The sequence below is a fragment of the Chenopodium album genome, chromosome 17 (assembly GCF_948465745.1).
Source record: "Chenopodium album chromosome 17, dcCheAlbu1.1, whole genome shotgun sequence".
Classification (NCBI taxonomy): domain Eukaryota; kingdom Viridiplantae; phylum Streptophyta; class Magnoliopsida; order Caryophyllales; family Amaranthaceae; genus Chenopodium; species Chenopodium album.
In genome coordinates, this window is record NC_137850.1 from 3,899,888 (window position 1) to 3,970,408 (window position 70,521).

General features: G+C 34.2%; 5 protein-coding genes and 2 pseudogenes across 8 annotated transcripts; 3 read left to right on the top strand and 4 right to left on the bottom strand.

The window, feature by feature from the left end:
- The first annotated feature begins 7,615 nt into the window (after positions 1-7,615).
- Positions 7,616-11,388, top strand: LOC145587427 (uncharacterized). Of its 2 annotated transcripts, none has more exons than XM_081644165.1 (4): positions 7,616-7,790; positions 7,927-8,027; positions 10,021-10,213; positions 10,922-11,059. In XM_081644165.1, the coding sequence occupies exons 2-4, from the start codon at positions 7,974-7,976 to the stop codon at positions 11,044-11,046; spliced, it is 372 nt and encodes a 123-aa protein (XP_081500291.1). In that variant the 5' UTR covers positions 7,616-7,790; positions 7,927-7,973; the 3' UTR covers positions 11,047-11,059. The 2 variants fall into 2 exon arrangements, with proteins under 2 accessions (XP_081500291.1, XP_081500290.1); XM_081644164.1 differs by having other exon boundaries at positions 7,626-7,790; positions 10,962-11,388.
- Positions 11,389-12,690: 1,302 nt separating this feature from the next.
- Positions 12,691-15,687, bottom strand: LOC145589397 (ubiquitin-conjugating enzyme E2 variant 1D-like). The gene is made up of 4 exons (XM_081645941.1): positions 15,528-15,687; positions 14,412-14,551; positions 13,616-13,741; positions 12,691-13,079 (listed from the first exon to the last, which is right to left on the bottom strand). Exons 1-4 carry the CDS (start codon positions 15,559-15,561, stop codon positions 12,939-12,941), a joined length of 441 nt encoding a protein of 146 aa, XP_081502067.1. The 5' UTR covers positions 15,562-15,687; the 3' UTR covers positions 12,691-12,938.
- A 7,104-nt stretch (positions 15,688-22,791) lies between these two features.
- LOC145587428 (nuclear pore complex protein NUP133-like) lies at positions 22,792-39,512 on the top strand. Its single transcript, XM_081644166.1, has 8 exons — positions 22,792-23,147; positions 24,960-25,078; positions 25,218-27,047; positions 28,770-29,491; positions 32,005-32,154; positions 34,937-35,273; positions 37,394-37,461; positions 38,420-39,512. Exons 1-8 carry the CDS (start codon positions 22,945-22,947, stop codon positions 38,966-38,968), a joined length of 3,978 nt encoding a protein of 1,325 aa, XP_081500292.1. The 5' UTR covers positions 22,792-22,944; the 3' UTR covers positions 38,969-39,512.
- A 4,818-nt stretch (positions 39,513-44,330) lies between these two features.
- LOC145587429 (putative F-box/kelch-repeat protein At3g17570) lies at positions 44,331-46,570 on the top strand. The gene is made up of 3 exons (XM_081644167.1): positions 44,331-44,480; positions 44,591-44,666; positions 45,155-46,570. The coding sequence occupies exons 2-3, from the start codon at positions 44,593-44,595 to the stop codon at positions 46,350-46,352; spliced, it is 1,272 nt and encodes a 423-aa protein (XP_081500293.1). The 5' UTR covers positions 44,331-44,480; positions 44,591-44,592; the 3' UTR covers positions 46,353-46,570.
- A 757-nt stretch (positions 46,571-47,327) lies between these two features.
- On the bottom strand, positions 47,328-49,046 carry LOC145588524 (ribosome-inactivating protein PD-L3/PD-L4 pseudogene; annotated as a pseudogene).
- Positions 49,047-51,254: 2,208 nt separating this feature from the next.
- On the bottom strand, positions 51,255-53,483 carry LOC145587430 (putative plastid-lipid-associated protein 4, chloroplastic; annotated as a pseudogene). Its single transcript, XR_014101262.1, has 6 exons — positions 53,159-53,483; positions 52,598-52,716; positions 52,390-52,483; positions 52,092-52,153; positions 51,779-51,868; positions 51,255-51,409 (listed from the first exon to the last, which is right to left on the bottom strand). The product of XR_014101262.1 is annotated as a putative plastid-lipid-associated protein 4, chloroplastic (transcript).
- A 2,530-nt stretch (positions 53,484-56,013) lies between these two features.
- On the bottom strand, positions 56,014-58,849 carry LOC145587432 (putative plastid-lipid-associated protein 4, chloroplastic). Of its 2 annotated transcripts, XM_081644168.1 has the most exons (6): positions 58,464-58,849; positions 58,043-58,156; positions 57,717-57,812; positions 57,311-57,385; positions 57,014-57,084; positions 56,014-56,310 (listed from the first exon to the last, which is right to left on the bottom strand). In XM_081644168.1, exons 1-6 carry the CDS (start codon positions 58,773-58,775, stop codon positions 56,238-56,240), a joined length of 741 nt encoding a protein of 246 aa, XP_081500294.1. In that variant the 5' UTR covers positions 58,776-58,849; the 3' UTR covers positions 56,014-56,237. The 2 variants fall into 2 exon arrangements, with proteins under 2 accessions (XP_081500294.1, XP_081500295.1); XM_081644169.1 differs by lacking the exon at positions 57,717-57,812.
- Between the last annotated feature and the right edge of the window lie 11,672 nt (positions 58,850-70,521).

Sequence of the window (70,521 nt, forward strand, 5' to 3'; positions counted from 1 at the left end):
TCCTTGCACATAAACAATAAAATACATTGATGGTCAGCTTGATACATACATTTGCTTAAATATTAACATTTATTCGATAGAGATGGCCACACGATAATTAAATCTTTAGTATGATACCATCCTGGAGATGGATATGAATAATTGTACTGTCATTGACTATATACTAGTTGTAAATGCTCCCATTAAAATTTATGTCCCAAAAGGACAATATCAATTGTTAATCAACCAAGGAGACGCCTGAAGCGTGGTAGATTAATAGATACCTATAGATAATATGAATTTTCGAAAAATAAAGGAGCAACTGTTGACAATGACAGATTTGATGAAGTGATAAACTTCATTAGATCACTAGAAGCATCATGTTTAGTAAAATTGAAATTTACCATATTTATACAAAAGACGCTAGAAGAGTATAAAATGTCCAACAAGATTAGCATGTATCAAGATTATACATAATACTCTAGCGGAGCATAATTAAGTAATTGTTATTGATCAAGTATTAGTTGATTGTCTTTCCAAGTGAAGAAAGATATGCATATTAGTGCTCTTATATCACATTATACTCATGGCCATGCATAAAATACATTTAATAAGGTGATCACAGAATTGGAAAGCTGACCATATATAGTTTAAATAGGCCATCCGGGTTTAACAAATACCCGTTATGAGAACCTAAAGTTTCATTTGATATGAAAAAAATAATGTGCTGACACTCTCTCAATGTTAGATATATGAAATGAATTGAATGACAAGACATAACATTGAGATTGAGATACATTTGAATTGTGATTTTAATAGTTTGTTTTGACGAAAATTTTCAAGAGATTGTACATATATATTAGTTTCGAACATTTGTATGGGCATACGTAATGGGTGGCCAGAATTTCACCAGGATAGTTTATAATTTGATTAGTTTTAGGTGAGTAGAAGCTCACCGTATTAGGTGACTGAAAGCTCACTAAGGCTACTTGTATGTTAAATTTTTGAGTAACTAATATGTCATTATTAAAATCTTTTGATGGTCTAAAAGATCACTGTCTAGTGAATTACATACGAGTGACTTATATTTATATAACAACTCTTGATTATTGGGGCTATTATCGGTCAGCACAAGAATAAAGATAAGAAATGATGAACAATTGCACAATATACTCTCCCCCATGGATTATATTCTCCAGAAGAGATAAATTTTATTGAATATGATCTTCCCAATGAAATGAATTATTTTGCAAATTTATATTCTAAGTTGGTCAAGAATTATAATTTTATGCCCCTATATATGAGTTATTTTACCAACTTAGGGGGAGAAGAGTTAGCATAAGTTGGCAAAATTAAAAAACTTGATGATCCCTGTAATGTAAGTTTGAAAAGTTATATGCCAACTATTGTCTACATATTATCAAGATATGTTGCACATAAATGATTTGATTTATATTTAGTTATGACTCATGTTGCATAGCGTTGAAGATACATTTTGGTCATATTAATCATGTGTATACATTGAGATAAAGCTTGCCAATTATATATACTTGAATCACTACACCTGAAGTGTAGATTGTATAATCGGTTCCAAAATAAAGATGTGATATATGGCAAGATGGTGCAGTTGACACTTTTAATAGTGTAATAGTATATTAATACCAGGTGTATGAAATACCTTTGAAGTTGTGTAGATATCTGAATTATTACAATAGATGGCCTATGATGTAAGAAAAATTATGATGGTACCAATGAAAATGTATTCAGATATCACTGTAAAAATACCATGTAAATTAAAATTTTACCTTGAGGAATAATATGATGATACCGGTATATGATAAATGATGCATATGCATGATATAATGGACTAGCAAATAAGAGATCTAGAATATATGTTCATTTTGATGTCGACATAATGATGATCATCATAAGTTTATGAAAGACCGAAGTCCAATGATATATGGATTTTTAAAATCCACACTATACAGTGTCTTGCATTAGTTCGAGTCCTATGTATGTTCATATGCATGTGTGAGTCATAGGTTACTAGATCATTCATTGCATATGTTCGAAGTTGTTAGATTCATTATTCATTGTATATTTTGTTTAATATGTTATCATGATTTCTATATATCATATTGCATGCACTAATTTCTATATAATTATTATGGTATGTGTGTATGTTCGTCAAAAATATAGTATGTCGTATTTACAACATTGATGTGAACTTTCAAAGAGATATTTATATTTCAATGGGCTTACAGTTGTGATGAAATTGTTGATGACATTGATTTAATATCATGTAAGAAAAATTCCCGAAGAACTTATATGCAACGTATTTATAGCCCTACAAATTTTATATTCTGAATATTGTAATTATTATCAAACTTTTAGTCTATGTGACTACATCATTGACATCTCAACTTGAAGATTGAGCATATAAAAGTTAGTGAGAATTACTATTTGTATTGGCAAGAGAACTATCATGTCAATTATGAAATGTCTAAGGAATATTAATGGAATACTTATGCTAGAGGATGTTTTCTTATGGTCCAGAAGAACCATGATCAATGAATATAATTACATGTGTTATATTATTCATATGAGATTGAAGAACGACATTAGTAATATCAAGTTTTGTCATCAAAATATTAATAATCATCAATTTCTATTATTATTCACGACTTCCAGAAGAAGTTGTAACCGCATAAGTTTAACTTTTAAATCAACTATTAAACAATGATTTGAAATAATGATATTTAGATAAAAACGCATGTATGGTGAAATGAAGACACTTCACATGTTCACATGAAGACTTGAAGATGCAATTTCAGTTTGGGAGGATCGAAGATCAACGAATATTATTTTACTACACATGAGAAGATATTCGACTATATTGGATTCATTGAGGCGGGACTAGAAGATCTCAAGTTATGTTACTTATGTATTCATCAGGGAGAGAAACGCGCTGCACTCTTTTTCCCTTGACCAAGGTTTTGTCCCATATTGGGTTTTCCTGGTAAGGTTTTTAATGAGGCAGCATCTTGAGCGTATTATGAAGAATGTTGTACTCTTTTTCCTTAATTATATTAGGTTTTTATCCCATAGGGTTTTTCCTATTAAGGTTTTAACGAGGCACAATCTTCGATAATGGACATCCAAGGGGGAGTGTTATGAAAATATTGTGTGGATATCCATTATCCTTATATCATTCCGCAACATTCTAGATCTAGGGTTTATTGTTATCTAAACAAACCCTAGTTATTGTATTTTATGTATATATACCCCTAATATATGAAATAATATATACAGATTAATTTTCTCTCAATCTTCTCTCCTATTCCCTTTATTTTATAACAGTATTTTCTTATATATCCGCTAAAATTTAAAATAATACTAATAAAAAGGTGAAAATTTATCAAATGGTATGAAGGGAAAAAAAATCAAATAAAAGCAAAAAAACTTATTAAAGGGTATGGAAGAACTTGTCAAAGGGTATAAAAGAAAACAAATTAAAAGTTAGACTTGGCAAACAGGTCATTCGGGTCGGGTTCGGGTCGGGTCAATTCAGGTCGGGTCAGCAAATGTTCGGGTCGAGTCGGGTCGATTCAAGTTTCGGGTCAAATTCAGGTCAGCACTTCGGGTTAAGTTTGGGTCGGGTCAAGTTCGGGTCGAGTCTGTTCGGGTCGGGTCAATTTTTAGGATCAATTTTCGGGTCAATTTCGGGTCGAGTCAATTCGGGTCGGGTCTATTCGGGTCAAGTTTGTGTCGAGTCACCAAAATAAATTCACTTAAAAAAATAGTTGGAAAAATAAAGTAAAATCGTTAAAAAAAAATCGTGGGTACATATTACTTAGGAAAGAAAGAAGCCCTAAACTAAGTAATTCACCATTTCACCCTATTCACTTTAGGATTCGGGTCATTATGGGTCAGGTCGATTCGGGTCAATCAATTCGGGTTAAAATCGGGTCAGGTTACTTTGGGTTTCGAGTCATTCGGGTCGGGTCATGTTCGAGTTTTAGGTCAATTTCGGGTCAGGTCATTCGGGTCGGGTCACTTCGGGTCATCGGGTTATGTTCGGGTCAACTCCATTTCGGGTCGGGTTTGGGTCGGGTCGAGTTAGTTCGGGTTCGGGTCATTTTCGGGTCAATGATTTCGGGTCAACTTTCGGGTTACAGGTCGGGTCAATCGGGTCGGGTCAGAATTGCCAGATCTAATAAAAGTGAAAGTAACTATGAGTGTTAAAACATGGGGGAAGGCATTCAAATACTCAACTTAAACAACCAAAGATATTCAATAAAACATGAGAATTCTGTGCTCTGTAGTCTCGATCTGCAAGTGCCATAGCTTTAATCTTCTGGCTTCTTGTAGTCCTTTGAGCACCGTGTTCAGAAAGTCAGCTTCTGTGTTCTGTTGTTGCAGCTGGTCCTTCCCTTGCTGTTAGCTATAAAAAGTTTAGGGAGTAGCTTCCCTTTTCCTCTGCTGTCAAAAAAAAAACATGGGCATTAATTACCATCCCAGCCAAGTTGTTATTTAGTAATGTTAGCTTATTAAATAATATTTGTACTTTGTTTACCATTTCAGATTCTGAGACTCAATTAATGTGAGGTTGTAGACGTCGTTTGAAGTACGCCTACGTTACGTGGAGCATACATGAATATGTTTGGCAATTATAGGAACAAAGTTAGATTTGACATGAAAAAAAAGTAGAGAGCCGCAAACAAGTTTTTAAGGAACTTGTAAACCGTTCATGGATTATTAAAAGCAACCACGAAAAGTCTAAAGGCAACAAACGATTTGATCCATGAAGGTTACACCCTATTCATAATCCATGAGAATACTAGCTAACTGCATAGTGGTCCTAATAAACCATAATTGAATATTCAGGGATGATAGTACGGATTGAGCCATGAACCCAATGCCACTCGTATTGGCCTCTACTCGATTCTTATAACAACATATATTAATTCATTAATTGCAACCCAAAAGACATACAAACAATATTCAATTCGCTCCAAACTAATTAATCTAAGTCGGTTGAATGTTTAATGCACACATCAATCTAATTATTGTGATCACTGAGTTAAGCAACAAAATTAATGGGAATCTAAACCAGTTGTCCAAATCATCTTATTAATTAGGCATGATTTTCAATTACATATTCCCAATTAATCATGCAATATGGATGATCAAAATACATTAAATAAACCAAATACATTAAATAATCATGCATGCATAAAAATATTGAAAGCAACTTGATAATATAATCAAAGGAACGAATTAAAGCATCCTAAACATGATACTAAATAATTATTAATAGAATCCTATACTAACGAGATTAATATAACGCCTAAACATGATACTAATAATTAGAAAATAACCCTATACATGATGGTAGCAAGAATAAATATTGTAGAATTAATTAAATAAAAGAATAATTAAATTTCGATTGCGAAACTTTGCAACTACATCATGAATAAACCGTTAGTAAATTTCAATAAAAATATAAAAATCAAATAAACTACGTTAAATTAAATAAAAAAAACAATTAAATTGAGTTTAGATTAAAACCCTCAGGGTTTACGATCAACCTTTTACGTTGTGGACCGCCAATAGAGCTTTGAGTAAAGTATTAATGTCTTGGAACACTTGAAGGGGAAATTTTTAAAGGTTTAGAAAGATGGAAGATAAAGAGAATAAGAGTATTAGGGAGAAAGAGCAGAAAACGGTGCCCGCAACCCACGAAATCACCGCGCCGCAACCACTGCCGCGTAATGTTGCGCCGCGGGGGAATTCTAGTTTTTGTGGTTTTGTTTTTATCATAACTTTTGATCTCGAATTCAAATTAAGATAAATAATATATCGTTGGAAAACTCAAGAAGTCTACTTTCCGACTCAATTGGAATCAGGTCAATATCTTATCTTGATTAAATATATGGTCAAAATGGTGCAAGGGTGTCGGACTGTCGATTTTGGAAAGAGTTAAGTATTTTGTTCATATCTTTTTTTTTGTTTTAGCTCGTAATTGGGCTTATGATATATCATTGGAAATATTTCAGGGGCTATCCAACCATGTTAGATTTGTTCATAATATGTATTTTTTCATAATAATTACATAGCACAAAAAATCAGATTTGCTCGATTTTAGGACTGCAGTTACAAAAAGAGGAAATTGGACTAAGATAGGTAGATTTTAGGCTAAGAAAAGCGTTAGGGCTTTTGAAATGGCTAGAATGACTTATGAAATGATAGAAAATGATGATGGCATGAATTTCAAAGAAAAAATCGGGTGTTACTTTCTTTCTATACTCTACTCGAATCAAATGGCGATGAAATTTTTTACTCATCATCGTATTTCGGTCGGGGAAACATTTATAGGTGTCTATAGATCAAGTATTAGTTATAAAGGAAGTATATATGTTTTGTTCGTGGTAGCCCTACAAATCGAGTTTGCTCTACGAGATAAGGCGAATAAGGGAAGCTTCATAATATGGTCATATCAGATTTGCTAGTTGGCATGCTCGGTCGGGCTAAGTCGCTTAGTCAGACCGGAGGGACAAAGTTATTCAATTCTCTGGATTTTTTTATTTTTATTCTCATTCTTCATATGACGACTCTTTGAGATATGACTGGGGACTACTCTATGTCTCTATGGTTTTATTTGAGTTCCCTTGTGTTATTTAAGGACCATTTAGGTGATCAATTAGATATTTAGAGATCACAACTTTTGACACCTTTTTAAGCCAATATTAATATTTAAGACTACTTGTATATCTTGTTCTTTCTCCATTATAGTGAATTTTGAATCCTCCACCAGTGGATGAAGGTCTAATTTTATCGAACCACGTGAATTCACAAGTGCATCTTAATTGTTGAATTGTTGATCATTATAATTTGTGTCAAATCATTACACTGCCATGTCATCAGCTATTATATAGGCGAGGAGTCTTGCAAAAGGGGGCATAATATTTTATTCAATAACCATGTTACGATAGCCGGTTAAAACTTTAACCAGGTTATTGTGTTTCTCACTCCTTATTTTTCTCTCTCTACAGTTGTTTATAATATTTTTACACTCTCTTTCCTAACAACCACCCTAAATGGTTAATGATAAGTATGCTCTAAATGTACGACTAATTTAACTTAACCACGTAAATTTTTGTATTCTTTGTTTATCTTCTCATTATTTTTCTCATTGACGCAAACTAGATATAGCCTTAAAACTTCAATGGCTAGTAAACTTAATGAGGCGACCTAAACATAACTTTAATCTTGGATGATGGAACAGCATACTAACTACATAAGTCTATACTCTTTAGTCCTTATAACCTTTTAAGTAAGCAATTAGTATATGGATCATATTCACAGCATCTTTCCATAACAATGATTGAAAATCAAATCAACTCAACAAATTACAAACTGAAATGCGCGTGTAATAAAAAGGGGCGTGATATTAGGATTATGCTTAGACCAACACGTGGTAGGACCTAAAGAGTACCTTTTTATTTATTTTTGTATTAACTTAAAATCCTAAATTCATCAGATACTATATAAATCAGTTTTTTTTTTTTTTTTTTTTTTTTAAAGTGGGGTCCACTTTTTCTTTTTTTTTTAGAAGTTTGCAAATTAACCCACTCGCGCCTAACTTCCTCACTCTCTATCTTTCTCTCTCCTCCTCATCAAACAAACTGCAACTCCCCTTTAACTTTCTCTCTCCTCTTTTTTTCTCTCTCCTCTTTCGTGCTCAACTGAAGTTCATCGTCAAATGTTGAGTGGAGGATAATCATCTTTTTTTGCCCTAACTTTAACTGGTAATTTTGGTACTAATTTTGTGTGTTTTTGTTTGATTTTGATTTTGTCGATGACTTTTAGGTTTTTTTTTTTTTTTTTTTTTTTCAAATTTTTTATCCGATGTTGATTTTTGATTTTTTGTGATTGTGAAATTAGGGTTTTGCTGGTTTGTTTGTGGTTTTTGTTTTGTGTTTTTTTGGGAGATGAACAACGAACGGCCGCCTGAGCCTTTGGATTTCTTCATTTGGACTGTTGAGGTATTGATTTCTGTGTTCAATTTCGCCAAATTTGGAGTTGGATCTTGAATTATTTTTTGTGTAATTTTTACTGTTCATAAAGTTTCTCATGTTAATTCTTTATTTTAATGTGTACTTTGTTGTTAATTTCATTGCTTCATGAATCATGAGTACTACTTTGGACTCTTGGCAAAATGTGACATGAAGTATTAATTATGTTATATTTGATCATTTGACTGATTTGCCTTTCTAAAGTAAGGATAATTCGATGTTTTGCTTAGGGAAAAGATGAAGAGTGCCATGAATTGTTTAATTTTTGTTAGAATTTAGATTATAGAACCTCTGGATTGAGAATTGTATTATTGGTTAAGGGAGGCAATTGATAAGCTTCAGTAAGATTCAAGACGGGAAATGAGGAATGTTAGTTGGCGCGTCGATGATAATGGCTCCATTAGGTGTAATGGAAGACTTGTTAAAAAAATTTGAAGGGTTTTAGCTTATGCTTTCTTTATCCATTTTCAATTTAAGGTACAATGGAAGAGGGTTTGACTCTAAAGCGACTTTATGATTTTCTGTTTTCCTTATGCATATGGTCTATTCAGCTCAGACTTTTGGAATAAAGGACATTACATTTGGAACTTGGAAGTCTCTTTCTGATTGGAGATGATCATTTGTTCGATAATGTCTATGTGCTGTCAATATTGCTGCTTTAATTCTTTGAACATTATTAGAGGTTTTTTGGCTCTTCAAACTGGTGGTGTACTAGGGATATGTTGAATTGACTTTCCCGAGTTCAAATTCTGTTAAATTCTAGATCTTTCACCTCCCAATATCATTTGGTAGACCTCCACTTGCTCGAATTTCTGCCAAGAGCATCGATGACTGACTAACTTCAGAGCATGGAGCCATAGACACCCATTAACTATCTACCAACCGTCTTGCCTCTCCTTCCTACGCTCAATTTGCCTTAGACTTTTAGGTCAATCTCATCCTTTTCCCCATTTTTTAGCAACATACTTCTGATTTCTTAGTTCTGTAAAGAGATTATAGACTTGGAAACACAATAACTGAATATGACTCATTACACACTTGTCCCACTTTTTATATAAAAGAAAATCATTTATTAACTTTTGGTGATTGTTGAGGATTTTGAGTGTCTGGTAAATCTACTGCATGAATACAAAAGTGATCATCATTTATTCTACTATAAATTGAGCTATCGGTTTTTTCTCCTTCCAGTATGGCTTTTGTTGTCATGAGTTTTTCTGGATGGGTTCACCCAGGGGACCTTCTGGTAATATTTACTATTTTTTGTATGGGATTTCACTCCGTGTTTGATTTCAGCTTTGCTAGGCTTTGGTCTCATTTTATGTAATGTTATCACTTTTTGGGGAAAAAGGCTTATGTTTCTTTGACTAAATCACTGCACCATTTTTTACAAAAGCAGTATTATTTGTGTATTCGATAACATTTATGATTCTCATCATTGAACCAAAATTCTATAATATTCATTACATTCATAAAACCTGTAAAAATGACATGTCCTGGTAACACCTGGTCAAAGTTTTGATTTTGGTTTGGCTTGATTTCCATTATCATTTGTTAAGCTGATTTGTCTTTGTTCTTCATTGGAGTGTCATTGGTTTGATCAAGGATTTTTTTGGGCATGGTTTCTTGTTCTTCATTGGAGTGTCATTATCGTTTTTAATGCTTGATTTCCTCTACTTTGTTTGATTTTCTTGGAGTGTTCTTTTTTATTACGCACTGCTCTTTCACAGAGCTTCAATTGATGAGCTTTAGGAAATGCAAGGAATAAAGATAATTTGAAATATTTTGTTATTTGACTGTTTGCTTGATGTTTTACTGCTTTTGTTTCTATTGCTTACTCTCATCGATGTGCTGAATTTTGATGATGATTTTAATTGTGCACACCAAGTTGCTCTCAATATGTTTCTTTCTTTTTACCAGAGAGAGTCTCAGTACTTCTTATACAGCTTTTTTTTTTTCTTTGCAGGATGTTGGTATGTGGTTAGAAGAAATAAATCTTGGTAGCTACCGCCAAATTTTCAAGGAAAATGGTGTTAATGGCGAGTACTTGGAGGGAATGTCCATGTTCACAACAGAGCAGATACTTAGGTTTATTAGGCGCTGCCATATGAAATGGGGGGACTTCATCACACTTTGCAAGGAATTGAGGCGAATAAAAGGTTCCAACATCTTTTATCTTCCATTTTCATAAAGCACCCAATTTATTTCGCGGGGGAGAGGGGGGGTAGGAGGGGGTGGGGTGTGGGGGGGGGGGGGGGGGGGGTAAGAGAAGCAACACAAAATGGTAACAACATCTTGCTTTTATGCATCAGAAGTCTGAAAACCAATCATGTGTTGGCTTCATGGTTTGAGGCAAAGAAGGCAAAAGAAAAGCATTTGCTAGTTGCTTGAGTAATTGAGGACAACTCATCATAATCATAAAGTGGATATCTTTTAACTCTAGTTAAGCAAAAAATGCCTTCTCAGATCTTCATAGTTTTCGTCAAAAAAAGGTTTCACCTTTTTAGAACTTTCTTTAACTTTTGACTAGCAGAAAACTGTAATGACGGTTTTCGCCATACTTGTCATCCAGTATAAATTATGATTATTTTTACTTTACTCGATTTTCATCAGGTGCATGTTTTTCAAACCACATCATTAGATTTCTGTCGATCCATATGTGTGGAACAACATTAGTTGCTTTCTTCAGTTTGAATTAAAAGCATGTGAATCTAGCTTATCATGTATGCTGTGAATTAGAGCGTGTTTTTGGAACAATTCATGATTGAAATGCTGAAGCTCTATAATTATTGCAAGAATACAAAGTTCTTCTCAACATTAACTTAATTATAGGCGAACTAATTCATTATTAATGCTTTTAAGTACAGGTTTATGTGCTGACTGCATGACGTTTTATATATTGTTCAGTGGCTTGCTTGAAAGGGGAGCAAAAGGTTCGTCGGCCATGGTGGGCCCCTTCCTGCTTGTCTGTAGTCTTTGTCAAGGCGGCTAAACGCAACAGACAGTCGCGTGTTGTATCACTAAAGCTCGAACCATGATAGTAGATGGTACATCTTGTACGTATATTTTACACATTTTGCTTAGTGAAAAGGATGAAGAACAAGGAAAATATCACCTTGATGTCTTCAAGTTGAGCGTAGTGTTGCATCAGTTCTTCTTTGGGAATCACTTTCAAGGAAGTTCTCTATAATGTTGGTGATTTGTAGATGTATCATTTGTATGTAACTGAAGAAGAATGATAATGGTTGCGAGGCTTCTCGATAAATCAATGTAAACTCTCTGACAGAAGAAACCCATACTAGTTGGCCTTACTATGGTGATTGTATTCCTTGTACTTGTGCCTTGGTCTATTGTTTTTCTTTTGGTTCTATTTTTTGGATAAGATTGCTTCTAGTTTCGCTGTCCCATACCTCGGTGTATACTGCATAGCTTGAACCATGAGTCCATTATGCACCAAAGAATAAATTTAAGTACAAACTTAATGACTGATTATAGGTGTTGAAGTAGCAATAAGTAGGCCAAGTGTTGTCCATTTGTACCTAATATATGTATCAGCAGCTTTCTTTTGAATTAGAAAAGCGAAGTTGTGAATGTGCTTTTGAAGCTTGCTGATATTCATGGTACTTCTGATTTGGTGTGTTACTATAGAGGACTGATTATAGACTAATGTTCCCTTGAGTTTTATATGCACGGTGCAGTGTTTAACGTCTGTTGTACAACACTAACTGTGAACTCCGACAAAACAAATATTTGAAAAGTCGATGTATTCACATGTCTTAACTGCATGAGCAAGTGACCATAATCGAAGATGCTCCAGTGCTTGATCGGGTGGTTGAGGTCTCTTTGTCCAAGTTTTTGGAAAGTCGATGTATTCACTTGGAAAGTCGATGTATTCACATGTCTAACTGGGATGCATCAGCTTGATGATGACATAGTTATAAATTAATTACTCGGTAACGCAATTGATGCGCTCATTTTTCCGACTCTTTTAACACACTGAAGTGCTATTCCTATCATAGTTTGCTACTGTGTATAATCTGTAGATGAATGCAGATTAACTTATAGCCTGTTCATCTACCTCACTCGCATTCTATGCCCTAAAAACACCGCAAATTTTCTTCATTCTTCAGGATTTTAAGCTTCAACCATCTCTAAACACTAAGGCACATGAACCAGATTCTCCTTTTATATACTTCTTATATCATACACTCCTACACATTTTTCAACTTCTTCCAAGTTTTGGTGATTTTTGACACAATAACACAACTTAGCCTTATGTTCAACTAGTGAATCTTTCAAGTTCTCAGAGAACCATCACACGGGCTACTAAAAAATTACAAGTTGAAACTCTTATTCAAACTCGCTTGTCAACTGGTAGATAATTCTGCTCAAATTTCACAATATTTGAATAAAAATCAAATGTTCAACAACCAAGCAAGCAGGTTCAGATTCCTCACAAACTTTTCAAACACTTCATAGTATCATACAGACAGACATGGTAAACAGTATTTAAGAGTCAAAAGAGCTAGAATCACATAAGCATACTATGGCATCAAAAACAGTAAATCAATGATTTCAGCAAGCCGGCAATTAACCACTTCGCTCAGCAGCTAACCATACTGATTACAGACACTAGTGGCTCAATTGACTAGAATTTTCATTTTCAAGTCTCAAAAGTTAAAAAGATGTTTTACAAGAACACACACTAAGGAATCCGATTGAAGACATCAATCAGCATGCAATATTGGGACTTTTTTCCTTCAATATTTCCATATCAAGAGCAGACATAATTAAACTATGTACTGAATTATAAGGCCATTCAGGTTCTTTTGTTTCAGGACGCCCAACTTGTTAAGAAGGGGTGTCCTAAACAAGTAGGTTCAACTAGAAATAGGTCCCTTCTGGAGGTTGAACAAGTTTCCGGTTGTGGGGTGCAGCCATTTCTTTCCTCAGCTGAGTCAGAATGTCCTCCATAGTGTACTCTCTCTGCCAATTAACCAGCATTCCAAACTTCTTTGGTTCAACCTGCCACCCACAACATTACACATAAATGACTTCCCACAGACTACAGGGCACAGGATAAAAAATGTAGAAATTAATGAAATGTTATGGATTAACAGAAATGGTTCCATCTCATATTAACAGAAAATCAGCCATCTACATGACAGATCATATGCAATACATACTTCTGATTTTCAAAAGGAGAAGAACAACAAAAAATTCATATTGTTATGCTTATGCTTCAATTATTACAGAGATGGTATTCAGTGGTAATTAAAATTGATAGAGGGGGGGGGGGGGGGGGGGGTGGGGGGCGGAGGTGAACCCATGGAGATAGAGTCACATTATCATATAATTCCCAAGGTACAGACAATCAAACCAAAATTACAAGAGACCAGCTTCACTTTCCACAGCTGCAAAGGACCTCATGATGTAGAAATATTATTTATCATAGAGAATACATAATCTTCAAAGGGACATCCTTGAAAGGCCATAAAAAGGAAAAAAGATATACATATTTCACATCATCAGGTAGAAAACTATAGACAATTAAACATTACCATTCCACTCTCAGGATTCACACAAGTCATGTTGACCCTTGTGTGGAAGCGAACAGTTGGAGGTTTCTCTGGATAATCTTTGTCACAAAAAAGCTTCAACTGATAAATGCGGCCTTCATGTACACTCTGATACAAAAACCAACACAAATCTTCAAATAAACTACAACCACAAAAAATAAAAAAGAAAACACAAATGAACCATGAAGCACAAGCAATGCACATCCAAAGGTTCACCAGAAACTGAAACCCCTTTGGTCAAATGATCAACAATACAATCCAAAAATCCAAGGCCAAATGAACCCAAGAAAAGGGAAATAAATAAAGTTCGAAAAGTAAATAGCTTGAAACTAAACTGATCGCAGAACAAAACTGGTGTGTAATAGCTGATTCTCACACCTGGTGGGAATGGGGTTTAGGACTAGTAGAACTAGAAAGAGAGAAAATTGAAGATCACGGACAAGAAACTAAGTTTCTTCCACAAGCGCACATGAAACAATATGGATTTCTCAATTAAATTAGACTTTAGAGAAATTATGAACACAATATTCGATCTTGACAGCTTAATTACCCCAGCACTATAACAAAAGGAAATATGATCTAAGTTCTACAAAGCCAATCAGAAAAATTCTGATCAACTATACTAAAGAAGAATAAATCCAGCTGTATTATTAATCAATTATCCTAAAACAAAGTATCACCAACAATAATGAGGGGCTGCATCATCTAAAACAATGATGTAAAAAAGATGTACTCTTATCCAAAAGCAGCAAAATAAAACAAGGAAAACACAACTCACGTTGTGAGGGCCAATGATAGTTCCCGTCCAAGAGCGCATGTAAATATCATCACTGTCATCCATCCCATAGCTGACACTCCCATCTCCAATCCCTTTCTCACCACGTTCAAGTTCTTCCAGCAACCTGAAGTTTCTGGGAACTGCATAGCCAAATCAACAGAGTATAATTAGACATAAAAGCTTTTGCAGCTTTAAATGAAACATCAATTGATGTCTAAAAGCAACTTGAATCAGCCAATAAGGGCAATAGCAACGGTATGCCATCTTACATTCTCAAAGTCAAAACATGTAACATGGCTTATAACCCAAGCAATTAAAAAAAGGACCAGAATACTTGAAGACGAATCAATTGGAAAATGCAGGCTAACAAAAGATTAATATACGAAGTACTAAAATTCTAAAAAAGGACACATGCTGCCATTAAGATTCACTATCAGACTTGCCGGTAAAATTCACTATCGCCGCTTTAGGCCTTCATAGAGAAATGCAGAGTACCTCTTGCTCCTCAACACCTAGTAGCCTGGTCTAATTAATAGGAAAATTCGTCTCCTGTTAAAGGATAGATAAACTCCCCTAAACACTAACATTTCAAAGATATTGACAAAGTCCAAAACATTGCGTTCAAATTAAGCTTCTGTTATTCTATGCTACAGAAAGCAGGTTTCATATTAACATGGCTTCTCAAAGAAACAACAACAATCTACATAGTAAAGTCAACAAATATTACAAAACTTTAAAATCAATCTCCAATTCCATAAAGTCATCTCTTATCCAAAACAAAAGAACTCTACAAAATTTCAATACCCAAACATGAAAAAAAAAAATGGCAATGATAAAATCATTCAAAATTGAAGCAGCCAATAATCAACAAACCCTAAATTGGATCCAAGAAAGCAAAACCAATGATATTGATTAGATCCTTTTATAATTGAATCAATCAGAATAACAAAAAACCCACATGACAAATCAATCGATCAAGCATAAAAATAACATTCACATACAAGAAAATCTCAAAGAACAAACAATAACCCTAAATGAAACAAGAAATACCCAATACAAAACCAAAAAAAAATAATTGAAATTTCAATATGAAAAAAGAAGGGAAGTAGAATCTACCGACGACGCTAGATCCTGCAGAACCAATCGTCATAATTGGAGAATAAAATCGAAAGAGAAAAAGGGGTACTGAGAATTGACGCAAAGTGTGTGAGAAAGAGAGAGAAAATGGTGAAGACTGAAGAGGTGTTTTGTTTGGGGACAAAGGAGAGAGAAAGAGATGAAATGGGGTGTTAATAAGGAAAGGCCACAGCCCACGGTCACGACTCACGAGATACGAGTAAAGAATCCCAGTTTGTCACCGACCCGTTTTTTGGTTAAAAAAAAAAGCCGAGGACTCGACCATTTTCAATGACAAGCTAATTGTCTCGTAAAAAAAAAAAAGACAAGCTAATTGTAACTTTTATGAGCATCTTCGATTGCAAATTTGCAAGCACTTAATTAACCAAGGATCAAGAAGGAGTTTATGCTATTACATAAAACATGTAGTGAGTGATCTCTCAAAAGGATGGCAAACGAAACTAGTGTTGCTAACAAAAAAATGATACCAAGGCAGATTCACAAACATAGCTAATAGGGGACCTATTGCTCAACAATTAGAAAACTCCTCAACATGTTTTTGAAAGCAGTTAACACTCTTGTTCATAATCTTTAGAATCGTTTCACTCTAACTACAGCCCGATTATCAATTTGAATATGCAAATTTTCAAGCACCTGATTAATTAAGGATTGCGATAGAGTTTATGCTATTACATAAAACATATAGTGAGTGATCTCTTGTAAGGATCACAAACGAAGCTAGTGTTGCTAAGAAATGAATGAGACCGAGGCTGATTCACAAACATAGCTACTAGGGGATCTATTGCTCCACAATTAGAAAACTCCTCAACATATTTTTGAAAGCAACTGTGTAGCTAACAATTTTTAGTGAATAATCCCTTGAAAGGATCACGAATGTTTAAAAAGAAGCTAGTAAGAAATGAGGATTAATTATTGCTATTGTTGTAACTGGACTAAGCAGAGGAGCAACGTTTAGGGCTTTATTCTCTCCCTAATTGTCAATCAACTTGTTACATGGAATTCACGCTTCAAAGGTATAATTATGTGATTCTTGTGTGTAATGCATGCGATCTTGTTTTAGGTGCGTATGAATATGATTCATGAAATTCCGATTAGAGTACCTAAATCCCTATAGCTATGTGATGTATGCACTCTCGTTCACAAGCTTCAAAATCATTTAACACTCTAACTACAGCCTGATTATCAATTTGAATCTGTAACATATTAATACCAAGCCTTCTCGCCATTTCCAACCCATATTTAAAACCAAGAATCTCTGCTTTAAATGAGGAATAACAAACACCATGTTGAGGGAATAAGCATAGTTGAGCTTACCAATGCACTCCCGTATGAGACCTCCATTCACTGCAGTCCCTCGAGGCATGCACCTTTTTGCGACACCATCTAAATTAAGCGCAAAGCGCCTATGGGGGGGGCAACCATTTTATAAAAGCTTCTCTTCTTGCTCTTGAAAGTTGGGCGTGTTTGCAGTATCATCACTAATAACCCTCAAGACTTCCTTAAAGCGATCCAAAAGATATTGGTTAACATCCTTGAGTATCTCTCTCCTTTTATCAAAAGCAACTGCATTTCTCCATTGCCATAACACCATATTTCAATTGCAAATTAAGTAGGCCAGAATTCAGGGGACGTGTCATTGTGTGATTGAACTTCGATATTCCTAATAATCCATTGTTACAAGGTACATGTGCGAAAATCTCTTGCGTTAGTTGGCCCACCAACTTGCCTCCATACTTCGTCACAAATTTCATATTGATGAATAATAACCTTTTTCCAAAACTTCAAGAATTCAGAAGAACATCGAGAAGAATCCAGCAAGAACATATGTGATTATATTATTTTAAATTGTTTAATGAGAATAATTCATGGCCAAAGTTTTAAATGTTTAACCCAAAAAAAAAAATGCAATTAGGCAATATTAAGGGACTAAAAGATTATTCATTAATATTCCGTAAGAGAGTGGATGTGATAGGAGATAGTCCATGGGATTACTACTTATTATGGAATGGATAAAATGGGAAAAAATTCGAATTATGTTGGAATGATGGAGGGAATAAATAAATAAGTTAAAAAAAACTTAATGCAACGAACTTATTAACCATCTAGAAATTCAGCTTAAAAATTCATCTACCTGATCAAATAAATAAACTCATGTTAGTATATGTGATGAAATGGAAGGCAATGGATGAAATTCCTTTGTTGTTTTGAAATAATATATATAACTTAATTAATAAATATTTTATTGATGCAAACTCTTGAAATGACTCCTACAATCATACTTTAATTCAAGATTTAGGGGTTAGTGCGTAGTTCAATATAACCGATAAAAATACTAGTGAAACCCTTTACAAAAATATACACAATTGAGACCGAGAAGAAAAGAGATGAAAGAAATGAGATGAAAGGGAGAAGAGTGAAGGAAAACCTCAAAGAAAAAAAAAAACCCTAGCAATGGAGGCTAGAATAATCTTTGTAGGGAACCTGAAAAACCCTCCCAACACAGAAATCCTAGAGATAACCGAGTTATTTAAAAAGTTGCATTAACTGCCAATATGTTTTACAATAAAAATATTAATGACAAAATATATCCATATTATACCTTTTTTATTTAATGTATGCAACATAAACCATCCTACAACGTTTTCTCTTGTATCGTTCACCATTGGATGTTTAATTTGCTCCCATTTGAGTGCATCTAAGCGCATAGGCGGTTTTACATGGGTTATAAATACTAAACTAGTTAGTGACCCGGGCAATGCCCCGGGCTTGTTTCTCTTCTTCATATTCAATTACATGACAAATAATTACATGCATTATATGATTATATCGTTTTTTTTTTTTAAAAAAAGATGTAATATCATTTTCAAATTGGATGCACAAATGAATTATCAAATCAATATTCAACCCCTATTCAACCCCTGAGAATAAATAGTGAATAATAAAAAAAATTACACGCACTAACTTTTGAGTGAATTATATATAAAGAAAATCAACCAATGGAATCTCGTATTAATATATAGCAAATCCTACATATTACACAATCATCAAACCAAAATGCTACTTATAGCAAATCCTACATATTGCACCATCATCAGGCCATAATTAATTTAGGGTGATTTATTAAATGTGTAAAAAATATGAGTTAAGTATGCAAAATATATCCATTGCATGCCATGTAAGGTAGAGTAAATAAATACTCACCTAACACAATACTGACCCAGTAATAAAATGTTTCTCCAAGAGGTTTAGAATGTTTAGTGTATCATTTCCTTGGATAGTTAATTTATAGGGATAAATATATTGAATACATATTGGTTACATATTTTACAAATTAAATGGGTCAAAGCAATTTAAAAACATTTTAATTATTCAATTATGACAAAACTAATTACTAATAATGGCTAGTCTATTGGTTTGCAAGTAACATTTTCTCTTTCTTTAAAGTTGAAATCAATATTTCAATTGATCATTATTCTAAGGTGTAAATTAAATCAAGCTTATTTAACTACAATAGCAAAAGTGACGTGGCAAAAATTTAAAGTGATGTGGCGAAATAACAAAAAAGAAAGAACAAATGACAAAATGACACTCCTTGTCTTGGAGTTTTAATAATAATATAGATATAGATTTTACACGTACTAACTTTTGAGTGAATTATATATAAAGAAAATCATATATAGGCCAGTAATAAAATGTTTCTCCAATAGGTTTAGAATGTTTAGTGTATCATTTCCTTGGATAAGTTAATATATAGGGATAAATATATTGAATACATATTTTACAAATTAAATGGGTCAAAGCAATTTAAAAACATTTTAATTATTCAACTTTTCAATTATGACAAAACTAATTACTAATAATGGCTAGTTTATTGGTTTGCAAGTAACATCTTCTCTTTCTTTAAAGTTGTAATCAATAATTCAATTGATCATTATTTTAAGGTGTATATTAAATCAAGCACATTTAACTACAATAGCAAAAGTGACGTGGCAAAAATTTAAAGTGATGTGGCAAAATGACAAAAAAGAAAGAACAAATGGCAAAATGACACTCCTTGTCTTGGAGTTTTAATAATAATATAGATAGGAGGGTAGAGATGTAAATTCGCATGGGTTGGGCTCAATAAAGGTGAGCTGACTTTTGTTTAACCTTGTTTCCTTTTTGAATTATATGTACCATCAAATAGGTATATAGTACCATTAAATGTTGTAGTGGTATAAATATTTGTCAAATGGTACAAATAAGTATGTAAATTGTACATCAAATACTGTACCATTGTGCGTGAGTTATAATAGTATTACTAAGACAACATATAACCTAATGGTATAATTAGGGATGACAATGGATCCGTACCCGATTCGTATCCACGGATCCATATCCGTTTTCACGGATGGATCTTAAAATTTTGGACCCGACAGATCTGGGTCGGATCTAGGTCCTGAGCTATAAAACGGATCTGGAAACGGGTCTAATTAAAATACTTGTATCCAGATCCGTTTACCCTTTTATTTAATTTTTTTTTTAAAATTTAGGCTTTTTCCACAATATGTCCATCAATGTTCATACTATTTCCCTTAATGCTCTCTTATCTTACTAACTCACATGCAGTTTACATTTTCATTTTTTTTTTTTTTTTTGTTTTTTTAGCTTGTCATTTAATTATGTAACTTAATGACTTAATCTTAGTATAATTGTTTACAATAATTTGCGATTTGTTGCTACTTTAACTTAGTTTGTTATATTTTTTTAAAAACACTTAGGCCCTGTTCACTTCACCTTAAAAAAATAATATTCAGTAAAAATAATTTTAGTTCAGTAAAATTAATTTCAGTTCAGTTAAAATAATTTCATTTCAGCAAAAATAATTTCAGTTCATTAAAAATAATTTCAGTTCAGTAAAAATCAAAAAACTAAAAAAGAAATATAATAGAAAATCAGTAAAAAATAATTTAAGTTCAGCAAAAATAATTTCAGTTCAGTAAAAATAATTTCAGTTCAACAAAAATAAGGTGAAGAGAACGAGACCTAAATTTGTTATTTAAAATAGATGAAAGGGCAAGATCCGTTTAGGATCCGTTTTGGACTTGGATCTGTAGGATCCAACGGATATGGATCTCCCATTTTCATACCCGACGGATTGGGATCGGATTTGGATCCTAGGTATAAAAACGGATCCGGTCCAAATCCAACCCGTTGCCATCCCTGGGTATAATATACATACATAATAATATACATACATAATAATATACAAAAAGTACTACTATAACCATAAAAAAATACCATTTTGGATATCAAATGTACCATTTCATTTTCCCGCTTTCTCTAAACTAGCCCCGTTACTTTTTTGCCTCCACTATAGTACTTTTTACCCAACTACAGTGCTAGTTATACATGGTCTTAGCAAATACTTCAACTTATTTACAAACATTGTCATCCTATTTACAAACTCTGTAAATACTCCCTCCGTTTCTATATGATAGTCCCATATGAAATCAGTCACATAAAATAAGAAAAAAAGAATATTTGGAATCTAACATTAAAATATAAAAACGATTCATAATTAGTTTGCCATATTTAAATTTTTTGAATTTTTTTCGGAAAGCATCAACCATGATTGCATAATTCAATGGAGGAATTTCCTTACTTAGAGCTATGTCATCAATCAACAATTAATTAATTTAACCAATTAGAATTTAATATGTATAAAATAGGAAATAAAACTAAATTAAAAATGGAATATATTCAATATGGGTAGATCTTTTTGAAACATCTAAAATAGTATATGGGACTAACATTATGAAACGGAGGGAATACCGTCTACACACTAATAGTTTCCGCTTTTGTGGAACCACATGATTTCACAAAGCTACAACTACAATTCATTTAGCTCCACATTGATTAACATGCTCCATTCCCACTTAAAAAAAGTGCAAATAAAAACCTTAACCAACCAATATTTGAGCAAAAGATCTTTGTTCACATTGCAGCAAAAAGGGGAAAAAAAAACACTAGCACCGTTTAGATACGGAGTATAATATCTATATACTAAGTTTTTTTTTTTCTTCCCTGCAAAAGAATTTTAATTTCGTCTATTTCCTTTTTGTGGTTTATTTTTAATGATTTCAATTATACGTAGTATTTTGTTTTTTGTGGTTTTATTTTTCATCGCCTCCCTATCTATTACAATATCATCATCAATAACTATATAGTAAAAGACACACCAAAAATGACATGTGTTATTTTCTAGTGTGTCCCTTAGTTTTTTTTTTTTTTTTTTAATCAAATATTTTACATAAATAAAGAATACAAAAGATTTAATATCATATCAAAATATATATTGATACCATAAACTTAAGCAAAAAAAATAAAATATAATTAAATTCTTAACATAAATTGTTCCATACATATTATTATGTACAACTCTACCATTTTTACAACAAGGATTTTTTTTTTTTAAAAATAAAAAAAAAGATTTTTGTATATAATTATGTGTGAAAAGCTTGCTAGGAAAGATATGAAAAAATATTTTTACCAGCTGATTATTGAAAAAATATATTGTATGAGAGAAGGAATAATAGTGGGTAAAAAGGAGATCTATTTATGGGTTAAATACATATTGTTAACATATTCAGTTGCCCTAAAAAAAAACATATCATTTGGTTAACAAGAAGAAAATGATATAAATGTATTTTTTAGGAATATAGGAAAATATATTATTGTGATATATTTTCCATATACGAAGTAGTTCTTATGATATTATATTTAGGATAATAATATATCTTAGTGATATTCTAAGATAGATTTATGGAAGTTTATATGATAGAGTTTTATATTGTGTAGGTTATCTTTTGTAGGCTATAAATATTAGCCAAGATCATCAATACAATTCAAGCTATTCTATTCTATTTCTCTCTAATTTATCAATATTGGTAAAATATACCGCATATAAATATAAATATATGTGTATTTTAAAATATTTATTCGGCTAATAATACTCTTTCATAATAAATTTATTTTTTAAAAGCAATAATTTAAAATAGATATTGAATATTACCGTGCATGACACGGGACCTAACCTAGTTTTTAACCTAAATTTATAGACTATATAGAGTTAACATCCCAGGCATCACACGGTCCTACAGTCCTACCTAATTGGACTTAAGCTAAGCACCATTTTTAGGTTTATTTATAGGTTTATGATATGGAGTATAGTATTGGACTTAAGTTGAACTAGAAGAGTAGAAGTTGACAGAAAATTGAAAAGATTATGAAACTCACTCTAAAATCTTACTCCCATTTTGAAATTACGCTCCATTTCACAACGCATAAACCCTAAAAACCTCCAATAAACCCCCTTTTCCCCCTCAATTTCTCTGTAATTCGATCTTCCCCAAAAATGTTCTCCCCTGCTACTTCTACCAGGAAGAAATCCAGTTACAGAAGTTCCAAAGATCATAATGTCGCCCAGATTAAGCCGCTTTCCTTCGATTCTTCTCCAATTACTCCGAATCGCACTTCGATTGCCGACGGTTCAATCCCTAATCGCCCCAATACCGGCACTCCTGCTCCTTGGGCTTCTCGCCTTTCTGTTCTTGCCAGGTTCCTTCTATTTTTATAATTTCTGAGTTTTATTAGATTTGTTATATCTTTTAATCATGTTGTTAGTATTTGCTTTGATTATTAGAAAATTGGTAGATTTTTAACTTGCAAATAAGTGTGCTTTTGGTTGTTTTGTTGGTTGTTGTAATGCAAATGTTGTGGTATTGGTAAAGACAGTAGATTACTATAATTGGTGTTATTATGTCTAGTAACTGGTGCTTATAGACTACAGTATTGCGTTTCGTTTGGACCCGATAGAGAAAAATTGTATATTGATGCTTCGGAAATGAGCATGATTACTACTCACTAGTATATTACAATTGGAAAAGTTGAACAATGGGGTTGAGGGAATTGAGTTGGGTTGGCATTGCTTGTTGCAATGGGATTGGGGTCTTGATAGAAATTCCGTATGAGACAAAGGCATTATGTTTGGTTGTAGATATGCTGAATTAGTTTGCAGCTCGGCATGTCCTGAATTGTTCAACTTTCAAACTTTTTTACGATGTTACTTAAGCTGCACGTTAGAGAAAGGCGATGCAATTGGTTGACTATCCGGTCACCATAGGAAACTGTGGATGTTGAATTTCATATCTCATATAGTTTGCATTTGCTTTTAATATTTGATTTTAATTATACACCCTATCCATGATGGAAGCCTTTTGCTTCCTATTGTACTGTTCACAATTGTAGAATGTATTGTGCAAACACATGTACTCAATGGTGACTAGAATCTGAACAAAGATCAGTGTTGGAAATATTGTCTGATAATTTCTATCCTATTATATTTTAAATCTTTGCAATTTTTTGGGAGTATTCTTGTCTTCATGCTGAGTTGTATCCTGTTTGAAATAAGCTGTATAATAGGGAATGCCTGATGACTTTCAGGTATGATGCTCAGATTCAGCATTGAGTATTGGACTCGAGAGTCACATGTTGAAATTTTTTAATTTAAATAAATTGGGATTAGGGACAGCATTTACGAGATAGACAAAAGGGTAACGATACTTAAAAAATCAACTCTCAATACCTGTGCTTTAGATAATGGACTTTTGAGCTGAAGATGAGCATCACAAAAGTTGGTATAGGCACTTACCTTTGAAAAGCATGTTCTGTTCCTTTGCAGCAAACAAGCAGTAATTTCAGCCTCATGTCTTTTCTAACCTTGTTAATCCTTTTTATCCTTGAAATAGGGAATCATCTCTGTGGCTGTGTAGAGTTGTGCATCTTTAGAAATTCTAATGGAGAATTGACCACTTGCTAAAAAAACAATAATTGATGTCAATCATGTCATGGAAGCAGGTCTAATGAAGGGGCTTGTATCTTGAAGCAGTTATTATAGCTGGACTCTCTTTAGATGATATGCTTTATTAAATGTAGAATAATCATTTAGCTTATAGAAGGGAAACTAATTTGTTTAAAGGCTTGTATGTTGAGGCTTTTTGAGTTCAATCCTTCTTCAGCATAATCTTATCTACTTCCTCCTATTTTTAGATGCATCACTTTCTAAACATGGAAGTTTTAATTTAGATGCATTACATTCCTTTTTAGTTAATAAATTCTCTCTATCTCTCTTCTACCACATGGGTCCCCTTTCTCCTTTCTCTCTCTCTCTCTCTCTCTCTCTCATCTCCGAAAATTGCCTAGGTGTCCGCGATTCCTAAAGTGATGCATCTAAAAAAAAGGAAGTAGTATTTATCTGCTGTTGAATCAACCTGCATTATCATTGCCTGTTTGAAGTTAGGACAGAGGTAGTGTTGCAAGTTCTTATTTGCTATTCCAGTGACTTAATGTTATGTGTCTTTTTGTGGCCAGAATCCCCCCAGCAAAGAAAAGTGAAGACAATAGAGAACCATCAGAACCTGTGTATGTTGGAGACTTTCCGCAAGCTGTTCATGATGAACAGGCTAGTTATCTGCGGAAGACTGTCCCAGGTTAAAGTTAATATTATTATTGTTATTTTCATTTATCTATACAACAACCTTGACCTTTTTCTGGCTACCTGTTGGGAATTGAACCATATATATATATTTTTTTTTCCTGAATGGGACACTGTTGGAATTGTTGTGGCAGGTGAAGCGTGCATTGCTGGTGGGATGGACAAGGAAACTGGTTTGTCATGGATGATTTGTGGAAGTAAACTTTTTATATGGAGCTACCTTTCACCTGCTGCTTCGAAGAAATGTGTGGTTCTTGATCTTCCAGCAGATATATCTGAAATCAGCAGTAGAAATGCATACCTTGGTGATACTTGGTTGCTTTGTATCATAAATTGGGACAATGTTCATCAGAGTAGCAGTATAGTAAAGCAGTTGAACTCAGCTGGAGTTGTTTTATGCAATCAAAGAAGTCGAGCTATTGTATATTGGCCTGATATATATTCAGATGACAGGGCTAATTCTGGAATCAGCCTTGCTTCTTCTGAAGAGCTAGGGATCATTTCTTCAATGGAAAATGGTAAGAGTCCTCCAAGTAGATTGCAATCAGACAATAGGCTAGAACGCCTTTCAGCTAATTTAAATTCTTTTACCTCCTTTATCGCTTCTGCCATCCCTTCCTATCACCATGCTTGTGTTGCACTTGCCACTAGCTCCAATGGTGAACTCTGGCAGTTTATCTGCAGACCTGCTGGAATTTTGCGTCAGAATGTTGGTAATATCTTGTCAACTTCTGTTAGTGGCTATAGTCAACCGTCAGGGAGCAAGGGGTATCCTAGATCTCTTTTATGGCGATTTCCATCCCTCCTGACTGGAGAAGCTTCCAGACAGTTTTTCTTGTTGACTGATCATGAAATACAATGTTTCAGCATTCAACTGTCACCTAATCCAACTTTGTCAAAAGTCTGGTCCCATGAAATCATCGGCACTGATACTGATCTAGGAATTAAGATGGACTTGGCTGGACAGAAGAGAATATGGCCTTTGGATATTCAGGTAGATGAACGTGGTAAAGAAATAACCATTCTTGTTGTTATATTCTGTAAGGATCGTCTAAGCAGTTCAAGCTACACACAGTATTCTCTTTTGACTATGCAATATAAATCTGGTTTAGATGAAGCATTCAATAACTTTACAAATGTAAGGGTGTTAGAGAAGAAGTCTCCTGTACAGGTTATTATTCCCAAAGCAAGAGTGGAAGAAGAGGAATTTTTATTTTCAATGAGATTGAGAGTCGGGGGAAAGCCTTCAGGATCTGCTGTCATACTCTCTGGAGATGGAACCACAACTGTCTCCTATTTTTGGAGAAACTCAACCATGCTTTACCAATTTGATCTGCCGTATGATGCTGGAAAAGTTATTGATGCTTCAATTTTCCCTTCTACTGAAGATACAGAAGAGGGTGCCTGGGTTGTACTGACCGAGAAAGCTGGTGTCTGGGCAATACCGGAGAAGGCGGTTTTGTCTGGTGGAGTTGAACCTCCAGAGCGAAGCTTGTCACGCAAAGGAAGCTCAAATGAAAAGTCTGATGCAGAAGAGAATAAAAAACTTCTGTTTTCAGCTAGTGTTTCTCCTGCAAAAGCTGGTGTAGATGCTCAAGATATTGGTAGCATGCAGAAGGCTGGTTTTACAAAGGTTGCTGGCAGGAATGCTCAAGATGAAGAAGCAGAGGCTTTACTCAATCGTCTGTTTCATGATTATCTCTTGTCAGGCCAGGTTGATGGGTCTCTTGAAAAACTGAAGAATTCTAGGGCATTTGAAAGGGATGGAGAAACTAATGCGTTTGTTCGGGCAAGCAAATCGATTGTTGATTCTCTGGCTAAGCATTGGACAACTACCAGAGGTGCCGAAATTGTTTCTTTGGCTGTTGTATCGAACCAACTAATAGAGAAGCAACAAAAACATGAAAATTTTCTTCAGTTTCTGGCTATATCCAAGTGTCATGAAGAGCTATGTGCGAAACAAAGTAAGTACATTTCTTCTGACTTACATACACTTTTTTTCTTCTTGTTCATCTATATTTTATTCTAGTTCATGAGTAAGGAATTTTCATCATCTGTGTCTGCTTTTGATTTGATTGGAAGACTTGCATGGCCCTTATAATTGTTCTTTCTTCTTAACTGGTTAAGAGCAAGGCTGAGATTGTGTATGTGGAAAGTTTAAATATTACGAAGTCCTTGGCTAAAAACATCTTGTTTTTGGGCCATAAATTTTTGAGTAAGCAACACATAGTTTTCCCTCATTTACTTTTAGGCATTTCATAGAGATCCACTCACAAGTAATGGTGGATTCTTTCACTTTGCCCATGGAGGTTTTCTCTTCTTTTTTAAGTTATAAAGGAAATTTGGAAAACCAACCATATTATACATTTTTTTTCTTCCAATATCCACTCACTAGATTTGAAATTACTATATGCATTTTTTGTTTATATATGCCTAGCATTTTGGTCATCCTGGCCCTAAGTATTGAGGGATGAAGCATAATTGCATAAAGATTACTATAGCCTGTATCAATGGTTTGTATTGTACTCCCTACCCTATTAATCAAAAAACCAATTAAGTTGTAGCATATTCTACTAAGATTTGTGGCCCTTAGTTCCTACTCGAAGATCGAAAGGATTCTTATCCAATTATTTCTGTTCTTTATCTGACTGCTTAAATAATCTCAAAATTCATTTGCAGATGGACTCCTTACATTGTAATATGCTGTAATATTTGTTTTATTGTAGACTTTGTAGTGTTAGTGGGATAGAATTACTCTCCATTTTTATCATTGGTGTACCGTGGATGAAAATGAAGTACTTGATTGAATTCTTGCATGTCTTCCTTACTTTCTTTGTTTGACTAAAGAGCTCCCTGGTTCACCTGTCATCCCTAGCAGAATTGTCTTTATGGAATAAGATTCAGACAAGATTCACACAGATCACCAGCCCTAACTTTAAGCCTGAAAAGCAATCTATTCCTTGTTGACTTTGCTGGCCTCTGTACAATGTAATTAGGGGATGTGAAGAAATCAGGAAATTTAAGTAATGGAAACATGGTAAATCAACTTGCAATTATTTGTAGGTTGTAAATGTTTTTATATTAATGGGATTTTTTTTTTTTTTTTTTTTTTTTTTTTTTTTTTTTTTTTTTTTTGAGTATGTAAGATAAATCAGAACGCACATGTTTTGAGGTTGGTTTTGTGGAATAAAATTTCATTTTATGACCATTATAAGTAAAATATCATAGAGATCTATGGTATGTGTACTGAAGTTTTGAACTAACCTAATGCTTTACTATGTCAGCAATTCCTTATCACTATCTTCTTTTGGATTGTTGCTTTTGGTGATTCGAGGCTTCGTAAAATATGCTAAAGTGAACCCATGGGACATGGTTATATTTCATACAACTAGGCAATTAGAGATTAAGTTATAGAACCTATACTTGGATGAAAAGCTAGATTTCAATTTTTATAAAATTGATAATGTTTGTGCCAAAAATATCTCTTAGGTGATTGAAGACTACTGCTATGCCTTTGTCTTTTTTCTCTGTTTTGTCTTCTGTGTTTGGGGTTTATTAATTAATATGTGGATTACTTGTTTCTTTCATCCCTCTCTTCTTTGGGTATCAAAATGCCAACTCTGCATGGTCAATATCTTCTCAACTGACAATTGAATCATTAATCTGGCGTAATTTTTTTTTTCTAGGATATGCTCTCCAAATTATATTGGAAGATGGTGAAAAGCTGGCTGGTATGATTCAATTAAGGGAACTGCAAAATATGATCAGTCAGAGCCGTTCAGTTGGAGTCAGCTCCCAGCATTCAAGTGCCAACGGGGAAGTTTCAGGTTCTTTATGGGATCTAATTCAGATAGTTGGTGAGAGAGCCCGCAGAAACACAGTTCTTTTGATGGATAGGGATAATGCTGAAGTGTTCTACAGTAAGATTTCTAATCTGGAAGAAGTATTTTATAGCTTGGACAGGCACTTGGATCACATTATAAATGTGGGCCAGCCATTTAAGGCTCAGGTCCAGCGAGTTTGTGAACTGTCAAAAGCATGTGTGACTTTACTCCGCAGTGCTATGCACTATAGAAATGAGCATCATATGTGGTATCCACCTCCCGAAGGTTTGATGCCTTGGTATAGCCAGCCTGTTGTTCGTGATGGGCTCTGGAGTGTTGCTTCTTTTATGATTAAAATTTTGGATGATTCATCTGGAATTGATTTGTCTTCTAAGTCAGATATATGTTCTCATCTTGAGGTGCTAGCTGATGTAGTATTAGAGGCATACGTTGGTGCCATCACTGCGAAAATTGAGCGTGGGGAAGAGCATAAAGGCCTCTCAGATGAGTACTGGAGAAAAAGGGATACTCTTCTTGACTCTCTCTATCAGCAGATTAAGGTCTTTGTGAATGCTAGATTCCAGGTTTGTTCTCTGTTCATTAAATATCTAGTGAATATTATTGCAAGACTTAGCATTATTATATGCCTAGTTCCACCTGTTTCTTCTTAGATATATGTTTATCATTTGTGTTTAAGAATACTTTTATAAATCAGAAAATGGATAAGTTATGGAATACCTCTGTCTCTTTTACTAAAAAGTGTCTAAGAAGACTAGAAATGACCAGCAAAAGATGTGTACCCCCCCGCACCCCCAATTATGTTTGCCGCTTCACATAATATTTACTTAGTAGTAAAGTTATATCTAAGATACTTAACAAGATAGCTAACTATGAATGCATACTTTGCCAATCAAATTCATTTTTTTTTCTTATTTAATTTGGAATTTTTCTCACTTGATCAAAGTTTTCCGGGTCTTCTGCTTTTGTTTTGTCATTTTCAAAGTATAGCAAGTTTTATGTGTTTTAAGCTGACTCTAGAACTCTTTTTTATGTTTTTATATTTATTTTATTTTTTTAATTTATGGAAAACAGAAATTTATTTTAGAGGGGCTGTCTTGTGCTCCAAATAGTCCAAATATGAGTATATGACTGTTTGGCTTTTTGCTGATAATTTTTTTTCCCCATCTTTTCTTGGCTTTCTTCTTAAAAAGGATTGTGAATCAGTAGATTTGGATGGTGGTTTCTTTTGGTAGCCCAATATATTTAGACGTCTCTCTTTCATTATGACTTTTTCTATTTTATTATGCTTGCTCACATTGCACTCCTAATTCTCCTATCTCAAAGTGATCCTCTATCTCGTTTTTTGTCTCAATATTGTTCCTACACCACAATTTTGCTACTATGCCTTTATTCACCATTAATTTTAAACATTACTCCCTCCGTTTTTAAATACTTGCTCCACTTTCCTTTTTCGGCCGTTTTTAAATACTTGGTCCATTTCCTTAGTTGGAAAGCTTTTACAATATTAAATTAATTTCTCTCACCTAGTGGACCCACCATGATCATATTTTATTATTTTCATATTCTCTCTCCTCCAATTCTCTCCACTATTGCTTTTTACAAATTTTTATTCTTCCACCTACCCCACTACCTCCATATTTTATTACTTTCTCCAATTTCTCCTAAAATTCCGCACATGAAGAGATGGAGCAAGTATTTAAAAACGGAGGGAGTATATACCAAGATGATGATTTTCCATTATTTTGACTTATTGAGAGGTTGGGTACAAGATACTGAAGATGGTACATATGATTTCAATCTTAAAACATTTAGGAATATAAATAAGTATATCCTTGGTTGGGACATTCTGTAAAATTGTTCCACTGCGATCTTCTTAATATTAACCGGTCATTATGTTGGTAGAATCTCTAGAGGGGACCTTCTTTGATTAATTCAAACTCTACAATGTGTGGGTGATAGAGTGATTAGATTACCAAATAAATTGTGAAAATTGAGTGGGCAATTCCACTATTAATACGCTTGGTCCACTTTTTGAAGATGTCCCCTAAATTGGAATAGCTCAAGTTGGTAAGTTTGCTCGAACTTGATACTCCCTTCATCCCTACATAGAGTCACATTCACCTTTTGCACATCTTTTTAGGAAAGTGAACAGAAAAAATAGGATATTGGGGGTTTGGTTGATTAAAGGTGAATATAAAATAAGATAGTGGTTTTTTTGATTTAAAGTGAATAAAAAGAGATAGATAGTAAGGGGTAATAGACTAACCTAAGGAGGGGTAGTATGGGTATTCTAGAAATATTAGTTTACTATGTTAATACTTAATAGTCCCTAGTATAAATAGAGAAGGAGGGGAAAGAAAATGGCAGGCAGAAATTTGAGAGTTATGGCCTAAAGCCATTGTTTGGAGAGTTGTGAGCTAAACTTACTATTAGAAATTAATAGCCTTAAGCTATTGAATCTATCTTTTGTTATTCTTGCCGTTTTCAATTAATATCCAAGCTTTAATCTTTATTTGTTGCATTATTAAATCAGAAATATAAACCCAGGAAATCAGTCCATTACATAAGTTTTGGTGGATTAAATGTAAAAGATATAAATAGATAAAGGTGAAATGGAAATTCATGTGGGACTATACTATAGAAATTGGTAAGGCAAGGAGATTTATTTATGTTGTCAAATCTTCACTTTCTTCCCAATTGAGCCAGTTCTCCTGTGTTAGAAGAGAAGAAATTTAAGTGAAGTGTAGATGTAGCTTAAATTTGTATATTCTTGTTGGATCACCATTAACTTGGGTATAAGCCTATAAGCATAAAGCCTCTGATGAAAGTACTCTTCTTTTGTTGTGACTATGGTGAAGAGAACTTTGGTATCATAGTTTGTTTGAGTAAATGCTTGTTGTAAAGGGTTCTGTAGAAGTTGAATGAAGTGAAGATAGGTTTGTGATGAAGTCTCTGTTTTATAAATTTTTTGGCCCAGATAGGCATGGTTGGTTTGGTTCCCCCTCACCTCCTCTTTTGGAAATTGTTTAGTGTCAAGACTGCAGATTTAATATTGTATAACTTTGTAATTTTGTAGGATTCAGCTGATGAGAAAGAACAGAAAGAAGTAGTTCTTAAAGAATTGTCGTCAAATTTGTTGTCTGTTGCAAGGCGGCATGAAGCCTATCGGACTCTTTGGAACATTTGCTGTGACCTCAATGATTCCAATCTTCTGAAAGAGCTTATGGTATGGTCTTTATTCCATTACAGTGGAAAATTTTGTGTTAAATTGCTGAATCTTTGCATCTTTTGCAGTACTTCCTTTTGCTTAATTTTTCCATTGCTAAATTTTTTCCTGATCTAGAAGGTATCTATGGCAAAATTTCCCCATGATTATGCTTTGTTAGAATTAGCTGATTGGGATGCTCTTTTTAATTTATTAATTTAAAGGAAATTCTTGCTACTTTTATTTTTACTTTTTATTTTTATGTTTTTTTATTTTTATTTATTTAAATGTAGTAAACAACGTCTTTCAAAGTTAACTCGAAATCTTGAGAAGTATTGTGGCTCAATTACCCTTGAACGTGTAATAGACTGATCTTACTGCTAACTCACGCAAATAACAGTAAAACTAGATATTCTGATTTTACTGTTTGGCCAGCCTAAAGAAGAACTCTCTGGCCTTCAAAGATGTGAGGATGAAAATTCGAAACATGACCAGAATGCTGTTGGAAGTCCAAACTTTGGCACAAACTTATGTTCTTGGAAGGATCATAGCATTAAATTACATGCAATGATGCCCAGATCTTTTTTCGGCTGCTTCACTTGTGTATGCACAACAGGACTTGTTATGTCCGAAGAATGAGAGGATTTTCCTATTCTCACTAAAATAGAAACCAAATCTTTATATAAATCATAATCACCGTCTCTGATCTGTCTTTGATGACTCAAAGAAGATGAGTATGATTGAAGTTCATTTGGAAATTTGCATCAACTTTATTTTATTGATCTTAAAGTTTATGCATTAAGTTACAAGTAAAGAGAATAAAAATTAAAGCATTGGGTTTTATTAGAGAGGCGATCATTACTGTGTTGTCGTCACCTATCTGTTTCCAGGGGTGGTCATTGGCTTGCAGAGAGAAAATAGTCATTGAGTTGTGTCTTGTACATCAGTACATGTGGACTCAATGCTGTTTTTCTCCCTCTGGGTGCATTTTATTGCAGTACTTGACTTTTGCCATCAAATTTCTTTCAGTGTATTGAGCTTATTCTCCTTTTTCATTTTAATAAAATAGACTACTATTAATCGAGGAAATCCAAAGGCTGAAGAGAGAAGTCTAATAGAAACAGTGGGTGAGTGCAAAAGAATAGCTAAAGAGACAATTTTTTAAGGGGATCTTTTTTTATTTTTATTTGTTCATCTTACTACCTCCGTTTCCTATTATCTGCATCTTTGGGACTCGACACGGACTCCAAGTCAAATTTTTTTTAATGGTGATTAATAATTTTAAGAGTATGTAATTAAGTGTAGGAGAGAGAAAGTGAGGAAGACTAATTCACCCAAGCCACATTTAACTAAACCACCACCTTCTCACCCACCCCACCATCGTTGTCGACGTACCACCATTGTAACCCACCCACACTGCCTTCACCACCACTAAACCTCCATATGGACTCCTAAAACCGCCATTACCACCCAAAATATCGTCCCAAACCCACGAAATCACTCCACACACTGACAACAACCCTAACGACCCAGAAACCGATCCGACCACCAATGGTACCATTGTACCGCACTCTTCGAAAAAATCCCCAAAAAAAAAAAAAAAAGAAAGATCCAGCCAAAAAATAACGAACCACGCACAAGCACTTTCTTCTTCATTTTAGATCTAAATTCCCCGAAATTAACGGTACCATTGTACTCGAGGTGAAATCTGTCGAAAGTGGAGTAATGACGGGCAGTCAATTGCGCCGGAGAAAGAGTGAGCAGATCTAATGGAGGAGAGAGAAAGATGGTGAAAGATGAAGATGATGATAAATATTTTGATGGATTTGGTGAATGGATGGCAGAAGTTGACGAAGAGAATTGAATGAATTAGTTTGGGTGGAAATGCTTAGTTTAATTTAGTTTGATTATTGTATTAACATGTTTTGATTAAATGTTGTAATTCAAATTAAGAAATTTTAAGTAAGGGTAGTTCTGTCATTTCGATTAAAATTTTTTACTAAATAAGGAAAGTTTGGAAAAGTTGCACATAATGTGAAGTGTCCATATTTAGTAAAAGTTGCAGATAATAAGAAACGGAGGTAGTATATTTTAATAGTATCATGAGATAGGAAAGATAGAGTCTGAGAAGAATTATAATTATATACCGAGAGGAAATGATAGTAAAAGAACCATGGTTTTATGCAGAGAAGTGTCAATAAAAAGTTTAAATCATAAGAATATCCATGCCCTTGTGTCCATAACTCCATCTACTAAAATTGGGCATTATTAAGTGGTTATTGTCTCTCCATGTTTAAAATTTTCCATTTTGGACACTTGGAGTTGAATCCATACCCTAGTCCAACATCAGCCTGAGTCTGAGCTTCACAGTAAAGACTAAGGGAATGTGTTTACTAATCCCAAAACTTTTCTGAAATACTTAGACATTTGACAAGAGTCTTCATGTGTTCTGCGTTCTTTTGACAAGTAATATATTATTTATAGGCTGTTTGTTTACTTTAAACAAGTGATTATATGTAGAGCAGCCTCACCTTCCAATTTGCTGAACATCTGTTTTGTGCATTTTGATATTGATGTTGATTTATCTGTTTGCTACTCTACCAACTGTCTGAAGTTTGGAATAACAACTGCTGTGATGCTGCTTTATGGGGACTGCATAACTATTAAACAGATATTCAGTGTTTGAATATATATGGCCCTGAACAAAAACTTTTATCTTGTTAAACAGTTTTCTTTTTCAATCTGTTGTATCTAGTGTTTGTGTCAGATGCCTGAGACCTTGATATTGTTTTTTGCTGTGCAGCATGAAAGCATGGGACCCAGAGGAGGGTTTAGTTATTTCGTTTTTGAGCAATTGTATGAGAATGGACAATTTCCAAAACTTCTGAGGCTAGGGGAAGAGTTTACTCAGGAACTTGTAATATTTTTGAAGGATCACCCGGATCTTCTGTGGCTTCATGAAGTTTATCTTCACCAATATTCTGGTGCTTCGAAAACTCTTCATGGTTTGGCACTCTCTGGAGATGAAAGATTGTTTTCAGCTTCTGAGAAGGAGACAGAACTAGATTCTAGAAAAACAGACTTAAAATTGTCCGAAAGGAAGCGTCTCTTGCATTTATCAAAGATTGCTGCAATTGCAGGTTTGACTAACTGTTTTTCATTGTACAACACTTTGCTCTTTTTTTTTTTTTTTTTTTTTAAATTAAAATTTCAAGTGCACTGCTCCTTTCAATTGCTTATAATCTATTGAAACTGTTTAAACTGATTCTATGTGCTGTGCTTCCATCTGTGCTCTGGGATGATTCAGAATTTGCAATTTTAACATTTGAATATGAAGTGGTTTTATATCCAAACTTTATCCTTATATGAGTTTATGAAGGGGGAGTTATACTGGGAGGATTGGAGGAGAGGAAGGGATGGGAAAAAAAACAGCTGTTAAGCTCGTAGTCTTTGCCATATTCCTTATCTTGAGTGAAATTGTTCTAGTTGTGTCTTCATGAGGCCTACATTTGACTACAAGCTTGCTATCTTGTTCTGCACAAAGTAGATCATTCTTGAGATACTTTTTATCAGTGTTGTAATTTTTTTATTAACATAGGTGTTTTAGCCTTTGTTTAATGAACATTATGTTCTTGTTCAATTAAAGGTAGAGATTGTGATCAATATCAAGCCATTAAACATGTGATACCTTTTTTTTTGAAACAAAACATGTGATACATTTGACTGACAGAACTTTGGAACTTTATTTGAATAATGGACTGCACTCACAGATACACCAGGTGCTGTAATTCATTTTCATTTTATGCATGTCATGGACTAAACTACCTGGATTGTTTGTTTTCTGGTCCTATCCATGTCAACAGCCATGATACAGATCTCAACATCAAATTTGTGACCCTCCAATTTAGGGTCAGAAGTGAACCTGGGAGTTAAAGGAAGATAGTTTGATAGGGGGAGAGTTGGAGAATAGAATAAGAATAAGTTGTGATTTGTAGAGATGTGAATCTTACATACAAGCTTGAGGATTTTGAATAAATGAAATTAGTATCAGAATATGAAGTTTAATGGGTGATCAAAGGTGATACTAGTTCTAGGCTCAGTTATGAATTAATGAATGGAGTGAGGATGGCTTGCATTAAGATTTTAGATAAAGAGAAAAATGCGATTCTATTAGACTTCTATAGAAGACATGGTAGGGACTAGCGTTGAAGGTTTTGTCAAAAACTTAATTCTTTCACAGATGGATGCAAGATTAGGAGGCCATTGAAAAAGTAGGGAAGGTGGGCTGAACTCTTGATGGGATTAGTAGGCAATTGGCACTACTAGTGAAGTTCCATTTTTTTGAGGTTATTGTGAAAGCATAAACTTCCGCTACATATCTCTCATTCTCTTGTTTTCAAGCATCAATCTATTAAGGTTGGGGATTATTCAACATTTTTATTGCTTGAGCTTATGAGATTGTCATGAAACTGCTGGTTGATAAGTTTAAGGGTGTTGCTCTTCTATTGTGCTTTTCTAGGGGATCACAGATCTTGGATGTGGTTCTTGAGGTTTTATATAAGGTTTGTTGGAATGTTACGAGCATGGTTGTGTTTTGAGAGGCTGAGTTGGGCCTTTCATGATATGGTGCATGAGGGGATTGGTCTGGTCATACGGTGAGCATTGGATATTTGGATGTGCTCATGTGCTAGACAAAAAGGTTGCTCTTCTAATATTTACTTTGTCCTACCAAAAAATGTCTCCTCTCGGGTATATAGTTTAAGGGTTGGTGTCTTGGAATGTCTTTCTTATTAGAAACTGTTCTAAGTCCTAATAACATTGGGTATCAAGAGAGTATGGGTTGTTTGGAGGTGGGTACGATGTTTTTGTCTCATAGGATTTTCTGTCTTTTACCCTGTTGGTTAGTTTTTTGATAAAAAATGGTCAGTAAGTTAGTTTTTCCTCCATTATCTCTCTTGATGGAACTTTGTTCGCTTGTGTAAGCATTAAGTCTTCATGGTATGGGACAATAATTTTGGAGTAAGTTGTTTGTGGGAGTCTGGTCTGTCTTTTGGAAATGTTATATATTACTCTTCATGGTGCAATTATTAAAGGCCATACTGTGGTGCATTTGGCAAGATGGAAATACAAGAATCATACTGGGCCCTTTTTACAGCGCAATTTGCTGTGATAGGGTCTGTTTAGAATTTTTACTGCTACTACCGAATCAAGTGTCCTGTACAAACCCTCTAATATAACAATATCATTTACAATCTGGCAGGCAAAGATGCAGTCTATGAGGCAGAAATAGAACGTATTGATGCGGACTTGAAGATCTTGAAGTCACAGGTATCTTTAGATAGAACATAATCACATATTTACTTGGGACATTTCTGATAAATGTTGGTGCTTGTTTTGTAAGGCTTGATTAGCCCAATGCTTTTATGTTTCTAATTCTATTGAACATGAACTAAATTCAATCTGTGACTCTTGGTTGACAATATCCTTGTGAAAGCTGTTTCTATCGTGTTTCAAAATCTAGGACATGCTAAGTTCTTATCTTAATTTCACAATGTGAAACTCTCAAACTAGTTTATTCCTTCCATTCCATATTAACTATCATCTAAGATGACACATTTTTTTAGAGTTGTTAGTTATGGCATTGATAAAAAATACTCCATAGTGTCAACAAACATATCGTAGTGCATCGATGACAGACAATATGGATTATGGAACAATAAGGTTAGTTATTGTAGAATAGAGTGAGTTTCATTTCAACCCTATAATTACAACTTTTTTCCTAACCTGTAGCCATTTAATATGATGTGCTAATGACATACCCGTCAAATGGGATTCTCTTCCTTTTAATTTATCAATTATCTAATCTCTTTACAAGTTTTAAATGCCCTTTGATTAACGTTGGAGGCAGCTTTTTTTATTGTGCAAAATTTGGTTCATTCTCAAGTGTTCTTTTATCAAATTCATAACCTTGGTATGTACTGAGCTGGTTAATACCAAACTCGTGATTTAGTAATCTTCCTTGTCACCATACTTGGATGTTTCATCACTGTCATCTATATGCTGAAATCTGCTATTTGCATCGCTGTCAAGTCTGTCATAGTATCAGCTCCCTATCCTTACTTGTTAGTAATTGGCTGCTTGATAACTTCCTGTCCATCTTCCTATCCTTCCAAAAACTAAGGAACTGAATAAAGTTTTTTTTACGCATAGTTAGATCTGGGACTGCTTATCTTTCTACTTTGTGCTTGTGCTTCATCCATTAATTGGTTAAGGCTGCCTATTGCAGGAAGATATCTTGGAACTATATCCTGATGACATAGAGAAGCAGAAAATCGGACAACGACTCCTCCCTCCTTGGGATCTTATCAAACTGTGCCTCAAAGGTCAAACACCAGAGCTGTTGTTAAGGGCTTTTGATGTGTTTGCCTGGACTAGTTCTTCTTTCCGAAAATCCAATAAATCACTTCTAGTAGATTGCTGGAAAAGTGCAGTTGATCAGGATGACTGGGAAAAGCTCTATCAATTTTCCATCACTGAAGGATGGAGTGATGAGGACACAATGCGGGTTCTGCAGAAGACTATGCTTTTCCTGGCAGCAAGGAGGTGTTATGGACCGGAATCAGACATGTACGAAGGAAGTTTTGATGAAGTGTTGCCATTGAGGCAAGAGAGCAGTGAGCTGTCAAGTTTGAAAGATTCCAGCTCTTCTGTCGAAGCAATCTTGATGCAGCATAAAGACTTCTCAGATGCTGGCAAGCTAATGCTAACTGCTCTAATGTCAGGAAGTGCTCAAGTAGATACTAGCAGGGCCGATGGGCCAATCCCCATGGAGTAGCAGCAGTTGGATGATTGTGACGATGTAAGGGAGTAATTTAGTATGCTGTAACTGAGGGTTAACATCCCTTCTAAAAGATTAGCAAAAGAAATATTGTTAACATAGCTTTTACTGTACATATGAGAACTCTCTAGACTAGATTTTTGAAGGGAAATTTTGCAAGAATCTATCGACAAGAAATTTAGGATGTGTTGCAATTATGTTTATGGAGCAAAACATTAGTTATCCCCCAAAAAATGATCCAGAGGCATCCTGTACTGGTGCAGCCTTTAGAGACATCTGGCCTGTACTGTGAAATAGTCGTCATGTACTGTTATGTACTTTGTATTATAGTGAATTTTGACCATTTATAGAAGTTAAGATTGTGATAAATATCAATAAATAGGTGAAGTCAGAAGATTTGATCCCAATTCAAATCACTGTAGTCAGATGAGCTTGTGCATGATGCAATAATAAATCCCAAGAATTCATACCCTGATCCAAATTCACTAGCTAGATATCCCCAAACCAGATTAGGATCATTTTGGGTACTCCGTATTTAATTTGCGTTGGCTTTATGCAATTAAGGAAAGGAGGGAGTACATTGTTTTATAAATCTTGATATTTGGAATGAGATTAATTTTTAAATGTACTTTTTTTTTGGATAGAAAAAGATAGTTGAATTGTTATTACTCCGTAAAAGTTAAACTAGTGCATTGGCCACATAGACGTTTATTAGATTGCCCCTTAAGTCATTAGTTCAATTTTTCTGATCAGGTTCGGTTTCATATTACGGAGTTCATAGTCATATTTAGGGATGTCAGTGGGGCGGGTCAAGTAGGAGACCCGCCCCATCCCCGCCCCAGTCATATTTACGAAGTTCATAGTCATATTTAGGGATGTCAGTGGGGCGGGGATGGGTCTCGGTTTGGCGGGTGGTGGGGCGGGGATGGGGATAAAAACCATACCCGTCATGGGTGATGGGGCGGGGGTGGATTTTAAGTTATACCCGTCCCACCCGCCCCATCCCCACCTCATACCCACATCTATATATCTTTTAAAGTAAAATTACATACTTTTGTAGTATTTATAAAATAATTACGTAAAATACAATATTAATTATAATACTTTGTACGACACTAATATTATAACACAAAAATGTGAGTAGAACGTTTATTTTATAATTCGTATTAATTATGTAGGATTGTGTATTTGAGATACGGAGATTAGGTGGATCTTGGGTGGGGATTAGGCGGGTCTTTGGTGGGGATTAGGTGGGGATGGATATCCAAGTGGGGGTGGGGCGGGGATGGTTTTGGAGTTGTACCCAGTGGGGCGGGGATGGGGATGAAAATTGAGCCCGCCGCGGGAATGGGGATGGAGATGAGGATGAAAATATTAGGTGGGGATTGGGATGGGGATGGGAAGGCCAACATCCGCCCCGCCCCGCCCCATTGACATCCCTAGTTAAAGGTGGGCACGGGCCGTGCCGGCACGCGGGCGGCACGGGCCCGGCACGACACCGGCACGGCCCGGCACGGGCACGGTCACCGGCACGGCACGGCGGCCCACCTGTGGGCTGTGGGCCGTGCCGTGAACAAAATTTATGGGACGGGCACGGGCACGGCGGCCGGCACGACGGCCGGCACGCTGGCACGACCCGCCGGCACGGCACGTGGCACGGCCCGGCACGGCACGGCACGGCACGGCCCGTGCCTTGTACTAGCCGTTGGAAAATAGCCGTTTATGGCCGTTTTCCAATAGCTATAAACGGCCATATTTTCCTCCAATTTCCACCCAATTTCCCACCCAAATCCCCTATAAATACCTCATATTTTCCTCCAAAATTTTCACAATTCATCAACTCATCTCTTCTCTCTTATTCTCTAATTTTCTTACTCCCAAATTCTCAATTCTCAAATTCTTACAAATCATACAATCTTCCTCTCTTTTGTGAAAAGAAAAAAAAAATTCCTACTCTCTTATAAATTTTACATTTTTACTATTATTAGTCTACTACCAAAAAAAAAAAAAAAAAAATTGTTATATTTACATTCGGGAAATTAAAATTTCGGGAAATTATAAGTTCGAGAAATTATAAATTTGGGAAAGCATTGAAGCGTCATTGTAAGATCTAACTCAACTTTATTTTAATTTGTTATTGTTATTGTTATTATTATTGTTATTATTATTATTATTATTATTATTATTATTATTATTATTGTATACGTGGAACTACTTAATTATATAAAAACTACTTTCTATTTTAATTGTGGGTTATTTGGATTGTTGAAATCTGTCTAAGGCGGGATTTGGGCTCTGGACAACGTCGCTCCTAACCTCTCCTACCTGGGATCTCATTGATCCAAGTAATCTACTATTATTATAATTATTTTTGAAAATTTAATTTATATAAAAACTACTTACTAATTAATTCTCATTGATCTCATTGTTGTTAATTTGTTATTGTTAGTTGTGTTATTATTATTAATTAATCATGGCATCAAACCAGAACGTTTCCTCCTCCTCTAGAAAAGCCAAGTCAAAACGTAGGGAATCACCAAACCCAAACACTTCAATGTCTATGCCCCCCCCCTAACATGCCCTTTCCCTCTTCTAACATGCCCTTTCCAAACACTTCCACCCCTTTCTTTCATCCCCAAAACACGGGAGGGCAAGAACAAATGGATGATATGGTTCCTTGGACCCAATTTCAACAAACCCAATTTCAACAATATGAATTTCCTTTTCCTCCTCCTCCTCCTTCTTCCCAAGGTAGCCAAACACAAGCCTCCGGGTCGAGTGAACCATCCACCCAAAATCCTAACATATTAGAGTGGTGTACCGAAGAGGATTTTGCTTAAACCAAAAGAAAGAGTGAATGTTGGGCACATTATCAATTAAGTAAAGATGGAAAAAAATGCAAGTGTCGGACTTGTGGTAAAATTTTCTCGGCTGATACCAAGGGAGGGACGGGACACCTTACTAGACATACAAAAAAATGTGGTGGACCATCTAGTGATCCAACCCAACCTAAAATTTCTCAATTCCATCCACAAGGTTTCATTTACAATTACGAGAGAGATAGGGATGAACTTGGGAGAATGATTGTACATGCAGAATAACCTTTTCTTTTCGCCGAAAATGATGCCTTCAACAACTATATTAACCGAGCACTACAACCAAAACACAAAAAAATCTCCCGAAAAACCGTTCGATCTGCTGCCATGAAGACTTATCTAGAGTACAAATTGAAATTAGTAAATGAATTAGCTAATCTTCCTAGTAGAGTTTCTTTAACCGCCGATGCATGGGATGGTGGGTACGGACTTCACTATTTATGTGTTACTTGTCATTGGTTAGATAATGAGTGGATGTTACAAAAACGCATCATTCATTTCAAAATGCTTGAATACCCTCATACCGGTCTTAACATTTCACATCATTTAATGGAAGCTATTGATGCATATAGTCTTAGGGATAAAATCATGTCTATGACTTTCGATAATGCAACTTCTATGACATATAGTGCGAATTTGGTCAAATCCCAATTGAACGATGTTATATTAGATGGAGATGCACTTCATGTTAGATGCATTTGTCATGTTCTTAACTTGTGTGTGAAGGATGGAACACAAGCAATTGGTCCATTTTATCACAAAATAAGGAATGCTATTTGCACTATTAATAGCTCTAACATGAGATATCAAGAATGGAAAGGTTTTTGCAGGCAACAACGGATAAAAACCATAAAAATAGCACCGGATTGTCCAACTAGGTGGAACTCCACCTATGAAATGTTGAGTCGGGCAATCGAGTACAAGGTTCATTTAACACTTTTTTATAATATGAAATTTCCACAAAATGCTTTACTTGAAGATGATTGGGCTAATTGTGAAAAATATATGCAGTTTTTACAATTACTATATGGTATGACACATTGTTTTTCTTCTGTATATAATCCTTGTGCTCATTCTTTTCTTAGCAATGCATGTTTACTTGCACAACTTTTTGCGGAACACCGATCACAACATGTTTATCGTGGATATCTTCCATCCATGGAGGATAAATGGCGTAAATATTACACCGATATTCCTATGATTTATATTTTTGCTTCTATTTTAGATCCTAGACAAAAATATGATGGCACCTTTTTATTAATTGATATTTATTATAGTAACATGAATTTTGAAGATGATGTTGAAACTTTTAAGAATAAGGTGACGGATGAGTTTTTTAATTTATATAATGTTTATGAAAGTAAATATGGAACCGTGTCTCGATTTGCCCCTTCTCAAACATCCAAAAATGTAAGTAAACGGGCCAAAGGTTTATTTGCACAAGCTGCTAACTTGATGTCTAAGTATTCAGGTACAGAATCATCATCATCTAGGAGAACACAAAGCGATGTTTCGGAGTTGCAAATGTACTTAAGTTACGACTTCATGAAAGGCATGGACGATGAAGAGAAGTTTGGCCTCGACATCCTCGATTGGTGGAAATCACAAGCCGTGAAACATCCAATTTTGTCGGCAATGGCTCGTGATATTTTTGCTATCCAAGTCTCCTCCGTTGCTTCCGAAAGAGCTTTTAGTGCGTCGGGAAGAGTTCTAGACGATAGAAGAACAAGACTAAAACCCGAAACACTTGAAATGTGTGTTTGCTTCAAGGATTGGTTGGATGCCGAAACTCGTTCTCAAGATCGTACTTATGCACAAAACGACGACGATGAAGGAACGTCGACTTCTTTTAGTTCTCATACTTCTCAATCCACTCAATTGGCGCATGACCTTGAACCTCTAGGAGACGAAGACGAAGATGAAGACGAAGGCGAAGATGAAGACGAAGGCGAAGACGAAGACGACCAATAATAATTACATGATTACATATTTACATTATACACTATTGTATTCTTTTTGTATTATCGAACTTCGTATTCCGTATAATAAATGAAGTTATTCAATATTCATACACTATTGTACGATTTTTAATTATCATTACTTATTTTGTAATTTTGTATTATTGAATTATCGTACATTCGTACCGGCTACCGTCATATAATAAAATAAGTTATTCTTCAATTTTTTGTGTTTTCGGATTATCGCACTAGTATTTTTTTTTATTATATGCATTTTTGTTTTTAATTCGTTTTTTTTTAACATTTATTTTTTTTTTTTAAAAAAAAAAAAAAAATTAAGGTAGGCACGGTTTGGCCCGCGGCCCGGCACGGCACGGCCCGCTAGGCACGTGGGCCGTTCCGTGCCGTGGGCTGGGGTGTGCCAATTTCAGGCACGGCACGGCACGGCCCGCCGCGGAGCCAGCACGGCACGGCCGCCACCCCGGCACGGCCAGGCACGGCCCGCAGCGGCACGGGCACGGCCCGTGCCCATGTTTATCCCTAGTCATATTCTTAAAATTAACTTTAAGTTGGGATTCAGCTTTGTCATCTCTTACGAAAACCCTCTTTCAGGCGAAAGTAACAAGAGAAAGAAAGCTGAACGAATGTGTATTTGTTGAACTCGCAGCCTGAATGGTAAGAATTCTGGAATTTTTTTTCCAATTTATTTACTTCGTATTTCATTAGAATTAGGTTAAGTGGAAATTGATTCAATCTGATTTGTTTATTAAAATGATAAATGACAGCAATGGCGCTCACCTTACAACGTTATACTTATTCATTTCATCGGAAAAAAGAAGGGAATTACCCCTTCATTCAAAGGTGATATTTTCATCTTTATCTCCCTATTTTTTTTTTTTTTTGAATTCTGGAAATTTTGCCTGCTTTTAAAATTTTAATTTCGTGGTAATGACATTTGCATATTTTGTTAAAATGTTCATTTTTGGGCAGCTTTGGAATTCATTTTCTAAAATTTGGCAAAATTAGATCATAAATTGTTTTTTTTGTTGAGAGAAATCATATATTGTTAGGTAAATTTTGATTTTTAAGATCATAAAACCAAAATTGTTTTTTAACACTATAGAAAAAAAATTCATTCTTCTTTGTAGTGTTAAAGTTTTTTTTTTTTTTTTTTTTTTTTTTTTTTTGTTAGTGATGAAAAACATTTTCAAGGTTTTTTGTGGGGTTAAAAATCAAATTTTTCTATTGTTAATGATATATTTCTCATATTTTATAGGGGTTTAGGACACTAAAAATAATTGATGAGTGATTGGTATGAATACTAATGTTGGTTATTCGCGATCATGTAGAAACGAAGTTGAACATGAGAGGACAATGGTAGGTGCAACTGATGATAGAGGTGGTTTGCCTAAAGATTTGTTGATAGAGATATTGTCTAGGCTGCCCGTGACAGACCTGTCGCGATACAAGTGTGTGTGCAAATCTTGGTATTCTCTTATTTCGTGTTCTGATTTCATATCCAAGCACCTACAAAACTATTATCATAAAGACCATAGTTGGCATGGTTGTCTCCTCGCTGTGTATCCTATTCCTGTATGCATGGCTGGACTTGAGACGTTTCAGTTATCAATAGATGAAACACCTAAAGTATTTGCATCTGAGACCATTGATCTCAGGCCTATGGGTACATCCGACATTTGTGGTCCTTGTGATGGCATATATTATCTATATAAATATGATTTCGCTGAACGTGCTTTGTGGAATCCTGTCACTAATGAGCTCAAACTCCTCCCTCCAGTAATCACTAAGCCCAATTTCCCAAGCAATTTGACTGACTCTGTTTGCGAAGCTTATGGTTTGGGATTTGATCCGCTCACTAAAGACTATAAGGTGGTTGTTATTAAATGTTATTGGCCTGAAGACTATGAAGCTGAAGCTGTCACTGTACCTGCATCCGTCTTTGTCTACTCATTGCGGACTGATTCTTGGACTTATTGTGGAGATTTATCCCAAATTCAAGAGTTTGAATTGGGAACAAATCAATGTTACAAATTTCTTGATGGAAGCTATTACTGGTTGTTGTCTAGTGGACCTAAGGGCGAAAATGATTGTGTCATTTCATTTGACATGGCCACTAATACATTTCAAGAGATACATACACCCATTTATGAAAAGCCGGCATCTAGGAGTCTTGCAATCTATCATAATTCCGTTGCTTATCTAACTCTTCATGAGATCGACAAGTCTTTTGTTGTGTGGATGTTGAATGAGGGGTTGTGGACCAAGAAATTCAGTATAGGACCTCTGTCTGGTATTCGATGCCCACTTGGTCATTGGAAGGATGATAATCTTATATTGGATTCTGATGATGGTAGACTAATCCTAAGCGATCCTGTCACTCAAGAAACAAGGGATCTTGGATTTCACCATGGTCTTCGGTGTGAAGGTATTTTTGTTTACAGGGAAAGCTTGGTTTCACTCAAGGACAGCAGCCAATCACATCAATGTCATGAAGCTGAAGCAGAAACGACCAACCCTAGGCTTTAAGACATTAATCACTACTCCACAAAAATGTCATGCTTGATTATCTATGTTGTGTTTCTTGGTGAAAGTATTCTGTAAGCTTGTTCTGCTTTTCTGAGAGTGGAATAAGTCAGAAGCTGTAATGGATGTTATACAACGTTATTTTTGTTATCTTTTTCAAGGATGTGATAAATAAAAGCTAGACTTGATGTACTGTGTTGTATCATCAAAGAATAAAAACTAGACTTCTTTTCTCCTGGTTTTTCTGAAGTTTTACTGTATTTATATATTAAACATTCATATCTATATACATCAAACTGTCTTTGGAGATATGTTCATATACATATATACGAAGAAACTCGTAGTTTTAGCTGATCAACAAAAAGGTGGATAATAATCGACATTATCTCCTCATGATCTACTATTAGAACCTAAAGCAGATTTTTAACATGGCAGAGCAATACTCTGTAAATACATCAGCTTATTTTCTGCATGTGTTCTGGTGAATCTGAGAACTTTGGTTTGTTGCAATTGCATGACAATTGTTTGCTTTCGTTTCCATCTTTAGATGATTTAGCATTATCAAGTCTTCAAGGTTGACAATGAGAAACTTTTGACATTGGTCATTACTCATTATTCCTAGGATTACTTTGGAAACCAATGTATGCTTTGCAGAGCTCAATAAACTTTAACCATGTCCTTCTTCTTCTTCTCTTATTTATTAATATTTAAAAAAACTACAGTCATGCAGGTTCATTGGATAAGAAGGGAATGATGCAGATGCAGATGCAGAGTCAGGATCTACTCATACCATGCTGCCTCGAAAATTTTAAGTGAAACCTCCAACAGAATATAATATTTCAATAAGCAGGCTTATTGGATTGTAGAAGTATAACAAACCATGTTAAACTTTAACTTACAGCATAATAAGGAAGAACAAATCAAAAGCATCTAAGTTTTTATTCTAATCACATGATTTTGACATTGCATATGGTATTTCTAGAGTACAATTGATTCTGAACCTAAATAATAACACAGCAGTCCAATGTCTGGAGCAATTTCTTCAACTGTATCCACCTTCCACGGTTTATCACTTGCATCCCTCAAAGTAATTGGAGACTTGAATTTTCCATCCTTCGAATCTGTGATTACTTTTGTGATTGCTGACCAATTATTCTCCAGATTCAACACCTTGTAATCTGGAGTAAAACCTTGCAAGTTTTGGATTAGCTTTTGTTCAATATACTTGAACCTGGCTGCTTCTGAAATCATTTGAATTGATAGAATAAGAAAGATTGCCTCTTTTTTCTCATCTATTTCTTGGTTGTTGATTGCATTGATTGAATTCTTCCATTTTCCGATACCCAAACCAGCCTTTCTTCTATTGATTCCAGTTTTTGTTTCAGCTGCTCCATATCTAGAACTGTAGTGAAGAGTGAAACGAAGAGGTATTTTTGCCTCTTTGAACTGATCATTAATGGCATTAAGAGGGGCATCATTAAAAAAATGTGCTCTGTATTTTCCCTCAAACTGATCACAGCTCCACTGTGGTATGTTGGAGGGGAAGGAGGTGGCATCATAGGAATTTCGTAATACTTAAGTTTTGCATCTGGAGCTTTTGTTCGCACTTCTTTTATGAATTTGGCATATATGTCTGCAGTTGGAGTTTGCAGGTCCAAGCTGATTAACTCTGACGAGACTTGTAGAAGCCATATTGATATTTTTTTTTTGGTGTTCCATCCGGTTCACCCTTTGGGCTAATCCGGATTCGAGGATCAGTTCTGGGTGGTTAGGTTCCAGTCCCCCTCCCGATTGTTGTTGCGGGGATCGAACACGGGTCCTCCCTACCAAGTGTAGTCCCAATCACCACTACACCAACAACCAATTGGTGAAGCCATATTGATATAATTATATGTGCAACTGATAATTTCATTTTGAACCTATGCACAGAATTTGAAAGAAATTGAAAAGGCAAACTTGTTTCTCTCAATACCTCCCCTCAATTACTTTTGAAATTATAACTTCCCTTTCGTTCATTTCCTATCTGTTATATGGGGGAACGAAGATAAGAAAATGGTATTTTTAGGATAGAAGACGCAATCAAATACGTATAATTTTTCTATTAGGGGAAATCAGATTGGATGAAGTGGTGTATGTGCTCATATATTGCTATGTTAAACAACCGACCACAATGTAAACATGCACTATACACACATACTCAACTTTCCTCAATGTAGTAACCAATCACAAGGCATAAATGCAGTGTACACTCATTTCCAACTTTCCCTAACATAACAGCCATCCCCTTATAGCATTATCTTATTGCAGACTGTTCAGAAAAATTAAAAACAAGCGAGATAACAAGAACAGCTTAAAGCATGTCTAACATACTGCACAAGTGACAGAAAGTAGATAATGAAATCATAATAGACAATTCCCTAACAGATGCAGCATGCACACTTCTTCGAAAACAAAAGAGACGAGTCTTTTCAACCATAGCAGCTTAATTTTGATGGGTTAGCAACTTACCGTAGTACCAGATTACACCAGATATGAAAGCATGTATATTTGTATCTACTTTTGTATGAAAAAGTATTTGATTTTTAAATTAATCCTACACCCACAATTCCACAAATATATTACACGAAAATCTTATATAAGTTGTGACATTATAAGCATTTAAGATTAAAAAACCTGAATGAAATAGTTCTGTGCCATTTCCTTTTTTTCCCTTTTGTTATTTCACAGGATAACAGGCAAAATTATTCTAACACTAGTATACTTTATGTTATATTGTCGCCTAATTCCTTAAACTCTGGGTAACCTATTTAGAGATAGTGAGTCCAAATTTACCAAGCCAAGTTTATCACTACTCATATAATTTAGGGTATCTATTCTCTTTGTAGTTAATTGACACGTAGTATCTTTTTACAACAGAAACAGAACATGATTTGCAAGCTGATCTACCCAAGTTAAGCCCTTCAATCTAACATGAAATATAGTGCAAAGGAAGCTATTTACTCTTGTAAAAAACTTGTTAAATCATCACATAAAAGTATAAAGCACAAAGCTTTTGGTTTAAGAGAGAAAGGGGCTTGCACGTTTTTTTAATCTCTATATTCCTCTCAAATATGAATAGCAAAATATAATTTTCAATGGTAAAGGTGAAGGTGTAAACAGTGATAAACCCATTAATTCACAAATTCTGAATACTGTAAAATTTTAGTGGATTTAAAACCAAAATTCCTGTCCTTTTACTCTACAATCAAACTTAAAGCAGAAATTCTCAATATATCACAAACTCCACTTCGATTAAATCAAAACATATATTCTAAAGCCATGAAGCAACAACAACGACATGCAAGAGGAACGCTAGAAGACATGATATTGCAGAAATTAACATCCTAAAGCATGAACATTATTCAAAAATCTTAAATCCTTGAATAAATTTAAGCACATCTCATGCAGATAGCTAAAAAAGACTACAAACTGTAGAAACAGTGATGTCAAGCTAAAGCAAAGAAGTCAGCTATTCCACAAGCAGATTAAACATAGAATTCATAAGCACTTAGACTTGTTCGATAACTTGAATGAAAAACACCACTCTAAAAAAGGCCAAAAGAATTCTTAAACTTGATACAAGCGGAATGAGTTCCAACTGCCAAAATAGAGTATACAACACACCTGTTTAGGCTCTCCATTTTAACCTCCAATCGTAGTTAATTTAAATTATGTGTCCAGTGACTACAGCACCATTGCCATTTATTGTTGAAGCCAGCAACATTGCCATTATATGTTGCACTTCTGTTCTGCATCATCTGTCACTCGCTACTGATGGGTTATCTATGATCTTTCCTACAGTTTGGTTTCAATTCACTTGATTCTAAAAACTTTACATATCAGTCAACAGTAAGAAAATGCAAAAATTCCTCAACATTAAGTCATGAAAATGAAATGCCTACAACTACTTGATTAATGATAGGTGTTTATCTGTCATGAAATTCCTTCAGATGCTACAAAACTTGAGGGTGAGCTATTCCTGACATGCATTTGTTCCTACCCTCGTGCTCATGCTCACTATCTTTTTCAGATAGACCAGTACATATTTGCATTCCATGATCACATACGCTGAGAAATTGATACACTAAAATAAATCCTGATGGAGCAAGCTTGTCATCTTCATTAAAAAAAACCTTCTGATTATCTAAGTACTGATTGTTATGTATCAAAGAATTTAGAATTCAATTAATAAAGAAGGTAAAACATTAATACATTTTCTTAAGTCCCTAGGATTTCCAATTATATACTACTGTGTATTGACGAAGAATACTGTGTATAGTTTGGACTAAAGATACCCAGCAAGATTTATAATATTTTAAGGTAAAAGTGTTGAGATTTCCAGCGAAGTATCACATTTTTACAACGCACCATAGATTCATGCATACTGCATAATTTCAAAGTGTGAGACCATAAAATGTTAAATCTATCTCAAAGGCGCAGGTGAGTGAACAGAGTTCTGGAGTTGAAATCATAACACACTAATTTGCAGATGCATGTCATTTCATGTCCTGGAGCAAAAGACTATTGATTTGTAAAGAAAGGGTGAGTGATCGAATTCGTGTAAAATCTAACATACCCTAGCTAAGAAATATATCATATAGTGCAAAAGAAGTTATTTACTCTTGTAGACTTACTAAATCATCAACTATAAAACACAAAACTTTTGGTTTAAGAAAGAAAGGAGCTTGCACGTTTTTTTTTTTAATCTCTATCTCTCTTGGATATGAATACTAGCAAAATATAACTTCCAATGGAAAAGGTGAAGATGTAAATAGTGATAATTACAAGTAATCTGATCAAAAAACGTTCAACAGTTCTGCTTGGGATCTTAATCTCAACTACATAAGAATCAATACTGATGTACTCATGGTCTCAAGGATCATATATATGAAACTGCATACGCAGCTTACGAATTAGAATTTAACATACACCATTCAGACTAATTAAATCATCTTGAGACTCTGTACAATCGATCAACCATCTTTAATATAAACAAATTTCCTTTGTCTCCTCTAGATACCCTACAAAAGCCCCCAAAAAAAAAAAAAAAAAAAAAAAAAAAAAAAAAAATCTTTCATGAGTGACATATTTATCAATAGAGAAGCTCTTTTAATTCACTTGATTTTAAACTAATCATATCAGTCAAAAGTAAAAAAATGCAGAAATTCCTCAACATTAAGTCATGAAAATGAAGCATATTTAATGAGAGGTGTTTATTTGCCTTGTTTAATCATCAGTTAGAGGTAGCTAGCTTCCATACGAATTTGCTACGAAACTTGACAGTGAGCTAGTACCGACATTGCGCACATTCTTACTTCTTTTTCAGATAGATCAGTACATAAAGTCACATTGTTGCATCCCATGATAACATACGCTTGAACAAAACTTACCGCAAATCCTCATCCAAGTAAGTAATATCCAGAGAGCCATACTGAGTTCTTTCTGGTGCCTTCACAGGTATCTACAAAAGTGAAGCTGCGCTAGCTATAAACACACTTTATGGTAAATATTGTACATCAACTAATCATCATAAAGGCACAAATTTATCCTAATAACTAATATGAATTGAAGTAATTCATAATATGGAATTAGTACTCATGATAATGAACTTCTCGTACAAGTATTACTCTAGTCAATTTTATTTGATTATCATCATACAATCAATTATAAATTGTAGTAAAAGAAAATTACCAGTCCCAGTACTCTAAATAATCTAATTTCACAGCCACTTTTCTTGAATTTATCGGCAAGAGATCTGCTGTTACCTGAAAATTATCCAATGTAAACACAATGGTTGAAATTACTAAGGCAGAAATATCTAAACAGAAGCACTTCATGATCACTAGCCAATTCTAAGTAAATTTCGACAAAAATGAGCTTAAGGACAGTAAACATGATGATATTGCAGGCTACATATTATGCAAGAATTATGTAATTAATAGCAACATTATTGAGTAAAGTATGCTTGTTACAATGTCAACAAGAATCCAATCAATTTAACCTGGTTAAAGAATGGCCAAGTCTCCATATTTTGGGCTCGAAGAGTGTCCAGATTAATGGCTTGGTAGTTAACCCTTGACCTAAAGAACTTAGGTCTCTGTCAAAAAAGCAAACAATCCTAGATATAATTTTTCATCATTGCCTTTAAAACCAAACTTGCAGAATTTATCAAGAAAGATTTAACAGAATAGAATAAGCCAATATATTACCTCATTTAATTTTGTAAAAGTGCTTTAGAGGTTGTGTAAATGAGCTCCCACTTACCATTCAGTAAATCAGACTTTAGTGGCTTTTTTGTTGGATTTACTGCTTCTAGCTTCCGCGTAAGCTTATAAAGACAAAATGTTAACGTATAATTAGAGAAAAACTACGAATAACTTACCAATCCTTACAGTTTCTTCAGCAAGACTTTCTTAATCAACTACTACAATTCACATTTGTCATTGCAAACCAATGAGGTCTTGTCCTAGTGGTAAGACTACTGAGGGTCCATGTACTATATAGGTAATAGGCTCGAATCTCCCATCCATTAGTTATAATTTGTAATGCCCTTATGACTCATTCAGACCAAAAACATGTGCCGTATTCCATCATTTATAATTTGTAATGCCTTTGTGACTCATTTGGACCAAAAACATTTGCCATATTCCATCATTTATACGTAGTAAATTTGTAATGTCCTTGTGACTCATTCGGACCAAATTAAAAACATTTTCCATATCAATTCAAAGACGTCGAAACTGAGCAAACAAGAGAGAAAACCAACCAACCTGATCAATCCTCTGCTGGTCCTCAGGGGTGGCATCAGCTCCCATATCAAGAGGCTCAATAGCCATAAGAAGCTCCTCCTTTAATTTTAAAGCGTTGGGATCTTTTCTGCTGGTAAAAAAAACCAGGAAAAAAGGATACTTTTGTTCTGGTACTTGTTCTGCTGCATTTTTAGCAGGAAGTGGATTATGTGAGAGATGTTTGAAGGTGGGTTTGCTTGGAAAACGAAGTTTTGGCGAGGAAAAAGGAAGAAATAAGGGACATTTTGTGACAGGATCATTTGTAAGTACAAGTATTTTGGAGAGAGAATTAGAACATGAGGCCATACTGATACTGATACTGATATTGGTTTCAAATGCAATGGTTGTAAACGTAGCCTTGTCGTGAAATAAGTAACAGTTCTTCTAGATTATTAAGGAAATAAGTAGTACAAGTACTTGTTACAAAAGGGGGCAAAGTTAGATATAAAAGAATACCAAGTACTTGGTATATGATAATGTTTTGACTAATTAAAAAGGAGATACTAGTTAATCATTAACAAAGCAAAGCTTTCATGAGTGATGTTTTTGACTATAAAAAGGAGGCAGTAGTCTCCCATGTGTGATGTTCGGTGACCTTTATGAGATAGTGAGATCCTTATGGATGCTTTTTGTGATGCTATTCATGATTGTATTGCAGAATGGGATTTGGGGGTATTATTTCCAAGTTAAAAGAGTGATGATTTCCAGCAAAGTATGGATCACGTTTTTACAACACACCACAGATTCATGCACACTGCCGCATAATTTTAAAGTTCGAGACCGTGAACTCTATTAAATCTTAACTCAAAGGCTATCCATAAGACTATAACATGAAGGGGCAGAAGGGCCAAGCCAACCTAGCTATTCATAAAAAGCTAAAACATATCCTGATGATGATATGAGGTCAAAGATGTTTATAGATAAATGCACAAGTCATCAAACTAAAAGAAGTAAAGAAGCACATAGAATGATATGTGGTCATCATACATGGATTATAACCGATAAGAAATCACTTAAATAATTACATAATATGGCTAGAAAGATTAGCATCTAAAGACTACCAGAACTATTCCATTCAACCATAGTCTATGATAAGTGCTCCACCGCCAACAGAGCTTTTTCTTATAGAAATTGATTCAGTCAGCTACATTGCCTGTGGGCAAATCTCCATTTGATGAAGCTTGTCTACTTCCTCTTTCAAAGTCGACTTGCACACTTTGCAAGAAAATAAGTTGCAGATGTAGAGAACAAAGTGAAACCTAAAGCTCAGAACAGTAAGACACAGAGCAACATATAGCTAAAAGTTCTTAATAAGCTAAAACATTCGGTAGTATTATAAAATCTAGAAGTAGCCCTATGTTGAATTTTCTTTTATGTCAGTCATTTACCACGACAAGCCCTTAATAGATGAACAATAAATTAAACGAGTAATGTATGTGAACAAGTGAGATAACAAGAACAGCTTGAAGAATGTCAAACATACTGCACAAGTGACAGATAGATAATGAAAATCATAATAGACAATTCCCTAATGCGTACTTCTTCAAAAACAAAAGAGCTTGAAGGTTTTAAATCTCTATGTTCCTCTCAGATATAAATAGCCTAATGACAGAAAATAACTTAGCAATAAAACAGCTATGTTTGGAGAGGAATTTTCCCATATTATAGGGTATTTCTTTCATTCATTCTGCCCTTCTCACAAGGCTTCCTTCCAATATATATGGACTCACTGTCCTTACAAAACATGACAACTGTCCACTAGAATCATCCTAGGGAACTACAGACAAAAGATGCTATCACATGACAGCTTACAGAACAAAAAGACAAAATAAGAAAAAAGCAGGAAATCAGCAGCAGCACACACATACATCAGCTGCAGCACACACACACAGGCACCACCTTCTGCTTCAATATAGCAAAATACTTCCAAGTTGTTCCAACGATAAGGTGAAGGTGTGAATAGTGATAAACCCAGTAATTCACAAATTCTCAATACTATAAAATTTCAGTGATTTAGAACCAAAATCCCTGTCTTTTTACTATAAAGTCAGACAAACTTAAAGCAGAAATTCTCAATAAATTATAAACTCCACTTCCATTAAATCAAAACATATATTCTGAAGCCATAAAAGCAACAACAGCTAGCGATATGCAAGAGGGACGCTAGAAGACTACATCATGTGGGCTAAAACATGACAATGCACAAATCAACATCCTAAAGCATGAACATTACTTAAATATCTTACATCCTAGAATAAATTAAGCACAGTAAAGAAGCACATCTCATGCAGATAGCTAAAAAAGACTACAAACTGTGGAAACAGTCATGTCAAGCAAAAGCAAAGAAGTCAAATATTCGGACAGGCAGATTAAACATAGAATTCATAAGCACTTAGACTGGTTCGATAACTTGAATAAAAAACACCAATCTAAATAAGGCCAAAAAAATTCTTAAACTTGATACAAGCAAATGAGTTCAAATTGCCAAAATAGAGTACACAACACACCTGTTTAGGTTCTCCATTTTGACCCTCAATCGTAGTTGAAATTATGTCCAGCGACAGCACCTTTGCCATCTACTATTGTTGAAGCCAGCACCATTGCTATTATATGCACTTCTGTTCTGCATCATCTGTCACTCACTACAAGATGGTTTATCTATTACCTTTCTTGCAGTATTGTCACAGTTTACAACAAGCAATAACCACTAAGAGTTGAAGGAAATGTATTTATTCCTGAATTGAGCTCTTGAGAATAAAACTCTACAGTTGAGTGTTCCATGCAAATTCATACGAATTACTACATAAAAAGTAATCTGATCAAATAATGCTCAACAGTTCAGGTTGGGATCTTGATCTCAACTACATAAAAATCAAAACTGATGTACACATGGTCTCGAGGATCACATGAAATTGCAATTTGTGTTAGGCAATTAACAGAAGCAGCTTACAAATTACAATTTGACATACACCTTTCAGAGTGTTTAAGCGCGTAATGCTAGCTTTAAGATATACAATTGTCTAAGGGACTTATTCATGTATAGTGTATACACACAGACTAATTATCTTGGGACTCTGTACAATCGATCAACCATTTTCAATATAAACAAATTTCCTTTGTCTCCTCTAGATACTCTGCAAAAGCCAAAAAAAAAAAAAAAAGCATCTTTTATGAGTGACATATCCATCAATAGAGCAGGTCTTTCAATTCACTTGATTATAAAACAAATCATATCAGTCCAAAGTAAATATATGCAGAAATTTCTCAACATCAAGTCATGAAAATGAAATAACTATAACTAATTAATTATTGATAGGTGTTTATTTGCCTTGTTTAATCAGTTAGAGGTAGCTAGCTTCCTACAGAGACTACAAAACTTGAGGGTCAGCTATCACTGACATGCATTTGTTGTTCCTCCTCTCGCGCACATTCTCACTTCTTTTTTCAGATAGATCAGTGCATATTGTCTCATTGTTGCATCCCATGATCACATACGCTGGGAAATTGATACGCTAATATAAATCCTGATGGAGCAGGCATGTCACTTCCATTAAAAAACCTTCTAATTATCTAAGTACTGCTTATTATGTATCAAAGAAATTTAGAATTCAATTAATAAAGAAGGTAAAACATAAATAGAATTTCTCAAGTCCCTAGGATTTCCAACTACATACTACTATGTATCAATGAAGAATACTGTTGATAGTTTGGACTGAAGATATCTCATTAGCTATTTAACTAACACTACTATGTAAATCAAGAGTGCCGTGTACTTTGTATATTCATTATTTTGACGTATGTGTCTGATCGGATAATCATTCTGAAAACAAAACTTACCGCAGATCCTCATCCAAGTAAGTAATATCCAGAGAGCCATACTGAGTTCTTTCTGGTGCCTTCACAGGTATCTACAAAAGTGAAGCCGCACTAGCTATAAACACACTTCATGGTAAATATTGTACATCAACTAATCATCATAAAGGCACAAATTTATCCTAATAACTAATATGAAGTAATTCATATATGGAAACTAGTACTCAGGATAATGGACTTCTCGTACAAGTATCACTCTAGTCAATTTTATTTACTTAAACATCATATAATCAAGTATAAATTATAGATTAAGAAGATTACCAGTCCCAGTATTTTGAAATAATCAAATTTCACAGCCACCTTTCTTGAATTTATTGGCAAGAGATCTGCTGTTACCTGAAAACTATCCAATGTAAAGTTGTAAACACAAGGATTCAAGGAAATTTAAACAGAAACGCTGAGCATCTGTTTAACAAGCATTTTTCATTCAGGAAGGCAAGAAATTAATTACTAAGTTACTACAACAATATCAAAAAGAATGTCCAAACAGAAGCACTTCATGATCACCAGCTAACTCTAAGTAAAGGTCGGCGAAAATGAGCTGAAGGACAGTAAACATGATGGCATTGCAGGCTACATATTATGCAAGAATTATGTACTTAATAGCTACATTACTGATTAAAGTATGCTTGTTTCAAAATGTCTACAAGAGTACAATCAACTTAACCTGGTTAAAGAATGGCCAAGTCTCCATATTTTGGGCTCGAAGAGTGTCCAGATTAATGGCTTGGTAATTAACCCTTGATCTTAAGAACTTAGGTCTCTGTCAAATAAAGCAAACAATCCTAAATATAATTGTTCATCGCTGCCTTTAAAACCAAACTTGCAAATTAATCAATTAGAAAGATTAAGGGCCTGTTCTGATTGACTGAACTGAGCTGAGCTGAATTGAACCGAACTAAATGTTTTATAAGAGAAGGAAATTAAGAACTAAACTGAAAATAATTTAAAGAGTATAGGCCTTAAAGAGAATAGAACAAGACAATATATTACCTCATTTTGTAAAATTGATTTAGAGGTTGTGTAAATGAGCTCCCATTTTCCATTCAGTAAATCAGACTTCAGTGGCTCTTTCGTTGGATTTACTGCTTCTAGCTTCCGCGTAAGCTTATAAAAACAAAAGGTTAAGGTATAATTAGAGAAAAATTATAAATAATTCATCAATCCTTACAGTTTCTTTAGCAAGATTTTCTTAATTAACTACTATTATCCACATTTGCCATTGCAAACCAATGAGGTCTTAGACTGAGGGTCCGTGTTAAAGATATGAGATAATCAATATTATCGAAGAACAGTATGTGTACGATATAGGTCATAGGTTCGAATCTCCCATCCATCATTTATAATTTGTAATGCCCTTGTGACTCATTCAAAGACGTCGAAACTGAGCAAACAAGAGAGAAAACCAACCAACCTGATCAATCCTCTGCTGGTCATCAGGGGTGGCATCAGCTCCCCTATCAAGAGGATCAATGGCCATAAGAAGCTCCTCCTTTAATTTTAAGGCTTTGGGATCATTTCTGTTGGTAAAAAAACCAGGAAAAAAGGATACTTTTGTTCTGATACTTGTTCTGCTGCACTTTTCAGCAGGAAGTGAGAGATGTTTGAAGGTGGGTTTGCTTGGAAAATGAAGATTTGATGAGGAAGAAGGAAGAAATAAGGGAAATTTTGTGATAGGATCATTTGCAAGTATAATTTTGGAGAGAGAATATGAAGATGAGGCCATACTGATATTGGTTTCAGAAGGTTGTAGGAGTAAAAAACTGATGGTGGGGATGTGTAACTTTCGCCGATAATAGCACTTTTTTTTCTTTTTTTTTTTCTTTTGGGGAGAGCCATATAAGGGTGGATTTTACGTTGTACCCACCCCACCCGTCCCACTTCGTACCCGCCTCATCCTAATCTCACACCCGCATCTATATATTTTTAAAAATAAAATTTTATACTATTTTATTAAAAAAAATGTAAAATAAAATAATAGATATAATAATTTGTAATACACTATTATTATAAGTAAAAAAGTGTGTAATATTAACAATAACTATTTTTTTGTAATCTATATTAATTATGTTGGATTGTGTATTGGAAGGTGGGGATGAGGCGAGTTTTATGTAGGGATTAAGTGGGGATGGATATACAAGTGGGGAGTGGCGTGGGGATGGTTTTGAAATTGTACCCGCCAAGGCGGGGATGTGGATGAAAATTTTAGGTGGGGATGGGGATGGGGATGGGAAGACCAACATTCGCTCCGTCCCGCCCCATTGATATCCCTAAAAGCAAATCTTTTCATGACACTTGTCACTACCATGTGAAAATTTTTCCTGCCTTTTTTGGTTTTTAATTTTAAGTAAATTATTTATACCTTTATGTATTTTCTTTCCAATTTGACAATCATAATATAGACTCAAATGAAATATTTTTTTTAATATCTTTTATATACTTTATATTTTGTACGGAGTAATATTATTGTCAAAATTATTTAATAACCGTGAATTGCACGGGATTTTAACCTAATAAAAAGATATTTGGGAATGAGAATATTTGAAAGTGAATTCCAATCATTTTATTACCTAGGGAGGGTAGGTAATAAGTGGATGGGAATGAGAATAAGTATAAAATGACATTTTTGTCATTAATGAAAAGAATGAAAAAGAAATGTTAATAACGGTATTTGTAATATTGTTATTTATTCCCTATATATTCTCTATCCAAACAAGGTATTGACATATTTTCATGAATTCTCAACAATTAATCCCCAATCTCATTCCCACCTTTTGATCCTCAAAGTCTTATTCCCATATTTTAAATGCCCCGTCAATGTTCTTCTAGATTATTAAAGTGTAGTAAGTCTTTGTTCCGAAAGGTTACAAAGTTAGATCTGAAAGAATTCATGATAATGTTAAGACTAAGGCCTTGTTTGGTGGTAGCGTTTGAGGTAGCGATTAGCGTTTTGAGAAGCCAAAACACTACTTGAAAAAAAATTGAGATTGTTTGGCAAGGTAGCGATTCTAGTAGCGGTTAGTGATGAAGGTAGCGTTTAGGTAGCTTTTTTCAAACGTTAAAAATAGTAGCGTTTAGAAGTAGCGGGTAGTGTTTGGCAAATTTTTATTACTTTTTAAACAATGTTTATATGAATTTTGATATATTTTAATATTGCAACCGCTACTTTTGCCAAACACTCATACTATCAACCGTTACTTTGACAGCTAACCTCTACCCACTACTAATTGATCGCTACTCGCTACTTTAACAGCTACCCGCTACTCGACCACTAAAAGCTACCCGTTACTGCTACTTTTGCCAAACAGGACCTAAAGAGGTGGTACTAGTTAATCAATAAGATGTGAATCACTAAAATACGCTCCCCTTTACCAGGTAACGCTCCCTTTTTTACATGAACGTACGAACTTGCCCTCCTTATAAAATGTTCCCTTATGGTCTCCTTTTAATTTAATTTTATTATTCAATTCACATATATTTTACCACGTGCAATCATACGGTCTCGACCCTACCACAAACACCGCGAATTCAATAATATTTTAAAAATTTTGTAATTTCTCTTCACGTATTGGACAATGGACAATAAGATTAGTAAAATCCTTAGAGCATCAGCAATGGCAAGGATGCTTATATCCTTTCCCAATTTCTCTCTCCTTTCCTCCACTTGACACATCACACTCTCTTTCTTCCACATCACTCCCCACTATCTCCATCCTTTTACTTATCCTCTTTCTTAAATATTTCCAACATCAATGAGTATCCTTTCCCATATACTCTCTCCTATTTACAAATACCCCACCATATATTCTCTCTCCTATTTACATACTTAATTATTATTTTAGTTTGTAAAATATGTTTATTATTATTATTACTATTATTATTATTATTATTATTATTATTATTATTATTATTATTAATCGAACAAAAATACGTCAACTAATACATTATCACATTAATATAAAAGATTAGTAAAATACGAAATACATGAATTAAAAGACATAAATTAAAAATATGAAATACACTGATGAAAATAAGCAACGAAAATAACACACATAATTTAAAATTATTAAAATGCTAATTTTCAACCGAGCTCCTTGACCTTGCCCATAAATGCTCAACCAAGTCGTTCTTTAATGCCTCATGAACTTGTCTATCGCGAATCTCCCCTCTTGAAGCTATCAATCTACTAAAATTATCAGGATCATACTGCCCAGGAGTTACGGTAAATGTTGTTGCATTTCTGGTTGAGGATGACCCTGGCATATTTTCAGGCTGTTCTTGAGCGAATTCAAGTGGATCTTTATAGTTTAAATATGTATCACGCTCGTCTTCAACTATCATGTTGTGGATGATGATGCAAGTCATCATGATTTTCCACATCAACTCTACACTCCACGCCAAAGCAGGCTTCCTAATTATTGCAAACCGAGCTTGTAACACACCAAATGCACGCTCAACATCCTTTCTAGCACTCTCTTGACGTGTAGTGAACAATTTATCCTTTAAGGTTTGTGGGACTGCAATAGCGTCTATGAATGTCGACCATTTTGGATAAATCCCATCTGTGAGATAATATCCGTTGTTGTAATTATTTTCGTTAACAGTGAACAGAACTTGTGGAGCACGATTATTTATTATATCATCAAACACCGGAGAACGCTGAAGTACATTAATGTCGTTGCAGGATCCAGGCGTCCCAAAGAAGGTGTGCCAAATCCATAAATCTCTGGAAGCAATCGCTTCTAAAATAACAGTCGTCGTTTTAGATCTTCCTTGATACATTCCTTTCCATCCCGCAGGACAATTTTTCCAGACCCAATGCATGCAATCAATGCTGCCCAACATGCCAGGGAAACCTCTATCCTCCCCTTCTCTAAGGAGGCGTTGGATATCTTCCAATGTTGGCTTGCGAAGGTACTCAGTTGCAAATTGAGCAATTACTCCGTCGACAAACTGTGCAAGACATTCTCTAGCAGTGCTTTCACCGAGCTTCAGATACTCATCTACTTGATCAGCAGAACAACCATAAGCTAACATACGTATGGCTGCTGTGCATTTCTGAAGGGGTGAAGCACCAAGACGCATGGTAGCATCTGGGTGTTGTTGGAAGTAACGGTTAGTTGCACTTAATGTGTTGACAATACGAAGGAAAAGGGGTCTTCGCATACGAAACCTCCTTCGAAATGTGGTTTCATCGTATACTGGTTGGTCACTAAAACGATAAGGTTAGTCAGAAGATTAGATTTCAGATGATGATATGTGGTCATAAAACAAAGGATGTCATGGGTAGCAATCTTATACATTATCACAATAATATAAAGTAACATTAACAGACTTGAACTCAATTTAGTAAACATAAAGTTCATATTAATACATAGAAATTACATTCATAATAAAAAGGTACATTGACAATAATTTTGCAAAGTTACAATAATAATAAAACATACAACTCATAAACGTAATAACAAATCATGATTACTCGGTACAATCAGGTAAATTAAATCAAATCGAAAATCTACTACTGAATTCATCTCTAAGTTTCTTATACATTTCTAATTCAACTTCATCAAGAACGGGCTTCTGCATTAATCTTTCTAACATTCTAAACTTCATGGCCTTGTTCTTTTGCCTTTTCTTTTCTTCAACTTGTGCTTTTTTAATTTCATCTCTTTCCTTCAACTGATCCAGAAGTCGTCCACCCAAATCATTCAACTTATCACCAACTTCGTTAAAATTTGTGTTTAAGGTTTTAAGATTTATACTTGAAGTTGAAGTAGTAGATGCTTTACCTTTCATCTTTGTTTGTTTTATGCCAGCTGGTCTTTTACTTCTTCCTCCAACCTCGGATGGTGAATCAGGTTGTGATCTTTTACCGCTACCCCCACTTTCGGTTGACGTTTGTTGGTCACCGGGTAACATAGTCGATTGATCTTTGGCCAAAGATGGATCCCATTTCGGATATTTTCTCAACTCCTCAAAACAGTGCAATAAACAAAACATCTTGTTGTTAGTTGCGTAGTAATCTTTGTGAGCAAATTTCTCCAAATTTTGCTCGGACTCACCACTACCCTTAGTTCGATAATGATACCCATATGCATCTACCCATTTACTACAATGTGAATTTATATGATCCCAGCGATTTTGCATAGATTTAATGTTTCTTACCTTTAGAACGTTCGTAGCGGTTATAGATGTCAACCCATAACCCACTTCTCTTTGTCTTGGTTCCTCTCACTACGTCACCCCCTGCATTTATGTAGGCCGATACAAGTGCTTTGTCTTCAGCTATGCTCCATGATTGGGCTTTCCTTTGCCCGGTGGTGTTGACATTTTGTTCGGAAACAATTTCGACATCAACATCGTTAATGTCTTCTAGATGTTGCGCCCCCACTAATTGTTCCACATGTTCATCACCACTCTTCTCTATTGGAGTTGCATTGCTACCACCAAAACCTCCCGGTGATTGATCCATGTTCTGAGTGAAATGTTCAGAAATGGGAAAACCCGCCATATTACCAAGAGATTGTTGAGATGACGAGCTACTTTGAGGAAAAGGGAAATGAGGTTGACATTGTGGAATATTATTGATATTTATTGGTCTTGATTGACTATTAAACCATTACAAAGCAGCTTGAAAATTCGGATTACTCAATAAATTTGGGTCAAAAGGAGGATTATTTTGATTTGTATTGAAAGTTTGGATTATTAGGAAAATTCATATTATTCTCGTAATTTGAATTATTACGATCCATATGAAGGGTATTTGAAATTGGAATTGAAATTTGTGGAAAAAAAAATTTATTTGAGTGATATTAGATGTTTTCGACAATGGTGAAAAATGTAAAAAATGAAAGTATGTGAAAATATGGGAAAATTATACTCATTTTATACAGAAAAAATTTTATGACCGTTGGTGTTTTTGGTTTTCTGAAATAAGTTACCGTTAACAAGTTATAGCCGTTATAAATATTTAAGTCACAAAATTACATGACCACTCTTGTCGTGACAAGTGTCGCACTTCAACTTGTTCTTGGTTGCATTTGACCGTTGGATAATAATGTTGGTTTGGCAATTTTCCACCAACGGCTACTTTCCCCCCCCCCCCCCTTTTTTTTATTTTTCTGTTGTTTTCTTTTGCACACGGGCCGAGGAAACATTTCCTTTCCACAGAAAGGAAATACTAATGTACTTCCCAAAAGAGTATCCTATTACAAACTTCAGCATTGGAGAGGATTAATAAAAGTAGAAAAAATGATGGCTAAAAGGAGATGCATCCTTGCCATTGCTGATGCTCTTAAGTGCCTTTTAAATCCACATATACCTTACCCCTAAAACTAATTTAGCTTCATTAGCTATTTTACATGTCTTTCCATACTAAAACCCTCCCTTTAAATGTAACACCCCAATAATTCTCCCTTTTCCAAACCAATTAATTTAAATAAAAAAAATAGAGGAGAACCATTGATATGTTACCGCCACGTGTTAAAACATTAAGGCTTTATCAAAGTATTGCAACGGAAATCCAACTTAAATCTTAAAATAATATAATTTAGAAAACCAATAAGTCAAAGCTTACAAATTGGAACCATAAAGACCCTTATTAAACCAAACTAATATTTAAAATCCCAAAACATAATTGAAATAGTAAAACATAGATAAGTTCAACACAAAGAACGAATACTCTCAATCACACCAATCCTTTGACAATGCGTATGTCAAATCCCCGAACCTCACATCATCAAGCTAACATGTGCAATACTGCTCCCCAATAATACAAGTGTAATAATTCGATCATCACAAGGTCATTGAAAGGCGAAGGCCATGACCAAAAGAAAACACACACAATCAGCAAAGCTGAGTACATACAAGCTACAACGTACAAAACCTAACATGCTCAATTAATTAAAGTAAATAAACATACAAAACAAATTCATTAATCAAGACTCCACACTTAAACAATTCAATTGACTCAACATACTTAGTAACCAGTTCCAAACACTTGACTCTTAATATTTAGTTTGATTAATTTAATTTGGAGTAAGCAATAGACGAGGTTGTCCAACCCACCAAATCATTTTGGTCCCAAATGACCATTTAAAATAAAAGTTTAGCGCAATACAAGAATGGGCGCGACTCCATTCTCACAAAGTTAGTCTAGGATCCCATCTAACTTTCATTATAAAATAAAAATGTAAATACCAAAAGAGAAGAGGACATGTTGATCAAACAAGCCTCGGAAAGCCACGGGCTACCACCGTGTACCCCAACCCATAATTGTCAATACTCTAGAAGTGCACAATTTCCAGAGTTTTATTGCTCATCCTTGTTTCACTTTACGTGATTACAATTTTAATTAATAGCCGACTCATTCAAGTAGACCATACATAACAATCATACATCAATCACTTTTACTCTTATTTAGGACAATGGTGATCACATCACAAATTGACCTTTAATTCCTTTAAACTTCCAAATTATCCAAAATTGTTGAACATAGTCAACCCACCTAGCCATTTCGGCTTGATCCACTTTTACTCAACATAATAATAAGTCATGCTTGAGTAATAAATAAAATAATAATAACCTTGTGGAATAATTAATAAATTTATTCCACTTAAACCATTCAATTCCAATCCTTCAATAATCCAAATGTGGTTAATAAACCAATCCAATAAAAATATGTTTGTATCAATATTCCATACAAACAATTAATCCAATATAATTCAACATACTTGCATCCATAATTCCATACAAACATAATCAATTCACCAAAACATGTCTCATAAACATAAGCACATGAATTAATTAAATGTATAACCAAACAATTTCCATCCAAGTGTTCTCTAAACATGAAACTAAGTTCTTTCTTTTTGGTACCTAAACATGATACTACTTACAACGAAGTAGACATGTACGTACCTCGTATAAACAATTCTTTGTGCCACTTTTAATCACTCAAAAGTCTCCTAAGGAATAATCACTTCCTCAAATAAGCCCTTAAAATAGCCGATTACACTACAACAATTCCCGAATCAAGTCTCCTACATAAAGGGACAATAATACTATATTAATTCTCCTTGTATACACAATTTTCAGCAACTTAAATTTACTTTAGACTACTTAAAAAAAATCTGAAAATTATTTAAAAACCCCTAATTAAACTCCTTTTTAATGGGTAATCACACCCTTTCATTAAAGTCACAATTATACTACTTTAAATAAAATTCCAGCATTTTAAACTAATCAAAAACCCTTTAAAACTCAAGGATAAAATTTAAAGCATAAAAAAAAACTTCGTTAAAAATCAAAAACTGCCCGAAAATCATATTTAGAGGCTGAATTTGGCCACGAGAGGGTGGTGCGCATTACCAAAGGTAGTGATTCTTTCTTAAAACATTGTTTCCGCATGGAAAACACTACTTTTTTTTATCAAAATCGGATGAGTTCAGAACCTAATCGGGATTAATATTAATGATTGGAAATCTAAGAATTAAAACACGAATTTACGTGTTCAAAATATTCTGGGATTAAGTTAAACTAATCAGTAGTTATAATCACCAAAATTTCAAACATCATTACTATAAAAGCCCTAAATCAATTGTTCGTAAAAACCCTAAAATCGTGATTTTCAATAATTAAAAACCCTAGGTTATAAAATTTACAAAATCTGAAAATTATGACATTTATAAAATCTGAAATTATAAAGTTTAATCATCAAAATACAATTTGATACTAATTAAATTAATTTCAAACAATAAAATCAAAACCCATAAATCAATAATTATAATTACACAAATTAATAAAACAAAGGAGAAAATAAGACTAACCTTTTGTGTGGGGAAAATTTTGGGGATGTATGGGGTATTTATAGGGGAGAGAGTTGTAGGGTAAGTAGGAGTATTGGGCCTCATAAAATTAATGGGCCAATTAGGTAAATGAAATGGACTAGGCTTTGTTTGTATGACATAGATTGTAGAATGAAAGCTCATAAAATAATTTGTGCTAAAATAATTTTCGACCCAAATTAATAATTTGAAACTTTTTAAAATAAAATCCGGAAAAATACAAATAAATATTATAAATAAAATAAATTTTCATTTATAAAATACTTAAAAATACGGGGGATTACATTAAATCAAAAATATTTATAAGAAATGTCATCAATAATTCAACACAGCTTCACCCAATACTGGGTGAGACAGAAACACCAAGCGAAGTGCCGATGACAATGAGGACTCAACTTACTTTACTTTTCTTCTCTTCTCTAGTCTTTTACATCTCGCAAAATAAAATAAACATAGAGAAGCTCTCACTACGTCTTCATAAATGGCAAAAAACTTTGCTTAAATTCAACCATAAAATAATTCAACACTTTATACATGGAAACTTATTTTGGCCAAAGTTGTAAATTTACCCTTATACTAACCAAAGTAATTATAGAATTTTTTGACAACTACCACTTATAATTGTTGCTGTTTTAAGAATTACCACCTATAGTTTTTTTTTCTTTTTTCTTTTTTTTTTTTAATTGAAATTTACCACCTACATTTTATGAAAATGATAAAACTTCCCACCATTTAGAAAGATGAAGTCATGGTGGGGTCCGTAAACGGTCTTCCCCTCATTTCCCTCCTTTTCCTTCCTTCCTCTTTTGATACTCAGTATTTCCTCTTCATCTCCTTTTTAATTGTGCACAAATACTAAAATCAAATTGCTAAAAAAAAAAATTAGGGTTTCAAAATTCATTGTTCTTGCTTCGAATATTAAAAAAAAATTAGGGTTTTTAGCAATTCAATTTCAAGTTATGCTTCAATTTAGATGAAAGTGGAAGAAGAGGGAAGTGAGAATCGAGTGAAGAAGAAAGAAAACAGAGGGAAATAACAAGGATGACGTCGTCTTTGAGGGGTTGGTCAAAGTGGTGGGAAGTTTTAGTGTTTTGAAAAAATATAGGTGGTAAACTTAAAAAAAAAAAAAAAAAATTGTACTCCCTCCGTCCCACAATATAGATCCCGTTTGTATTTTTTCACGGTATTTAAGAAATAGGAAGAAAAAGTGCATAAAGTACATTTATAAAAGTAAAAAGTGTAATTATAGACAAAAGTTAGAGAGAAAAAGTGGAAAAAAGTACAAAGCATGTGCAAAATCAAGGATAAATTAGGAAGTACAATGAATAAAGTTAAAAAAGTGAGGGTATAATGGTCTTTACACACTATCCAAAAATGGAAACAAGAACAACATTTTGATACTACAAAATAGGAAAATAGGAATTATATTATGAGACGGAGGGAGTAGGTGGTACTTTCTAAAACAGCAACAATTGTAGGTGGTAATTGTCAAAAAATCCTTAATTATACTCCTAACAAAACAACACAAACCCTTTTATTTTCAGGGGGGAGGGGCAAATTTTAGGAGTGGGAATTCGAAAAAGTTAAAAATGACTAAAATGCCATTAATGAATAGCTAGAAGGAGAAATTTTTGTGAGGATATGTTTGTAAACTTATAATTTATAATTTACATATAAATATATATATTAAAACTCATCGCAAGAAATTGTAATCATGCCACGTGTCATCATTCTTTCTACGTATCGTCATGACTTGATAAATTATTTGGGGTCATGTCATATTAAAACCGATCATCAATGTTTCCTCACAAAAATTTTTTGTTAATAAATTCTAAATTTTTAATTGAACTTATATATATATATATATACTTCAATATAATCTCATTTTTTCATTTACTCATCCATAATTCATATAGGTTATATGTATTTAAAATATTTAACACAAAAATACGTAGTAATTTCAAAACCACAATATCTGTCTACCTTGAAGAAATTTTTAATGGTAGATAAAAATTCCTTTAACATGTAAAGCAAACTAATATGAGGTATAAAAGTTAGGTTATTGCATATTCCTTTATGTATTTTGATATTTTTCAATAATATTTACAAAAAAAAAAAAAATATGATTTTTTAAAATTATAAACCTCCAATAGATTTCACTTTAATGTATTATAATTTATATATACAAAAAATAGGCATCGCGCGGGCCTAAAACTAGTTTTGTACTATATATTGTTTACGAGCTAGCCCCAGTTTTCAATATGAAACCTTGAGATGTTTCTCTAATGTCAAAAAAATATAAATAAAGCATTCTTCTTTCTTATCCTTTTCTCAACAACAATGGTAGATTCGACTTAACACCTCAACGAATGAACACCATCATCTCCCTAAAACCACAACAAACCCTGACCTCAACACCACCATTTTCGACGACTTTACTGTCAAATTTAACAAAATACCCTACAAAAATACTTCATTTGCTTTTATTTACTTGCAACACAACCCTTTATCACACATTTTAAAGGACACATTAGACTATGTAAACGGAAGATAAAAAGTTGTATTGTAAGTATAAAAAAAAAAACAAATGAAGTAGAAATTAAAGGAATAATCATACCCAAAGGATAGGTATTTGTCATTTACTTGTGAATTTTCCATCCTCTACGGATTTCCTCGACCTCAATTGTTGCAGAATTGAAGATATTTCAATTTTTATTATTGAAGTGAAAGTAAATGGATGAACGGTGGGTTAATATAGCATAAAAAATTGTTGAATTGACACAAATAAACCCTGTTTTTACATATTATCATTTACTCATATTTGTTTTGTGGTGGAAAAAATACACCATGAAAAACAGGCTGGCAAGCAAAGCAAACTCCTAGTCCACTAATATAGAATTTGTCATCGCTAAACATGAATCATGCTTTAAAGTCTGACCTGCATACCAAAAGAATTAGAACTATTTTAATCAAAGTGAAAATGAGATATATAAAAATGGATATTAAATAAAATAAATAAATAAATAAATTTGTCATTTCCTTATATAGCACGTTTGACAGTTATAAGAATAACATAGTAGTTACTGGTTATTATCATAGTAATAACTATCTGCAAATATGTTTAACCTATTCATATCACATAATAACATTCATTTGTTAAACAAAAAATAAAACATGTTAATAGCTCAATCTAATATAGTAATATCTAACAAAAATAGAGGTTAATTGAACCTTACATATTTAAGAATTATCAAAAAGAAAACAAAGGCAGCTAAAAATGAGGGATTAGTAAGTTAACAACCAATAAAAAAAAATAGAGTTGTATATGTTGAACTAAAATTTATTATAATTAAGATTATGCACTAAAGGAGTAAGGTTGATCATCTCATTTAGTATTTAGTTTTGAGTATATGACACATTACAATTCTCCAAATGCATACAAGAATAATAGTGTTGATAGCAATGTCTAATAAAATATATTAAAAGATAACTTAACCTCGTATGTTAAGTTGTACGTAATGGTAAAATATTGATATAAGATCATTGAATTAGTTAATACATTTTTTCACTAATTAACAATTTCAAATAGGCCCTGATTCAATTGCATAATAGTATCAAAATTACGCT

Excerpts from the sequence above, each read along its gene's own strand:
- LOC145587432 (XM_081644168.1), bottom strand. The coding sequence starts at position 58,775 with ATGGCCTCATCTTCATATTCTCTCTCCAAAATTATACTTGCAAATGAT. Across the intron at positions 57,386-57,716 it reads CTTGGCCATTCTTTAACCAG|GTAACAGCAGATCTCTTGCC; the intron begins GTTAAGTTGATT and ends GATAGTTTTCAG. Across the intron at positions 56,311-57,013 it reads TACTTGGATGAGGATCTGCG|AGTATCTAGAGGAGACAAAG; the intron begins GTAAGTTTTGTT and ends TGGCTTTTGCAG.
- LOC145587427 (XM_081644164.1), top strand. The coding sequence starts at position 7,974 with ATGAACAACGAACGGCCGCCTGAGCCTTTGGATTTCTTCATTTGGACT. Across the intron at positions 8,028-10,020 it reads TCTTCATTTGGACTGTTGAG|GATGTTGGTATGTGGTTAGA; the intron begins GTATTGATTTCT and ends TTTTCTTTGCAG. Across the intron at positions 10,214-10,961 it reads GGAATTGAGGCGAATAAAAG|TGGCTTGCTTGAAAGGGGAG; the intron begins GTTCCAACATCT and ends TATATTGTTCAG.
- LOC145589397 (XM_081645941.1), bottom strand. The coding sequence starts at position 15,561 with ATGACGATTGGTTCTGCAGGATCTAGCGTCGTCG. Across the intron at positions 14,552-15,527 it reads TGCAGGATCTAGCGTCGTCG|TTCCCAGAAACTTCAGGTTG; the intron begins GTAGATTCTACT and ends TTGGCTATGCAG. Across the intron at positions 13,742-14,411 it reads CTATCATTGGCCCTCACAAC|AGTGTACATGAAGGCCGCAT; the intron begins GTGAGTTGTGTT and ends TTTTTGTATCAG.
- LOC145587429 (XM_081644167.1), top strand. The coding sequence starts at position 44,593 with ATGGCGCTCACCTTACAACGTTATACTTATTCATTTCATCGGAAAAAA. Across the intron at positions 44,667-45,154 it reads AATTACCCCTTCATTCAAAG|AAACGAAGTTGAACATGAGA; the intron begins GTGATATTTTCA and ends GCGATCATGTAG.
- LOC145587428 (XM_081644166.1), top strand. The coding sequence starts at position 22,945 with ATGTTCTCCCCTGCTACTTCTACCAGGAAGAAATCCAGTTACAGAAGT. Across the intron at positions 23,148-24,959 it reads CGCCTTTCTGTTCTTGCCAG|AATCCCCCCAGCAAAGAAAA; the intron begins GTTCCTTCTATT and ends TTTTGTGGCCAG. Across the intron at positions 35,274-37,393 it reads AAAGATTGCTGCAATTGCAG|GCAAAGATGCAGTCTATGAG; the intron begins GTTTGACTAACT and ends ACAATCTGGCAG.